A 71,309-nucleotide genomic window follows, 5' to 3' on the forward strand; every position below is an offset into this window, starting at 1 on the left:
GCCAGGAGCTCCAGGGCACTGGGGATGGGGTTTGGGATGGACAATGTGGGGATGGAGAGGGGTTTGGGGCGGAAATGAGGGGATGGAGAGGGGTTTGGGGTGGAAATGAGGGGATGGAGAGGGGTTTGGGATGGATAATGTGGGCATGGAGAGGGGTTTGGGGTGGATAATGTGGGGATGGAGAGGGGTTTGGGATGGATAATGTGGGGATGGAGAGGGGTTTGGGGTGGAAATGAGGGGATGGAGAGGGGTTTGGGGTGGATAATGTGGGGATGGAGAGGGGTTTGGGGTGGATAATGTGGGGATGGAGAGGGGTTTGGGATGGATAATGTGGGGATGGATAATGTGGGCATGGAGAGGGGTTTGGGATGGATAATGTGGGGAAGGAGAGGGGTTTGGGGATGGATAATGTGGGGATGGAGAGGGGTTTGGGATGGATAATGTGGGGATGGAGAGGGGTTTGGGGATGGATAATGTGGGGATGGAGAGGGGTTTGGGATGGATAATGTGGGGATGGAGAGGGGTTTGGGGTGGATGATGTGGGGATGGAGAGGGGTTTTGGCACTCTGGATGTGTTTTCGGATGGATAATGGGATGGATGGTGTTTTGGGCACTCAGGATGTGGCTTGGGGTGGATAATGTGGGGATGAAGAGGGGTTTGGGCACTCTGGATGTGTTTTGGGATGGATAGTTGGGCACTTTGGATGTGTTTTGAGGATAGATCATATGGGGATGGATAGTTGGGCACTCTGGATGTGTTTTGGGATGGATAGATGGTCACTCTGGATGTGTTTTGGGGTGGATAATGTGGGGTTGGATGGTGTTTTGGGCACTCTGGATGTGTTTTGGGGTGGATAATGTGGGTTTGGATGGTGTTTTGGGCACTCTGGATGTGTTTTGAGGATGGACAATGACCCCACCACAGCTACTTCATGCAGGTGATGGTGCCACGAGTGTTTTTTGGGGGTGAGGAATTCTCCCTGCTCCAGCCACTTTTGTCTGACACATCATTTATAAAAACCCCAAAAAGTTTACGTTTACTCTTGCCAATGTCCTCCACCTTCAAGAAGGATTCATCGGGAAGGGATGGTATTTCCATGGCAACAAGGGACTTTTTTCAGAGAACTGGTGAATTTCCAAGGCACAAAAGCTTGTTCAGAGCCCAGAAGTACCTGGATGGAAAACAAAACAGATGGTAAATCCTCTACAGTTTTTTTTTTCAGAATAATTTTTTTGCCAGTTATTCTCCACTTTCCCCCATGTCCTAAATGTTTGCTTGGCAATGATTTTCTGATCTGTGATGGATCCAAGGCACTGCCCAGTGGAATTGGAAACCAGCAGCACCAACAGCTGATCTGGGAGGGACAGGGACTCCAAACTGCTCAGAAAACATCTGGGATTTTATTTAGATTCCCGACCCTCGGAAACATTTCTTAATATTGTCATGCAGAGTGATGTGTGATAAAGCTTGGGGAATTGGGACATTGGGAATTCACCAAGCAAAAATTTTCTGTCTTGGAGAAGTGCTCCAAGCATGGACATGAAATGTTTATTCCTGAGATGCTGCATTTTTCCCAGAGAACAAGAACTGGTGTTTCAATATAAATGGGGATTCTTCATATTTATCAAGTATTAGTTATTTCCTTCTTTATCATAAATTACTGAGCAAACCTTTTTTGCCTCTATTTGAATAACTTTTCTCACAACCATGGGAATGATCAAATTTTGCAATGGTCCCAAAAAGAGGAGGGGCTCAGCTTAGGCCAAGCTGAGCTGTGGGAGTGGTTGGACAAAGGAATTACAGTCCAGCTGAGCCTGGCTTAAGGAAGTTCAGGAGGAAGAAGAGAAAAAAGTCTTAACTAATATATATTTTTCAATTTTACTACTTTCCATTATCTTTGGTTGGTTGTCAGTGTAAAAATGCAAAGCTTGACAAAGAAATTGCGAGGATGTCCATGGTTGTTTCTCATAATTTAATTAAAAACAAATAATTTGTTTTTAATTAAAGAAGAACCTCCAACTCCCGGACACCCAGGACTGCTGCCTCCATTTTTCTGTTACACCTTGGAAATGTAAATTTTGCCTTTACGTTAATTTCTGTTTCAGTTTTCTGGTCCTTAATCTGCTTTTCAATTTGTTTTAAAGCTGAACAATGATTTATTACATCCAGCAAGGATGCTGGGAGGGAATTGGAGGTAATTAAACTTTATTTTTAATGATGGAGTTTGCCAGTATCAAATTTTCATTTGTAACCAGCACATTTTCAGTTGTGAACCCCTTTTCTTAAGCATCTCCACTGTCATTTAGATGTCCATTATTTTATGCCATTTTATGTTTTCCATTTGCCAAAGGGATGCTAAGAGGAGACAGAAATTCCCCACACCCTTCCACACTACCATTATTGACAAAGTTACTTTAATGAAAAACAAATGTGATGTTTTTTGGTGTGAATACCGGGCTGGTTCTTAAATTAAGGGCTTGGATAAATGGCAGATCATTTGTAGGAGGAAAGGAAAGGAAAGGAAAGGAAAGGAAAGGAAAGGAAAGGAAAGGAAAGGAAAGGAAAGGAAAGGAAAGGAAAGGAAAGGAAAGGAAAGGAAAGGAAAGGAAAGGAAAGGAAAGGAAAGGAAAGGAAAGGAAAGGAAAGGAAAGGAAAGGAAAGGAAAGGAAAGGAAAGGAAAGGAAAGGAAAGGAAAGGAAAGGAAAAAGAAAATCCTGCTTTTACTGATTATATAACTGCTGTTTTAATTAGGGTCTTCAGAGATGAATTATGGAAAGCCTGGGGTAAGGAAAATCATTTAGAGAACTCTGTGGTAGTTGGGCTGTAATATCCATGATGTGTTTAGATTTCTCTTGTTCAAATAAATAACAAGTGTAGGTAAGGTCAGCTTAATTGATAAGAAAAATGGAATTGTTAATGTTCTGTGACATTAGCTATCACTGTGATATTTTCTAATGCCAAGGCCATTTAGCAACTGATGAAAACCCAAAGTTCACAGTAATGATTAGCATTAAATAAATTTCTCTTTCCTTTGAATATGTAGGCCCCATGGTTTTTTGGGAGTGCTGAAAAAGATCACTGGCTTTAAGAAATATAAAGCTTATAAGGTCTAATTTCTGAAATTAAAATCTCATTATTAATAGTTAACTACAGTTTTTATTCATTAAGTTGTAAAAAAGATGAGGAACTTAAATGTCAGAATAAGAATTCTGAGTCTGTAGCAGCTTGGTTTTGGCCATGCAATAATTGCCTGCTCCTCTCATTGCAGCTCTCAGGGAGATGCATTAGAAATCCATATTGATTAATTCATGCACGCTGTGACTTGGTATCTAATTCTTTCCTTTGTCAGCTTGCTGGAACTGGAAGAAAATATCTGATCTTATTCCTCTGCTGGAATGATTTTTACATGAATTTTTAACAGCAAGACCTTCCCTTGTATTTACTTGCAGGACCAATGTTTTAGTCTCTAACTCTGGCATGCCAGCAGAGATGATGAATTTCTATTGCTTCTTGGGACAAAGAAAGGACTCCACCGAAGCTCTTCTAAATGAGAAGCAATTCTTTCCCTTTTAATTTTTTGTTCTTAAATCCAGCAGATGCTTTGTATTTGTTTGGTTTTTTGTTGATGTTTTTGGAGTCACAAGGTGAATCCTTTCCTCCTTTATTTGCAGGATTGTCAGCAACTTCCTGGTGGATATTTCTGCCTGTGCCTGTAATGACCCAACAACCAGACAACAGCATTTGCACCACGAAGGCATTTTTGTGCAAACTTTGACCATGTGCTAATTTCTTCCCTAAATTCTGGTGGAGCCATGAGCAAGGGTGTAATTTGAACACTCCTTATGTTGTGAGACACAGAGTACATTTTTGTGGGATTTTACATGGAAAAAGGGCCCACCTGCGGGGTACCAGTGTTTACAATGATTCAATTCAATGATGGCATCCTGTCAGGAGTGTTCTGTGAAAGGCACAGCAGGAATTCCATCTGGGAAAGAGCTCTGGCATTGCCAACAGGATTCAGGCAGCACTGAGGTACCTTAAAGCCAAAATCACAATGTAAAATCAGAGAATCCCACCTCTGCTGGGAGGTCAAAAATGTTGGAGATCCCTTCCATTGAGATGATCCAAGGATAAAGTTTCCCCCTTTTTTGGACGGGTATGGAGCAGACTGTGTGAGATGTGGATATATTGACAGTTGTAGTTCTTAAAATTAAATCAAGAAAGGAATTCTTGCATGGAATGAAAGAATTTGCAGTCAGTGCTTCAGATGGGCTTCGTGAGATGTTCTCCTCTCCCTTCCACTGCCCTTAAATGGTTTATCTAGAGCTCCAGGTTCCACTCAAGGAGCTCTGTGCCTACATGCAATGAGCATTTCTGTGACTAAATTCATAGAGGAGTGTCACAGACATGTTTAATGAAAACTCTTTTATAAGATTTTTTCTCCTGAGAAGCTGAGAGGCCTCAGGAACAAAATGCAAACAATGGTTATCTGCTGCTGTGGAATGCAACAGGTGCATCTGGGATTGGGCTCATGTGGTTGTTTCTAATTAATGGCCAATCACAGTCAGCTGTCTGGACTGTCTCAGTCACAAGCCTTTGTTATCATTCTTTTTCTATTCTATCCTTAGCTAGCCTTCTGATGAAATCCTTTCTTCTATTCTTTTAGTATAGTTTTAATGTAATATATATAATAAAATTATAAATCAGCCTTCTGAAACATGGAGTCAGATCCTCATCTCTTCCCTCATCCTCAGATCCCTGTGAACACTGTCACAGAGAAGAAAAAGCTTTTCAAAGTTTACATCCTGCAAACTTGTACAGAACTGACAAAAGACATTTCTCCAGACATTTGGAATTCCGATGGCTTGCAGCAAGACATTCAAGAATTTCATGGAATCCCAGTGTGGTTTGAAAGGGACATTAAAAACCCTGCCATTCCACCCCTGCCATGGCAGGGACACCTCCCACTGTCCCAGGTGCTCCAACCCCAATATCCAGCCTGGCCTTGGGCACTGCCAGGGATCCAGGGGCAGCCACTGCTGCTCTGGGCATCACCACCCTCAAAGAGAGGAATTTTTCCCAGTATCCCCTCTCACCCTCCTCTCTTTATCACAGAACTTGCAGAGATGTTTTATAATGGCAAGTTTTGAACCAGGAATGAGGCGAGTCCTTTTTTTAACACCATTAAGATTTTGGAGGATGCACAAATCACTTTTGCTCCCCCCACTTTTCTGTCCCTCCTGCATCCCAATGCCCCCAGTAGGGTTTGCCTGCTGATCTCAGTTATTCAGCAAATCACAAATGACAGCAATGTGACCTCTAGGGGCTGATATCCCTGCCATCCCAGAAAAGCAGGATCTGAGATTCAGATTTTTTATGTTTCAATAAGCCACTGCAGTGGTTTAGCTACAAAATGGAATTTAGTACAAGCAGACCAAACCATCCATGTTTCATACACAGCCTACTAAAACTGCAAACTTTTGCAAGACAGAATTATTTTAATGACTATATTAAAAAGCTCTTCTCCAGGGAAGCATCTCTCTCTCTCCCACAGATGTGCTAAATAAGCAATATTTCCTCATATTTGTAAGCAATTCCAGTGAAAGTTCTTTAAAAGATGATCTGTTGGCATTCTGGTTGTAAAACTGAGCTGTGATCTGCATTCTTTTTTGTGTCTTCCCCTCTTTTATAGATGTGGAGTTGTTGAACTATTTCTACCAGGGCTATGGGAAATGATTTGGTATTGCTGCTCAAACTAATCATTATTCACATATAAACTGCCCATTTGCTGTTTCTCATATCCAATTTCTGAAGAAAATATTGATGATGACACCCAAAATAACTTGGCAAGGCTTTGAAGAAGCTCTGCAAATCTGTTACAGAGATGAATTGCAGAAGTGAGGTGCACTCACTAACTATGCCAAGTGAATGCCAATAGATAAAGTTCAGTTGAGGATTTCTCAGTTTGAATCTTTCTAGGCAGTTTGTGCATGTTATTGTAAGCAAATTCCTGATTCCTGGTTTTTCTCATTGTGGAATGGAAAGAAACTGAGGTGCTGGAGTTGTGAAAATGGAAGGAAAAGGTTGCTAAGCACTTCAAGCAACAGAATTCTCTGCTGACTTTAGGTAAAAGCTGCTCTAAACCAGCCAGGAGCTTCTTTGAGACCTGTATTAACAGCAAATAATGGAAAGACAGCAAAAGCCTTGCAGTGGCCATGAAAAGCAGCACTGAGGAATTTGGGATATCAGGAAAGAGCAGCAGGGCTGTGAGCCAGAGCAGCAGAAGGAAGGATGCAAGGTGAGCTCAGGCTCACATCTGTATAACCCTGGGCATTTCAAATGTGTCATCATGGATCAGGTGAGGAGAAGTAAAGCAAATTGAGCCCAGCCTTCCACAAAAATCCAGCTGCTCATTCCCTGCCCACCCAGGAAAAATCCTTCTGTTTGGGATCTGTGCTGCCATGGGGACTTCAGCCTGATGGGGACATCTCCTGATGGGCACACCTGGAAAAAGGCAGGGCTGGAAAAAGGCCCTGACCCTGCTGGAAAAGCCCTCTCAGCTCTGGAGATCCCTGCATTTATCTGGCTTCCTGCTTGTCTCGGGTGTAGCTGGGTGTGTGTTCAATTCCCATCTGTCAGAGCTGGGGCAGTTCTCTGCTGTTCTTTGGGCAGTTTTCTTTATCTCTCCCACAGCCAATCCTCCCTCCAGGAGATCACTTCTGTTAATGAGTCATTAATTATTAATTCTCTGCTGTTAAAAGGTCATTAATTATTAATTATCTTCTGTCCATGGCCAGAGAGTGTCCCTGCATGGCTGATCCAATCCCATCATCCCATGGGGAGATGCTCCGCCCAGGGGAGGAGCCAAGCATTCCTACCTGGGTACAATCTGAGCTTTGGGACAGCACAGCAGCCTTTGCCCTCTGCATTGCCAGAGGAGCAGCTTTGTGCTCCCTGCACTCCCAGAGGAGCAGCTTTGTGCTGCCCTGCACTCCCAGAGGAGCAGCTTTGTGCTCCCTGCACTCCCACAGGAGCAGCTTTGTGCTGCCCTGCACTCCCAGAGGAGCAGCTTTGTGCTGCCCTGCACTCCCAGAGGAGCAGCTTTGTGCTGCCCTGCACTCCCAGAGGAGCAGCTTTGTGCTGCCCTGCACTCCCAGAGGAGCAGCTTTGTGCTGCCCTGCATTGCCAGAGGAGCAGCTTTCTGCTGCCCTGCATGGCCAGAGGGAGCCCAGGCCCATCTGCAGCAGCCCTGGAGCTGCAGAGGAAAACTCCCCCCTTGTGCAGGATCCCTGCCGCAGCTGGCACTGCAGGAGGGCTGAGCCCCCATGGGATGGGGCTGGGACACCGCCCTGACTCTGGCAGTGTTGTGTTGTATTACTGCATTTTTATTTTTATATTTTCTTTTAATTTTTTCATTTTTTTTCCCTAATAAAGAACTGTTATTCCTACTCCCATTTCTTTGCCTGTGAGTCCCTTAATTTCAAAATTATAATAATACAGATGAAGGGGTTTACATTTTCCATTTCAAGAGAGGCTCCTGCCTTCCTTAGCACACACTTGGCTTTTCAAACCAGGACACTGCTCCTCACACCCATCCTCCACTGAAAACCTTCAGGAAAAGGCTTTTCATAGCCAGGCTCCCCCGAGGTTTGGGCATAAAACACCATTTCCCTCACGATGGGGAAGCTTTTGAGTCAAAGGGAAGGATGATGCTGGGCAGAGGTGGAAATTTCAGTGTGGAATGTCTGCAAGGCTGTGCTTGTAACCTGCCTCACCCTGTGATCAGCCAGGAGCTCCCCTGCTGCTTCACTTCAATACCTGTACACAAACAAGAGTTGTGTTCTCTCTTTCCTACAGTTTGGGGGAAAAAAAACCCAAAACCATTTCTATTTTTAAAACCTGAAAATGGCTCAATGCATTAACAGTCTTCTGTACGGAAAGCAAAGACTGTCTAAAATTCAGAAAAACAAGATTAGAAAAAAGTAAACAGTTGTGATGTCTTTGGCTATGAAATGGCAGCTAAATAGTTAAATTTTTATAATTTATTAAGCCATTTTACCACATCTATAACTTAATTTGCCTTGTACAGACACAGCAAAAGATTCTGTTTTCTGTCTCCTGGTATTTTCTTTTATTTTAAGGGCTTTGCCATTCAAGCTGCTTTAATCTTTGTAGATAAATCTTCAGCTTTTGAAATTTTTCTTTTCTCTCTAAAGACTTCAGCTGTCTTAAGTCTTTACATTTCATCGTGTTTAAATATTTTAGACAATTTGAAGCTCTATTTATAAATGGATATCATTAAGATTAGGCTCTAATAAGTGCTAATCTTTCCCTCCAACCAGGGAGATAAAACCTGTCTTAAACCTGAATGGCTTAAAACGAGTTCATTTCTTTTACCCTCATAAAGTGAGCAAATAAAACACTTCCCAGCAGCTGCATTCACTGGAAATAATCCTCCCATTTATTACAGCAAAGTGCTTTTCCTTGGAGGTATCAGCCTGCTTTGCCTTCAGATGTGCAGGCTGCAGGTCACAGAGCCTGAAACATGGTCAGGAAACCTGAAAATCTCCTGGCCTCACAGCAAACCCCCAACTTGGCTCCAATTTGGGATGCTTTGGGTTGAGTTTTGGGTCAAGCAGGGCCTATAAAGGCACTGAGTGTTTTTAGTTCAAGGCACAAATTAATGGCCTGGTCTGCACTGCACACCTGGAGGCGAACACTCCTCTTTTCATCAGGGAAATTCTGATGCTTGGAGGTGTTGGGTTCATTCCTGCCTGCGCTTGGCTGAGCCCAAGGTTTGAGATCAAACCAGGAGCTCTGGCTGAGCAAGGAAATCTTTATTTTTATGAAGAATGCTAAAAAATGACTGAACATGGCAATTTAATGTGTTGTTCTGTGTTGTTCTGGGAAGTGTGATGGAAAATTTTGGCAGTAAATCAAACCCTGCTTGGGTTTTGCTCCCCAGTGGACTTAATTAGCCCTCTCCTATCAACCAAAAGGGATGGAGCTATCCAGGATTTCCCTAAATTTCAATTGTTTCAATACTCCAGACCATCTTAAATGGGATCTGATGTGACTAAAGGTACAAGATCTTCATCTGATTGGTAGCTGTCATTCCAAACATGCCTCTGCAGCCAAAAACAGGGGAGGAAGAGGGAAAACAAGGTTCTTGCTGTATGGCCAAAATGCAGAATATAATTCACAATAATAAGTAACACAATCTTCTCCTGAGGACTAAAACTACCCTGCTTTTATTGCAAATGTATTTATTGAAAGCCATCAGGTAAGTAAAATGATGTTGCTTCTATTTCTTGCCTGAGTTCCAGAGCAAATTGAAAGTTCATTTCCTGCAGATCCTGGTTTACAAGGTTCTAAAACTGGCTTTTGGTAAATGGTCATGAAAGTGGGATTTGAGCTGCATGAAGGTTTGTGGAAAGTGATCAAAGGCAGCTTGGAAAAAATTAAATTCTATTTCTTGATCATTCTTCATTTCCAGTATTGATGTAACTCATAGCCCTGCAAGCTCAGAAATTTTGAGCTGGAACCTCACCCAAAGCCTGAAACAAATGTGAGGGATTGCAAATCCAAGTGGGAATGTGGGTTGGTGCAAGCCCTCAAAGCCACTCTTGGTCAGCCCATCTGTGATCTCTGTGCTCAGGAGTTCTTTCTAACAATGGCTGTAAATACAGAGCTTCAAAACCAGTTAAAAATCTTGGCTGTAAATACAGAGCTTCAAAACCAGTTAAAAATATTTTAATATGGATGAAAAGCTCCACAAAGTTAATAAATCTGGTTCATTTTTGTCAGCAGCAATATGAGAACAAAGGAAGAGAATGGCAACAGAAGGTTTATAACTTATAGTACAACTCCACCAGATGGATCTGAGTTGAATTTCAGTTTTTATTTTCTTTATAAACTTTATGTTTACTTTCAATAAACTGACTGTGGGAGAAATCAGGCAAGCACTGACTTCTTTGTGTGATCTGCATTTGTGAAAGCTGATTGCAAAAATAGGGAATTATGTTTATGAGAATCAGATCTTGGTAAATGAAACAAAAAATACAACTGAGCATTGGAGGAGACACATAAAATGGCTGGAAGTTAAATAATCTAATTACAAATAAGATTATGTAGAGGACGCCAGCATCAAATCCTGCATTACTTCATCTCCCATGCATATAAATCTAAGGGGACAAACCTCAACAAAACAGGCTCTTGATGCTCTTCCAGCTGAGGTCCTCGATCCAGAGCTCACAAAGCTCCCAAAACTTAAATGAATCATTCAATTTTTGGATGCTGAGCGCCAATTTTTCTGCAGGAAATTACCTTACATCAAAAACTGCATTTTTTCCTAGAGGAAACTTCACAATTAAAAGCAGTCTTGAGTATTGTAAGATAATTTATGTAGAATAGTGTATTGCTTCTACTTTCTTTTAAAAGAACAGATAAGTATCCCATGTACAATGGGATGCCTTTCAGGAAGGCATTATTATAAAATATTAAAAACTGTATTCATCTGGCTACGAAGAACATGATTTTCCTGCAGGGAAGAACATGTTATAATGCAACAAAAGAACACTCCAGGCAAGGTCCAGAATACAGAATATTTTCAGGTTGATTACACATTATGCAAACTACTTGAGTTCCTTCTCAAGATCAAAAAATCCATAAATCCATATGTGTTTCCACAGGCTCTCCACTCAAATTGCCTGTCAGAGTAAAAAAAATCTTGAAAACTGTGCTGTAACCAGGATGATGAAGGAAAATTACTGCCAGACAGATTATATAGCAAAGAAAAACGGGGTAAGTTATAGCGTGCCTCCTAGCCTGAATACATATGGGACAAATGCAAATTTGCCAAATGAAATACAGCTTAGAGTGCATAAATTTCAAACAGATAATACTTTGTCCTTATTAAATCCTGGCTTGGATCATGGAGTGCTTTTTTTTCCTTAAACTCCAGCTTTTCTGTGGAGGCTGTTTATCCCCTGAAGGAGCATCAATTATAAATAATGGTCAAGCCACCAAAACTGGAAGGACAAGACTCGAAGCAAATAAACTGCAGCAATATAACCGATAAAAACTCGAATATTGCCGTGCACTCCAGGTATCCCTTGAGGGGGAGGCATGGGAATTATCATTTATTGGCAGAGACATCAATAAATACCTGGGCTGGATGTGATGCATGGATCTACTACTGCACAAATCTACAGGGTGGGCATAAATAGGGCTTTTGTAAAAAATTAAACATGCCAAGGATGTTTAGCTCTGTGGGTCCTGAGCACTAACTAAAGGCTAGTGTGGATAATGGGATAACTTGTTAAAAAAGCCATTTGGAGCTCAGCGAGGTTGATTTAGGTTTTACCTATTTAAAGCACGGCACTAAATGAGCAGGAAGAGCAGATTGCTTCCTCCAGAGTGGTGAATAAATAAAAGGTTAAAGCAAAACCATAGAAAAGTCTGCATTCAAAGACAAACGGGGATGTTTTGAGAAACTCGGGAATAAAGGCTGGTATGAGACGGGAGCGGGCTCATTAAAAAGAGGGAGAGGGACTTTTAGAAGGGCCTGGAATGAGCGAACAAGGGATAATGGTTTTAAGTTGAGGGAAGGCAGGTTTAGATGACAGGACAAGGGGGTGATAGTTTTAAACTGAGGGAAGGCAGGTTGAGATTACGAAGGGAACTGCTGTTCCCTGTGAGGGCGGCCAGACCCTGACACTGCGCGCCCACAGCGCATGTGGCCGCCCCGTCCCTGGAAGCGTCCAAGGCTGGGCGGGGCTGCCAGCAACAAGTGGAAAGTGTCCCCGCCAGAGCAGCAGTGGCACTGGATGATCTTTAATGTTCCTTCTAACCCAATTTATTCCGCGGTTCTGTGATAAATGAAACTCTGCCCTCAGCCGAGCTCCGCGACCCCCACACGGAATCGTCTCTCCCCTTGTCCTCCCCACACGACAGCTCTCAATGGACTCTCCCGCGCTGCCATGGCAACGGCGCCACGCTCAGGGACCGAGGGGCGGCGGGGCCAGGACGGGAACAGCGACAGGGGACAGCGACAGGGGACAGCGACAGGGGACAGCGACAGGGGACAGCGACAGGGGACAGCGACGGACCCTGCCGGAGGAGCCTTCAGCTCCCTCCCAGCTCTGGCCGGGGTGAGCCCTCAGCTGCCCCCCCAGCCCCCGCCGGGGTGAGCCCTGCGGGTTCCCCTCAGGAGCCGAGGCTCCTTGCGCGCAGCCCATGCCGGAGGTGGGGTGAGAGTACCCGGGCCGGTGTGAGTTGTGTAAATGCCCCCAAAGTGTGCCCTGAGAGTGCCCGGGCCGGTGTGAGTTGTGTAAATGCCCCCAAAGTGTGCCCTGAGAGTGCCCGGGCCGGTGTGAGTTGTGTAAATGCCCCCAAAGTGTGCCCTGGGCACACACCCGCGCAGTTGGCGCTGTTCTCTTCATTGCCCCTCTCACGCCTTGCTGGTTTTAGGTTGCTCTTTACTCTTCCCTGCCCCGCCGAGTTTTCATCAGCCTTGAAAAGACACCGGTAATGAAAGAAAAAAAAACAAAAAACCAAAAAAAAAAACCCAACAACAACAAAAAAAAACCCGTAACAACCCCACACTTTCCTACGCAAACTTTTACACTTTTATTTTCTGTCTGCCCTTGTGCTCTGTTCTGTTTCCCCAGAGCAACCGTCGGGACCGAGTACAACCCATCTCACACCGAGCCTTGAGAGGAGCTTTAAAGGCAAGTTCTGACTCTGCTGCCATCATCCACCTGTTGTTTATCGCCTCACCTGTTGTTTATCACCTTATCTGTTGTTTAGCACCTTATCTGTTATTTATCACCCCATCTGTTATTTATTACCCCACCTGCTCATTTCCCCTACTCTGCTCGAGGCAGAACTGCTGCAGCTCACAGAGCAGGGTGACCGTATTTCCATTGTGTGGGTAAGAAGGTTTTTGTCTTAAGAAACATGCTTTATAATGTGGAGTGGTTTTTTTTGTTTGTTTGTTTGCTTGTTAATTTTTTGGTTTTGTTGTTTTTCTGCTTTTTTAGTTTTTTTTTAATTTATTTTTTTAGTAGACTGTGTGGAAAGGCACTCTTTTGCTTGTGGCCTTTGTGTTTGAAGTTATTTACAATGCAGCTGAAATTACAGTTCTCAATTAAACAGTAGTAGTGGTTAACTGTGTTTTTTTCCCTTAACTGCTGTATTTTTTCCCCTTAACTAAAAACCAAGCTGTTTTAAACCACCACAGCAGTGAAGATTTGCAAGCCATAGAAAGAGATGTTGAGTTTGCAGAGTTATCAAGATAATGCATCTTCCCAAATTGTGGTGAATTTGCAAAACATGGTAAAAGGACTTGGGGAAAGTGGCATTTAGTGAGTTTCATGTTGTTTTCCTGATCTGACTTTTGTTCTGATCTAACACTCTACAACAACTGAATGTTGTAGAGTGTTACACCTAGAAACGGATAATGGGTTTAAAAATAGAAAGTGGAGTTTGAAATGGCTGGTGTCACAGATATTGGGGCATGAAGAACATGAATTTATTCTGAAGGCTGGAATCATTTCAGCATATCTGAATTAAAGTTTATGTGTAATTTTTTTCTTTCTTATACTTTTAACGTCATTCTTTTTCCTCTTTCTTTAAAGTAGTTATCATAATGTTAGATGTTTGGAAGGACCAGAAGTCTCAGTCATTTTAATTAACAGCAAATGGGTGAGGAGTGATGATAGACAAACTCTTTATTGCACTTGCAATAATAATTCAAAGGAAATAGTTTAGTTTGAAGTATTGGTAAGTGGATGGAACTTAGTGTAGCATGAAATCCACATTCATGGTGTTGATAATGGGATGTGAGCTATTGCACAGACAGTAGCATCCCTCTGGATTTGATGGGTTTGTTGATGTGAGCAAGCTGTTGGAATTTGCCCTGGTTAAACTCCTGTAGTGTGACATAAACTACACCCATCTTCAGCTGTCTGTAAGTCATAAACCTTTAAATTGATTAGGAAGAGACTTGAGCTAAGCTGGGGTACAGACTATGTGGAATTTGGGCTTATTTAGCTGTGTAGTCTTTAAAGTTGACTCAAACTTTGTTTAGCCCACACAGCAGGTTTTGGTTTGTTACTTTTAACTGTACATCCATTGTCAGCACAGAGGAACCTGCTGGAATGATGAAATTTGAGCACCAGTGTGGCAGGGGAGCAGGCAGAAAGGATGTGGCTAATTAGTGCTTGATTTATTTATGTTGATGAGGTGCTTTAGTGTTTGCCTCACTGGCAAATTGTGTTGCCTGGTAGAGAGAAGAGGGATTCATTAAAGAAAAGCCAGACAGAAAGAGGGAACTCCTCTGAGTATTTAAATTCCAAGTGTGTTTCTGAGGGGTTTGGGATTGCCTTTGCTGCACTTCCCTGGCAGCCCTGAGGGCCCAGCTCAGGGGTATTTCAGGGTGTGCATTTCCCCATGGGGTTTGTGTGAATTTGACTCTTCCAATGTCAGTGTTTAACAGTTGTTTTTATGCCTTATCTGTTCAATAATTCCTGTATGTTCTCAGAAAACTTCAGGAGGTTGAGCACTGTCTATCCCCTGTTACCTACAATTTGATGGTGTTTTTTGTCTACCCAGTGTTCCTATAACTTTGTAGGGCTTTTTATCTCTCATATTCTCACCCAGCATCTCTGATATTTATCTCTGATATTACACCATTTTTAAGTTATCCCTTTAAATATTTGCTTTCAGTGGAATATGTGAAAGTTAACTTGTATAAATGGTATTTTTTATTAACTACTTTCCCTCCTTGAGCTTGCTCAGCTGACCCTGTGTCATTTCCCTCTGTTTTTACTATTAAATAGCCTTTGGGCCCCTCAAATCCAGTGTGTGACCTCCTCCTGTCCAGCTGTGCTGGTCGTGCCAGCTCAAATTTGCCAAGAGAAAAACTTTCTTCTATTCAAAATTATTAAAATCTTTTATCTTGGGAAGTGATAAAGAAACAACTGGTTTGAAATGATGTTAGAATTGAGTGCTTGAGTTTTCTCACACAACAAGAAATATGTTTTGTGCACAAATCTGATGCTTTGTCAGCACTCAAATGCAGCATTTTGGGTTCTGTGTTTTAACTTCAACCAGGTGTTTTAAGTTCCATGTGCCATTGAGGTGTTTGGCCCCATGGGTGGAGATTTTTGAGTACATTTTATCTGTACTAATGCTGAATTTCAGGTTTACCTGTGAACAGGCAGTTTTCCACTTGGGATATTTCTAATCCTTCTCATTTCCTAGGTCCTGCTCTCCCCAGGAAGGTGAGACCCACGAGCTGCAGAAGGGTTTCCAAGCACCCTGGCAGCTGTAAGTCTCTGCACTGTCAGCTTTTGTTTCTTTTTCCATTATCCCATTCTTTTTCCCTTATTTCCAGAAGCAGCAGGAAATGCCCAGTTTTGCACTGAGCTGCATTTACCCCACAAACATTCCATCCCAGCAAACTCTTCAATTTAAACCCCTTGCTGTATGAATTTGCTTTTTTGAAGAGTATTTTATTTTACAACCTGGATTAAAAAAAAAAAAAGTATTCAAAATACCACTGAAGTCTTGAGAGGAGGAATTAACTCTGCTCTGTGAGTTATTGTGTTCCTCTGTATCAATTTGTCTGTGACAGAAGGAATTTATCTTCCCAAATCAGATGAGATGGTTTCACTTCATAGCCATTGGTACAATTTTCTTCTCCTTGGTGCTTTCTATAGGTTTGGTTCAAGAAAGTTGTGTTTTAGTTAATATTAATCTGCTTGCACATGAACTTTAGGGAATTGTCCAAATGAAACAGCCAAGGAAATCTTTTCCCTGGTATCATAAATGTAATAAAAAAAGGGTTTTTTTTTCCCCAGTTAAATTTAATTTTCAGTTGCTCTAGGATTTTATTGGCACTTCATATAAACAAGTTTTGTGCTCCATTTCCCTCTATATATGAGTGTTTTTGGATGTGTAATGAGTTTTTTACTGTTTTAATTTCAATCAAATTCCCATTTCAACAGGTTCCTATCTCTAAATCACTGAAATTCTCTTTTTTTAGGAGAAGTTATACTGGGCATCATGAATGTCAATGATTTTGTAATTCTCCCAGGCTCAAAAGCTGGAACCTCAGTGAGATTAAAAACAAAGTAAGTGCCTTCAATCTGATTGAGATTGAGATGTGTTTTTGTAGTTTTTAATAAGTTTTAATGCAACATTAAATAGGAGAGTGGAAGAACAAGAAGAATCATGTGTTTCTTTTCTAGCATTTTCTCTATGCTTTTATCCACAAGCCTTTCTTTTCTCAGGCTTTAATCTACTTCCTGATTAAATTACAGGTTTTATAACCAACCCTGTGTATCCACAGATAATACAAGCACACTGAAGAAATCAGTGGATTGCTTATTTAAATATAATTATACTCCAAACCTTTCTGAGTACAGGCACAGTTGTATCAGTTTTTTGTTGGAATTTGCACTTGACCTGTCCTAAATTTTCCTGTTTTCAGTCCTGCTGGGAGATAAAGGAGGGACATGGTTTTAATGACAAATTTTCCAGCTTCTGTTTTTCTGCTTCAAGGTTCTTCAGGTACCTGACTTGCAGGTGACTTCTAATGAATATTTCACTATTTCCTCCAGAACTGTCAAGGAATTGCAGTTGGAGAAAGCTCAGTTAGAAACAGAAAACAAAGAGATGGAGAGAAGATTATTGCAGCTGCAGTTAAACATGAGCAGAGAAAAAGAAGAGAGGAGGTAGGTTCAGTTTCTCTTTGGAAAAAAAGAATCCAGTGAGATGTTCCCTTCACACCTCCAACTGCCTATGTGGGATCTCTTGTAAAGTTTGGAATTTACAATTAGATTGGAGAGAGGAGACTGGGAAGAAATATTCAATGTTAAACTTGCTTCCTTATGATGTTGTTAATTTGAAAGTCCCATATGATATTTGATCTGTTTTCCTCAGTTATTCCCTCTTCTCCCTTTTTTCCCCTGTCTGACTGGATTTGTCCCCTTAGTTTTCAAGCAGGAGACAGAGTAGTTTCTCCTTGTTTATTTCTGATGTTTTTGCAGAGGATGCTGTTGATATTTTTGATCCCCTTTTACATTTGTGAGGCCTCTCCTGCACGATGGCAAGCAGGGCTTGGAACCAGGCACAGTGTAATGAGGCAAATGCTGGGGTGAGCTTTAAATCTGAGTCACCCTGAGTGTTGGCAAGTTCCTGCAACACCTGCTTGCCTTTCCTTGAGTTTCTGCCTGCTGGGAATGCAAATGCCTTGGGTTGGGATGCCCTGGTGCTGCTGAGCTGCTGGCATTGCCCTGAGCTGCTGGGGCAGTGTTTTCCAGGGCATGTGTGGCACTTTTGTCTCCATGGTATTTTGTTGTTTTGTTCTCAAGGCCCTGTACCTGCAGCCCCTGATAGGGTTGCAGTGCTGAGCTCTGAGGACAGGAGGATTTGGCATTTGCAGCCCTGCAATCATGGAGTGGTTTGGGCTGGAAAGGATCTGAGAGTTCCTGCATTGTTAGCAGTGCTGGATCAAGTCCTGCAGTAAACTGGGACAATGAAAGCTCACACAAAATGTACTTTTGTTGTTATTCTTCTGAAACCAACCTTTGAGAATTGATAAGATTTTTTTTTACATATAAAAACTTGGACAAACCTAATAGTTTAAAAATAAGTACTTTCTCACACATTTATTGTATTTACTGCTTTTAAAGCAGGTTTCAATGTAAGGGAGTATTTGTGCTTTGGGAACTTGATTGTCCTGTAGAGAAGAATTTTATTTTTGTGATTTTTTGTTCATATTTAACAAGCTAAAGGAAAATTTTATGCTTCTCTTGCTTGCAGAAGGCTGAATTTTGAAGTTTTTCTTGCCTTGGTTTGTAGGAAATTAGGTGCTTATCATTGGAAATCTGGGCAGGCAGGACCAAGGACCCCCCAAACCCGAGCTGTGGCACAAAATAATGAGAACAGGAAGAAGGTAGGAAACCATATTTGCAGGTAAAGCTATCTAAAGTAAAACAAGATTTAGAAGTGGATTTATGCTGCAGAACAGGAAAATTTCAAATACTGTAAAACTGAAAGGTTGAGCCCTATCTGAGTAAAATTCCTGACTGCTTATTTTTCCATGCCAAGCTTCTGATTCCCTTTGAGCTGGAGGAACATCAAGTTTTGTTGGGTGATCAGTTGCAATAAACAGCAAATTATCCCTGCTCCTACAGATTAATTCCTGTAAGAGTGGCACTGGTGGTGCTGGAACTCATCAGGAGCCTGGCTTTGGCTGGCTGGTGCCCAGGATGGATCTGAAACCCTGAAAGGCTTTGGGTGAAACTTTGAGTGCAAATTCTCTGCCTTCCCAGATAAAATACACCACAGTTAAAGTCTTTAACTCACTTATATTGATTCTTGTTCTATCACAACCTTGCTCAGACCTAAAAGAGGGGATGTAGAACTTTTCTGGTTAATCTTTGAAAAATCTGTTTTCTCTTCAGTAAGTACAAATGGGATACTTATCTTATTTTGGAAAAATCTGTGGCAATTTTTTTTTAAACTGGCAGAAAATGAGAACTCAATGAAATTGCCTCCTTGACTGCAGTTGCCTCCTTGTCTGTGAGAGGAGAGGATCAGAATGAGAAGGTTTTCTTTACACACCTCTTTCCCTTCTCTGAGACAAGGAACTCAGAGCTGTTGCTGCTTCAAAGACTTGAGGTTTCAGCTGGGGTGGCTGAGGAGATGAATGGGCAGAATTGTAAAAAATGCAAAATTAAAAATAAGGGGTGAGTGAGGGGCAGTGAGCTGCAGGGTGAACTCAGTTTGCAGGGAAAGACTGAGGGGAAAAAATGCTGAAAATCATTAATTACTGGGATGTTAGATCATGGAAGGGCCACATGGATGATGTTCATCTCTGGGGAGGGAAACTGGTCCTGGGCTTCATGGCTGTCATGAGCAATAATGGAGTTTTTTCTGTAAGTACATGCCCTATTTCCCTAAAATTTTCATTCTGTAGAACTTACTGTTTATTCATTAGCATTAGAACCTTTTACAGATATATGGAAATATTCTTTCCTCTAGGTTTCTCCACAAAGAGTGAAGTTACAAGTACTCAAACAGACTGAAGGTAAAGACATCTTTCTTAACCAAATAAAACTTAAACTTCTGATAGATTATTGCTTTGTGGAGATTGCTGCAATTAAACACTGAAGAAATCAGAGAGTGGAACACTGGATTAGTTGAGATTTTTGTTGTTTGTTTTGTTTCAGAGCCAGTGAAAAAACCAGTCAAGCCTAAAAAAGGAAATCCTGTAGCTCATGAAAAGTTGGGAGTGAAGGGGGTGGGCTACAGACCACCTGAAATTAAGGGTGGGCTGCTGGTAAGTAAATGGTTAAAAATAATTCTCAAGCAACACAATTTAATGTGTGTAGAATTTTTTTGTGTCACTATGTAGACACACGTTTTTCTTTCTCTCTCTGATAATTACTTAGTGCCTGTAAAGAGAAATTTTACAGACTGATCTCCCTGAATGGAAGGAAACAGATTAAATGGTTCTGTTGTCAGAACTGTGAACACTTTTTAAACTGGTAACTGTTAAAGAATTTATTTAAACTCTGGTTTTATTATTTGCTCAGCATGTGGCCATGGCTGAAGGAGGCTGATCTCATCCTTAACTAAAGAACACTTTGATTAAAGAAAGATGTGTGGTTGCAGGCAAAGGGGCCAAAATTAAGTGGTCCATGAATCTTTTGTAATTTTAAATCCTTGCATAAAGCACGTGTTCAATTCTGATTTTCAAGCTGGCACCTTTTTGGCTGTGTTAGAGTGGAAATTTCTATTATCAAGTATGAGGTGATTTCTGTTTAATAAGGGTATTTTTACCTTAGGGAAATACTTAGGTATTTTTACCTAAGTAGGAAATAGGAAACAAATAATAAATAGGAAACCCAGCCTCCAAAGTGTGGTGTAGCCTCATACATCTCGATTTTAAAGTAGTTCATGTGGATTTCCACTTTTGAATAAGAAAATAACATTTTTATTCTAAAAAAGAATAATTTCTTTTAGAGTGTGGAGGGGACATCTCTCTGTAATACACGATATGATATTTTTTCCCATTTTTATTAAACCAGCTGGAGCTGCTAACCCTCAAAAGTAACTGATACATTGTGCGTGTCTTTGTAACGCTTTTCCTTTGGGGAAAAAATACACGCCGATTTGGAAATTAAGAGAACGTGCCAACAAAACCGCGGGGATTTTGCTTCCGTGCTACTAATTTCATTCGGCAAAGAGCTCCGCACACTCCCAGCATTGCAGACCGTGCGTGTTTTGCTTTTTCCCGGCGGTTTTTGGGGAGCGATCCCGGCCCCGGAGCGGCTGCAGTGCCGGCGATGGCCGCCCGAGGGCGCTGCGCCCCCGCGGGAGCTGCGGCGGCCGCGGATCCCCGGGGCGCTTCTCCCGCATCCCTGGCGGCTTCTCCCGAATCCCGGGGCCATTTCCCCAATTCCGGGAGATCCCCGCGCTGGCGGGCATCCAGCCGGAGCAAGGATGGGGCTGGGAATCTGTGCTGCTGGGGGAAATTGAACCGCGAGTCGCTGGAGCTGTTCCCTGCTGATCCCCTGTTCGCACAGTGCTCACCCCGCACTGCAATAAGAGGATGAGGGAATGCCCTGGACGTGCAGGCAATTTTAACAGCCGACTTTTCTTGCTTTTGCAAGTCACAAGTGGCATTGGATGTGCAGCCACTCCCTGGATCGGTTAAAGCATAGGGCAGGTGGAAAGAAGGGGTTAGGAAAACATCCTGAGTGTGTAGGGACTGCTGATATTTTGTGATGGTGTTTGCAGGGGTCTTGGGATGAGGGAAGAGATGAGAACATTGACTCCATGTTTCAGAAGGCCTAATTTATTATTTTATTCTATATATTATATTAAAACTATACTAAAAAAAATAGAAGAAAGGATTCAATCAGAAGGCTAGCTAAGAATAGAAAAAGAATGATAACATCATGTGAGACAGCTGGGCTGTGATTGGCCATTAATTAGATACAACCACATGAGACCAATCACAGATGCACCTGTTGCATTCCACAGCAGCAGATAACCATTGTTTACATTTTGTTCCTGGGGCCTCTCAGCTTCTCAGGAGAAAAAATCCTAGCAAAGGGATTTTTCAGAAAATATCATGGCTACAATGTTTGACTCTCATCCGTCTGCCCGTACCTTTGCTGCTTTGTTGTGGTAAGAGCAGGTCACTCACTTGGAGAATATGTAGACAAAGGATTTTTTCCCGTAGGTACATAAATTATTTCGTGGTTTTGCTTGATAATCATCCAAGAGTTGGTAATGAAAAACTTGCACAGTAATTTTCTTTGTTCTCATAAAGGTTGAAAAACCACTGGATTGAAAGTCCCAGTGCAGGAGTGTTTTTCTTCTTTTGTAGCTGTTTTCAATCAATCTCATCAATTACAGTTTGGACTTCCCTGGGCTGCTGTATTAGTGGCTATCCCAGTTAGCCCCTTAAATGACCATTTTCCTCTTGCTGACCTCTCCAGATGTGCCCCTGTCCACTGGGAAGCTTCAATAAGCAGCTCTTCATTAGTAAAGCACATAGCTCATAAATTCCTTTAAATGAGACATGCTGCATTAAATGCCTCACTTAATCCCCTTGTACATGTGGTGTCCATGGCTTTATATCCAAACCATGGGATGTGGGTGTCCATGGCCACTGCTCTGATACCAGAAACCTTTAAAAGCAGGGGTTTTGTGTGTCTGGTAATAAAAAGTTTGTCTTTCTTATTTAGCTCTTGATAGATCTTTGCAGTTAATTGTGAGCAAGATGACATAAAATGGGAGTGATCTTGATTACCAGGTAGCTCAGCTGAGCCAAGGAAAGTGAGTGCTGCAGTTCCACAGCTGACACTCAAAATGCTGCTGCTCAGAAATGCTTTATCAGTAACGTTGTGGCACTGATTTAGGAACCAGCCCCAGCATCGAGCAGTGCAAGCCCTGGGAAGCAGCACAGAGGATTGCTGCTGAGTGGTGCCTTTGATGAGAAGGCATCTGCAGAGTCTTTCCAGGAAGCTTTGCTTGAGTGGAGGAAGGGTGAAAGTGATCCTGGAGGAGGTCTGTGTGCCACTGAGATTCCACCAGGTATGGTTTGTTCTGATTGATGACATTTTAAATACTATGGGAGCCATTTGGGGGAGTTAGATTAATGAAGGCAGATGTTATCAAGTTAAGAAAACCCATTTTATTCTTTCTCAGTGTACCTTTATTAACAACAATCATCTCTGAAGGGTTTTTAAATGATATTCAGAATGTTTAGCTCAGTTTTTGTAATGCCAGGATGTCCAGCCCATGTCCCTGAACCCTCCCAAGGCTTTGTGTCTCACGTGTCACTTCAGCATGAGCTGCAGTGCTCAAACATAAAACCAGCTTTAAACTGAGGCAAGGAATGTGCAGGGCTCAGGGTTTTGTGTGTTCTATCCAAGTACATTTTCTGCTTGCCTTCCACAGGCTCTTAATATTTCTTTGTCCCAATGAAAAGCTGCAATCAGCTGAAGTATGCATGGAAAAATATGGAAAATTCCTCTGGTCTGATTGGATTTGTGCAAATCCAATCTGTGTCTTGTTCCTCTAGTCCATGGATGGTGGTTTTTCTCTCTGGCTTTTTGTACAAAATAATATTAAACTGATTTTTTTTCCGTTTTTTCTTCTTTTCTGTGGGATTTTGATCTGTGGAGTCACAGATTTTCATCCCCCCACTCCTTCTATGGCTCCAGTGTGTAATCTGTAATAAATGAGTTTTTAGGGCTGCCCCACTACTGCCTGTGTTCTGTAAATATAATATTGCTGGCCATTTAAATTTTGGAGTTATGCAAAGACTGAACTAAGCACAGACTCAATGTGATGTTCATTCAAAAATAAGGTAGGTAAAAAACATGTTTAAGCATATTTATAAGCCTAAACTGCTGTATTTTTTTTCAAATAACTCTGACAGAACCTGTGGGGAGTTGTGAGGTGCAGACCAATGTTAGTGCTCTGAAGGAACCCATCCATGTGGAATTCCAGAAGGATGGCCTGAGCTACATGGAGAAACTCCTGCTGAAGAAATACAGAAGGTGTTGTTGCATTTGCTGCTCCTAATGAGAGAATTCAGAAATACTGAATAACAAAAACCCAGATGAAACTTTTAAAATATTAGATATATTATCAAGAGTCAAGGGAAGTGTATACAGGGAGATTTATTTTAATAAAATAATGATTATAACCAGACTTGATCACTTGATAGTTCAGAATTCCTGCAGAGGGAGTATTTAGAGGATTTCTCTTTGCTATCTGTTTATTGTAGATTTTGAAGACTGGTAAGGATATTTGGCTACTTGATTTTGGGGCATTTACCACAGGAGTTTTATAGAGAAAAGGAATTTTCAGGATTCTTTTGTGGACATTACAGAGCTGTTTTGAGTTCTTGAGAAGCAAAGTCACCTCAATGAAGTTAGGAGGAGTTAGTTAATGCTGCTGCAGTAAATTGGCTCATAGGGTTTTTTCCTTTTTTTGGTGATATATTTTTAAAAGTATGACTTTTTTAAGATTGATTTTTTTTTTCCCATTTCAGAACTCCAGTTGATCAATTTTTTGCAAGTTGCATGAAAGATTCAAGGCCTGTGCAAGCCCAGAGTGTTCAACAGGATGGGGCTGAAGGAGGAGGACAAGGAGATGATGATGATGATGATGGCATTGAGGAGTTAACAGGTGTAACAGATTTCTTTACTCAATCTAAAATACCTTTTTCTTCAGATTTTTTTCTGTGAATGCTGAACATTCCTACACTTAACCAGTTTGCTAAAAGCAGCAATAATAAAAAGAGATATTTGTGGTTTTTCATAATTAATAAAAATGTTTCAGTTTTGAGCAGGAAAAACTGAAATGCATGGAATTATTTATATTTCACAGATGAAGAGGTGAAGAAATACTGGGCATCTGTTTATAGAGCCGAAGAATCCAACACTGTTCCTGAAAGTGCAGAGTCCTCTGTGAAAATTGAGTTCCTTGATGATGTGAGTACTGATAAAGGACTTGATGAGTCTCAACAATGAACTGATTTGTTCAAGTTTTGATCTGTTAAGTGTTTTAAGTAGCAACAGTTAAATAGTTTCCAACAATGAAGAATGCTGGATCATTGTTTGTTTTCCATACTAATGTGGAAAACTGAAAGTTCCAAAAGTTGTTCTATTCAGGGACTTGCACTGTATGGGATTTATACACAAATAAAGTCTGACAGCTTTTCAGCACTCTTAAATTTTTTTACTTCTTTTTAAAACTTTAATTTTATTTTATTTTTTATTTTTGTTCTTTATTCAGTCTCAGAGTGAGGACTTGGAAGAATCTTCAGACTCTTCAGTAGAGGAAACTGGAGATGAGGGGGTGAATAAGCAAGGAAAAACTGACCCACTGGAGGGTAGAAGGTATCAGGAATGCAGAGATTGTGGGAGAGGAAAGGAAATAATCCCAAATTTGTGGTAGTTCCTAAGAAATGGGGGCTTTTCTTTGCAGGCAGTTAGATTTGAGTTATTGTGTATACAGTGTTTCAAAGCCATTAAGGAATATTAATTGCCTGTAACTGGAGAGGCATCACTTGGAAATCCTAACCCATAGGGGTGAGATGCATTTCTTTCCACTTGCCTGTCCTGAATTTTAGTGAAATTCTCTTTTCTGAGCCTTACCTCAGCAGGAGCAGGAACTCACATACAGATTTTACCATGGATCAGTGCTCTACACATTGAAGATACTCTTACTTAACTAACCTTGTAATTCCAGACAAAAACAATAACTGCTACATGTGCAATTCTTCTATCTCCCAACACTTATTGAATTAACTGTGACCTAGTTTGCTTTTTGTGTCCTTCTCATTTTTCCCCTCCTCTATCAAAGCTCAGCATTTGCAGACTAGAAGACAGAACCAACCCCTTAAAGAAAAAATGGGTAAAATGGGAAAGTCTTAAAGTCTTCTTTCCATTTAACTTCCTCAGCTGAAACTTAATAATTTTTACTTTTTCGTCTCAACAGAGATCCTGTTTGTCCTAAAGAAATTTCTCAAGGTAAATGTGAGAAGTTGTTAAGTTCTTTGTTGAAAATACATAAATATGTTCAGTTTATCATTCTCATATAGGTTGGGGTAGTGAACTTTGGTGGGCTGAAAAATAGTTAAAGGTCATTAATTAAGTCCCATTCTCTGGGCTATCACAATTTGCTTTGATTGCAGTTTGATGGACTGTGATAAACATATATAACAAAGAAAACCAACTTACAGACTCATTCACAGCCTGACAAGATGGATTTCAAACCTTATAATGCTTTTAAGGAAATTGTATTAAATTTCCACGATTGCCTTTCTTTAGCTTTAGTGGAGATTTTGTATTTTTTTAAATTCATGAAGAAAAGATAGTTGACTTGCAGGTTATAATTAATATTCATTACAAGCATTGCTCTATTCATGATTTTGTTGTACTCCTATAGAAAAACTGAATGTCTGCAGTGATGTTGAAATAAATGCAGTGCAGGAGGAGAGCATTGAACCAAAGGCTGGGAGAGGATCCCTGAGCTCCTGTGAACCTCCTGAGGAGAGCTCTGACCCCACTGAAGGAGGGAGCAAGGATCTCACTGGGGCTGGACTGAGGAGCAGCAGAGATGTGGAGACAGAGCTGCAGCAGGGCAGGACAGAGCCACAAGGACTGGGCAGGGTCTGCAGCACTCAGAGCTTGGTCCTGCCTGGGACTGCAAAATCCTCAGCAGTGAGTGATGGTGTCTTTAATTGCTGAATAGATTAGGGATGTTGCTTTATCCCCTTTAGATTTAGGGGATTGTCACTGTCTGCTCTATTTGATATGAAAGGCTCCACTTTGTGGTGCCAGTTCTCTGTTAATGTTCCAAAACTTGTCTCAGACATTAAAAGAAAGGTGTTGTAGGAACAGCTCTTCCCATATTTGTATTAGCAGTCCTTCACCTCTTGTCTGAATGACCAAAAATGATAAGACACCTGCCCTGTCTTATCTAGCAAATTATTCAGATCCTCATTTGCTGAAAATAAAATTATAAGCAATAAAATGATAGAAAAGTTTGGGACATTGATTTGGAGTTATTGGTAAACAGTGATCACCTTCCTTTATGTACCCAAAAGTGAACACAAAGAAAATCTGCTTTTCAGGCTCAAAATCAACTTTCTCATCCCTAGTGAAAGAATATACTCAAGCTCTCACAACATGGGAAGTTTTTAGGATTTTAAAGCACACCTTGAGCAAAAGCATCATCCTCATGAATATCTATTACAGCTGGCTGTCCAGATAACTGTACTCTAAGAAATGAGCACTTTATTAATCTAAACTTGCAGGGGCAATTTATAAAGTTTGCTGTTTCCTGTTTGTAATCTCTCTTTTTTTTATCCAAGTTACAGGATGTAGCCAAAAGACAGAAATGTGGTTCTACATCATATCAGGGACTTGAAGGTTTCTTTGTTGTAGGTGCAAACCCTAAACAAGAAAAGCTGGAGGCACCTTCTTCCCTGTCTGCTGCCTCCAGCCCTAGGGACAGGACAATCTCTTTTCCAGGTACTTTTGTGCGAATAAATCCTTAGAAATATACTTATTTATCATGTTTTTTCAGTTCCCTTCCATCCAGCTTGCTTTAGGAGTCACTTCAGGGTGACAGTCATGCCACACAAGTGGTGCTGGGCAAGGGTAAAATAAATTCCCTACTTTGAGGCAATCTAGTGCCATAAATTTAACCTTTATAATTATGAATAAACTGTATATGATTATATATATTATAATATGTATTATGTATAATCTATACACATATATAATATAATATGTATAGATTATATAATATATATACCAATATAAAGAAATGTAATTATTTATATTGGTATATCTCCTGATAATAGAGTTCCATGAGGTTCCTATTGCTTTTCATGGTGTGTGTGAAACAACAAGTGAACATCATTAATCTGATTTAAAATATCACTTGAAATCAGGCTTTTAGTCTGTTACATATCTATAAAAAAAATTGTTGTGTGGCTTCTTTAATTCACACACTAAATGCAGCAAAAATAGAAAGAGTAAATGATATTAACACAAAACCTGCAAATAATTTCCTCTAATAATGCTGGATTTCAGGAGAGGAGCAGTGGGTTTCTGAGAGGAGCCTGAGTGAACATGCTGATGACTCTGTAGTTCAAGGTGTCTTGGAAAGTCAGCTGAGCAGAGCTGCAAATGCTTTCCAGGCCCAAAATCAACTCTCTCATCTGATGGCAGCGTGGATGCCATGGTCAGGTAGGGACAGCCACAGCTCTGAGCTCCTCATTAGGGTAATTTTAATTGTGGAAAACTAAAATTTTCCACAAAATTTTAATTCTTCACAATTAGAATTGGAAAGTTAAAATTTGAGTTGGTCTATTTCTATATCTTCATTTGTGAATTTGTATTTTAGTGGGTTTTTTTAAATAGGCTTTGGAGTTAATTACCTTTTTTCAGCTCTCACCAAGAATTCTTTTTATTTAGCTTAGTTTCTGCTTCTGCTGCTGCCCTTTTACTCCACTCTTATCTTGAATATTTAGAGAATAAACCCTCCAGAAGAAGTTTCTGTATTTGTGTGTGTTGGTAGTCCCTGGTACAATTTGGGAGTGATCTAATAAAGGATTTCTTCTGCTACAGAAGCAAGTCTGATTATATGAACTCTAAGAAACAGGGACACAAGCAATAACTGCATCTGCACTTTTGTGTTACCTTTCTCAATTTCAGCTGTCTCCATCCCAGGAAATGTAGCTCTGCATTATTTCTCACATCATGAGCTACCAGGTTGACATTTTAATTTAAATAATGCTGTGTGCAGAAATCGAAGCTGTCAATTTTGAATCCCAGGAAAATATTGGAAAGGGTCTATATTTTATTCATGTTGGTTTAAATTAAAAAAAAAAAGAACCAAACTTCAGAGCTTTCTGCAGTAGTTCAGTGTCTCCCCTCACACAAAATTTGTGGCGTTGTGCAGAATACTTAAATCATGTTTTTCTTTCTGAAAGATACTTCTGAAGTAGGAGGTGGTGAATTTATAGGTGTTAATAAAAAAGTTACAAATATATTGGAAAGTACAATCTTAATTTGCGGTGATACTTTTCATTAGCTAGAGTTGGTTTGAGACTTTCAATGGCAAGTTTTTGCCAATATTTTGAATTTTTTTTCAAGCTGATAGTGGAAATACTGCATCTTTTTGTTCATATTTGCTCCTAAGACATTTCAGGCCATGAAAATAATTCCAGCTTAGCTTGTGAGGATGGAACCTCCTCCAGCAGAGCCATGGAGATCTCTGAAAATGCAGATTTCCAGAACACCTTGGAGCTGGAAGACCATGACACATTTGATCTTTTTGGGTAAGTTCAACTTGCTGGCTGTGTTTTTATGACATTTTAGATTATTCAAGATGCCAACCATGTCAGAACTGAAATCAAAACAGCCCCAACTCTCTTGTAGTTAGCAGGTAATGAAAATTAAAGTCAGCATGACCTGTGTGGTGTCTTGGTGTGCCAAGCCCCTTCTCAGGCAGCTCAGAGTCAGACCTGAGGAATCTGTTTTGTTGTTTGGACTCCAAATGATAAATTTGGGCATTGTGGGTTTTTCAGTGCATTAACACTGAGGTTTATTTACTAGAGGTGAATCTCTTAAAATCATCTCAATTTTTGGGTTAGGAGTCACCATGTATTTGTTATTTTGTCTTGGACACTGAGGAGATGACTGGAAAAAAGGGAGTTCCCAAAGTTCTGTGTCTCACTGGCTTTTTACTGGGATCTCCTACTCCTATCCAGTCAGAGCAGCACTGAAGGGAACTCCATGCTGTGTGGTCAGAGCTGATTCAGAGATTTGGGACAAAAACTGAGGGAAAAGCTGAATTGGAGTAGCTTGTACTGCCAAACATCTCCAGTAAAAGCTTTTTTATGTGCCTTTTAGTTCAGCGCATGTGAACATGTGTCAGCAGGGCTTAAAGCAGAGAATTTGGGGAATTGGAGGCACTGGAAATCACTGGGGTGTGTTTCTTTTAAGGGACTGGGAGGAAAGCCAAATGGATGCTGAGGAAGCAATTCTGGAGGACAAGCAGCAGGTTCTGGCATTGCAGTGAGCATGGAAAAGTCAGCTCTGAATCCACCTTTGGATGGTTCAGAACCAAGAAGATCAAGAGGTGTTTTAAGTTCTGCTCAAGACATCGTTTACTAAGGAATATTCTGTGAAGTTGTCATTAAAACTGCTTAAAAATATGTTGATTTGTCTTTTTAAAAGTTCCTACTATGAAGAAATAACAGAATAAAAGAACTTCTATTGTGCTGCTATGTTTAGGATTGTTTTATTTATTGTTTTTAATTCAATTTAAGTTTTCTCATCTGCAGGTGGAATTTTGTGTCTCCAAATGTGATTTTATGTGGCCAGGCTGGAAGGTGGCACACCAGGGGTATTAATGGGATAAATTGGGGTTTCTGTGTGATCTGGTTTGTGGTGAGAAGCACAGGAGAGGGGTCTATCTGACCCTTTGTCACATGTTTCAGAAGGGACTTGCACCTTGCAGAATAGAATTCAACAGCTTTCCACTGCACATTTAACTTCTCCTGCCACACTCCTTTCTTCCTAACAGCAGCAGGGAGCCCAGAGCAGCAGCAAACCTCTGCTCAGAATCAATTGGGAGTGAATTCCCTTTCTTTCCCTGCTCCAAAATTCCAGTTCAGAGGGATCTGAGTCCAGGCAAATCCAGCTGTGCTGTAACTTACTGCCTTACAGGCCTTTGATAATTAAAAGAACAAAGAGGAAATGCAGCTAAACTCATCCTGGGTGGTTTGAATTTTAACAAACAGCCCCAAGTGTCCTTTTGAACTTGCTGTATTTGTGTTGTATAAAAAGCTTTTTTCTTCCTCCTTCCCAGAAAGTGTAAGGTTTAATGCAATGAATATAATTTCTGTAAAAGGTCATTTGGCCAACGTGGTGCTTTGATGTAAAGAGGGTTTGGGCTCTCTTGTTGAGGAGATGCTTAATTGTACCCAGTAATTGAGTGGCTTTGAAATTACCTAAATGGTATCTTTTGCTAACATCTGTAGGATTCTCAGACACAGCAGCTTGCTTAGCTTGAAAAAGTTCTCTTTCCCTTCATGTGCCTGACTCTCCTCCTTTTGTTTCCTTCTCTGTGGTTTTTAGGGAAAATTTCCCCCTTCTCCCCTGGTTTTGATAATAAAGGTGTATCAAAAGCAGTGACAAAGATTTGTCTTTTTGTGTTGGGAAATTTTGAAAGTGTGATTAATTAAAAGCTTTTGTCTGATAATTCTTAAATGTTTATGGGTGAACTGCCTGGCAGGGCTCTAAATTCATGGAAATTGTTATCCTCAAACTTTGCTTTAGGAAGAGAAGCTTTAAATTCTGCTTTCCTGTGTTCAGAGGTGGCAGGTGCCCTTCACTAATGGATCAGTGGAAGCATTCCAGTCTCTGATTTGGTTTCCTGCAGTTAAACCCACTCTGCTTTGGATTCTCCCCACGCCCCAGGGCTCTGCTGTGTTATCTGCCCCCCTCAGCAGCTCTGCACTAATATCACACAACACTGTAATCTTTGCAACAATTCCTTTTACAGGAAAAAGCACTCCAGCCACCCTAATTCATACAAACTAGAGGCATCAGGCTGAACAGACCATTGATTTGATTTCCTGCCTCATTTCTTGTCTTTAAGGTGAGGGCATATTTTCCACCTCAGTTTTCTTTATAGAGTTTACCATATATTGATGTTTTATTACAGCAGTTCTTTGTCAGAAATTGGGAGAATAAAATCACAAAGCAGGAGTTCTGCTTTGGAGATGGAGGCCAGTGCTTTTCTCTCATCAATGTAACCTTTCTTTTTCAGTTACTCTTCCAGATATTCCTATTACACTCATTCCACTGGCACAGACAGCCTGACTGCTTCCATGCTGTTCCCAACCTTTTTTAACAGGAAAACTGATGAAGCAGCTGCTGCTGCAGTGTGTGCCTCCAGCCCTCAGCAGGCAGGGTAATCCTTTAAATTTCAGCTTGTTGGAGATAACCAGAAAGTCACTGAGTGCTTTCAGCATCTGATTTTCAAAGTTTTTCCTTCCCAATGCTTTTGCTTAAAAGAGGAAAAAAAAAAAAAAAAGCTGCTGATAACACGTGCAACAAAATTTGGGCTGACAATAAGCTCCCTTCGATGTATTAGTGATCTCTGTTTAGGCAGTGGTGATTTTAATATATTTCAGTTTTGTTTTCCTGATTTAAAACATTTGAAGCTGGTTTTTGTTGTTTTTTCCCCCCCTCTGTTTAAGTTATAGTAGGGGAACTGATATCCTAAACAGATTACAAAAAGAGAATCTGAATTGCTGCAGTTCTGTGATACATTTTTTGCTAAGAGAATAAATTTAGTGTTGGAAAGTTGAAAGCTGTTTATTATTATTATTATGAATGTGGTTTAATGTAATTATCTGCATGATCTTTAAAGGTCCCTTTCAACCTAAGCCATTCTGTGATTCCTTGATATCAATACATTCCTTGTTATCAATGCAATCTAGAAATGATAATGTTATTTATTTTTTTTAGGTTTTATTTTTATTTCTACCTGTGCCTGTTGTAGAGATGCATGATCCATACCCAAGTGTCGAGGGATTTGCACAGAAAAATCATCTTTCCAGTCCTTATAGAGAAAGAGAAAAGGAGGGGGAAAATGAAAGACCAGTTTATTTTTTGGAGCTTCAGAGGTGAGTTTGTCTTCTTGTGTACATTGACTTTTGGTGACATGATTGTATAAAACAGAAATCCTGGGAAATGACTTGGCCATCAGTTTGGTTTTGAGAGAGGACATCACATTCATTACAGAGATGGGCAAAGACTGGACAGTGAAAATTGAGATTTTTCTGTTGATTCTTCTTTTTCACCAGCAAGGGATGAATTCCACTGAAAACCCTGTGAAGGTCTCTGCTCCCTGCTCCAGAGCAGAGCTCTGTTTTACCCTTTGGTATTACCCTTTAATAGACTTTAAGATGCTGTCATTTGCTTCATCTCGTTTATAAAAATTAACAGTTGTTCTTTCCTCCATCATAATATAGCTTACATGCATCTCATTTAATTATCAGGAACACATAAACCCAATTAGTTTTAATTTATCCAGACCATTTGCATCAGAGACAAATACATCTGTCTTTTTCATTTCAAAAATGAATCCTGCAAATTGCAAGCCATCAACACAAGGGCATTTCTAAATTATTTTGGTCAAGAGAACTGTTCCGTGACTTTCTAGTTAATTAGGATTAATTAGGTTGTTTAATATGCTTATGCTTTTGGTGAGGGATGGAAACATAATAGTCTATTTTATGTTAATAATACAGATCAGTTAACAAGCCCAAGGAATGGAAGCCTCCAAAACCAAAACTGATTTTCCATATATGGAGGGATGTAAAAACCCTTAAAGAAAAACTCTGATTTATTTCAGCAAAACTGAGGGATTTCACATGCTGATTTCCAAAGGAACTACAACAGAGGGGTTAAGGAACAAATATTCAGCAGAATGAGCTGTGAAACCTTGCTAGGTATGGATTAGATTCTGTTTTACTTTAACTAAAAATCTGGAAATAAACCCCAAACCTAACAAAAACTACTCAGCAAATCCGTCAGGATTTGGCCCAGTGTGTGTCTCTCATATTTCTCTGAACATAATGCAACAAAAATTACTCAATGTTTGTGTTGAAAAATTCCAACATAATTGTTAGTTGGTTATTATTTGGGGCAGCATTTCTTCTGGTACTTTCACTTTTTTTCTGATATTTACTTGGCAAGATGAAATAGTATAAAACTCTGTCAATTTTATTTTGTTTTTCTTTTTTTGCTGTGGTTCCTCCCTGTGTTAAATTTACTGCAGATGTGCTGATTTTTTGGTTAAAGGAACTCTTCATTGGGAGAGTCCTTCCATAATTTCCTGCTGTAGCCACTGTTTCTGTGCCTTAAAATAATGGCAGTGGATGCAGAACTCTGAATAAATATCTTCATAAAGATATTTATTATGAAATATCTTCATAAAGATGGAGAGGTGATCAATATGAGTTGGGAATTATGCTTGGATCTACCAAAATCCTGTTTATAACCTGAAAATGCTGTAAATTGAGCAATGGAAAGTTATCAAAATACAGTGCCCATGGTGTGGTGCCCACAAACCATTTCTACCAATGCTGCTTCTGCACCAGAGCCCTGACAATTATTTTATGTTTTTTATTGTAAGTTTGAATCATTTATACAGGGAAACCTGAAGAGAAGTTAATTGAATGTGGCTCAGTTTGAAAAATGTGAACATTTTTTCTCAAAGTGCTCTGAAACAGCCTGGAAAAATCATGCTCTGTTGCATTATTTCTGTCTGGCTGCTGGAGCTTGCCAAATACAAATATACTTTCTCCTCTACTATATTTAATTTTCCTACTTATATTACATTAGAGTTACTATTAAATTATCAAATAGATACATCATATGTTGCTTGAAACACAGCTGCTGTTATTTGCATTTAGCTGTAAGTGCTGTAAAACCACTTTTTATGGTCACAGTAAGAACACCAGCTACAAACTGAACAAAGAGGGTTTTAAAAAAAAAACACAGACAAAACCCAGCAACTTTTTGAGGCAGAGATCTGGCCTAATTCCAATTAGGAATCACATTCCTAATCACATCATCTGGCTCAATTCCAATTATTAGGCTTGCACAGGTTGTTTCTCTCTTGGCCAACCTGTTAATGAAGGTTAAAATTTCATTTTGCTACATTTTTTTGTAGTAGTTGAGCTGAACCAGTCTTCAGAAATGTTTGGCCTCACAGTCAAGTGAGAAAGGAGTAAGAGAACAGAGTTATGATAATTTCTAGATCAGAAAGAGCTGCAGGTATGGATACAACCTTTCATTTCCTACATATACCTCCCCATTTTTTCCTTCCTGTTTTATTTGTTTGGTTGGGTTTTTGGGGGGAGGTTCTTTTGGTTTTTTGGTTGGGTTTTGTTGTTGATTTTGGGTTTTTTTGTATTTTAAGGTGACTTTTAGGACATGTATCCATTTAAAGAATGAGTTGCTTTTATTATGTACTTTTGGAGAGAGATCAAAATGGGAGCTGAAATCAGGGTTCTGATTTCTTTTTCCTGCTTTTTACTACTTGGTAAAAAGCAAAAGAAGCCTCCCCTTCAGCAGAGATCATGCAAATGGCTAAAATGGGGATGATGAAATCTTCGAGCACGCAGGGACAGCCTCAATCAGCTCTTGATAAAGCCCGTGGGAGGCTTGCCAGTGAAAAAGCACATCCTGTTCTCAGTGACATTCAGCTGAGATGACTTTGGGATCCATTTTAGACCATGTCCTTTCTAAGGCAGAGCCTTTGCTCATCCCTGTCCTGGATCCAGTGCTCAGCCCCTGGGACAGCCAGGATTTGGGGAGGGGGGCTTGGAGTGCCAGGAGCTGCTCTCCTGTGTGTGGTTTGTTAAGGGAAGAGCTCCTGGAAATAATTTCCAACATCTTTCAGCTGCTATAAACTTCCTCAGGTGTAGGACACAGGGTTCAGGCTAATAAACTGCCTGGGAAAGAGAGAGCTGAGGAAATAATCTTCAAACAAATGTTCTGGTACAGGGAACAGACTCTGAGCCCAGGGTGAGCTGCTGGCTGGCTTGACTTCTGCTTTAAAACCTTTTTAAATTACCTAAATTTTACAACCCCCTGTCCATCTTTTCTTGTTTAAAGTTATGGTATAACTACTAAAATAAGTGCAAAATTTCATTGCTAGGAAGCATTGTCACTGTCAGGCCGAGAGTTCTCACATTTTGCTCTCTAAATTCCCTGTGCTTATTTGCAGTGCTTGCAGGACTAATGTGGGTGGAAATAAAATCTTCAGCTTGGTTGTAGGTAGACAAATATCTCCCATGCAGGAAGATGTAGTGTTTAATAAGAGATTGGTTGGAAATGAATATTTCCTCTTGTGATGTAGGCAAAAGTGGGAAAACTCAAGCTGTATGTAAAAGTGGTTTTCATGTGGCCCTTTCCAAACGACTTGCTTTGAATTTTCATGGAATCGTGGAGTGGTTTTGGTTGGAAGGGACCTTAGAAACCTTCTCCTTCCACCCCTGCCGTGGCAGGGACACCTTGCACTGTCCCAGCCTGGCCTTGGGCACTGCCAGGGATGAGAACTCCACAACACCTCTGGATTTGTGCATTGTGTGGGGCTCAGGTGGAAATAAGAAAAATAAAAAAACACTCCACATTTTCAATTTTGATGGAGCACAGCATCAAACTTTAATTTCCCTGTCAGTATTAAGCAAGCTGATGAGATTTTTCAGTTCTCAAGCTGGAAAGCTTCATAGCCAACATGGAAGATATCCTAAATAAAAAAAAAACATCTAAAGTCATTGCTAAATCAAACAGATTAGAGTTTGCTCTGTTTGTGGGAAATGCAGAGCCAATAATCTGCTTTCTGTGGAATATTTTTGCTTGTTTTCATTGTGAACAGAGGTATTTAAGCAATTTCAGCTGTTTTCTGCTGTCTGATTAAGAACTGCTTAGAGCAGGGAATGGGCTGAAGGTTTAAGGACTGGCTCAACTATGACACCATTGCTCAGGCCAAAGTTAAGACAGAGTAACTGACAATAATGATAAATATATTTCAGACTTCTCAATATTATTGTTGCTGAGCCAGCTTGAATTTTACAAAGAATTTCTTAGGCCTGGTTGGCAAGAATGAGTTTTCATGGAAAATCTTTGAAATTAGATCATAACTTGGATTTAAAGGCTGCTGGAAATCATCCTGATGTTTTAGAAACTGTGTGAAAGAGAAGATTTAATGTTCTGAGGAGTTTCAAATGTTGTTCACTTCATCAAAAACCAATACAGGAATGTGATGGTTACCCTTTATTTTTTTCTGAATTGCACTGGGGACATGAAGTATCTTTTTATAATTTACCAGACATTTATAATGTACAGCACTTCAAAAGACAGTGTTTTATAGTTATCTGCAATTCCCTCCTGCAGTACAAATTAAAACTTGCTGAACTTTCTTGGAAAAGCATTGCCACATAACATTTCTTATGCCTCATGATGTCTGTTTGGAAAGTCAAAATAGCTTCCTAGAGAATATTTTTCATGTTAATCTTTCTACCTGAATTTATTTGGCAGTGTAATTCTGTGAAAGTTGATGACTTTGCTTATATAACTTATGTGTACAATGCTTTGAATATCCCAATCATCTCCAAGTAAAACCGTTTTCCCTCCTCTTCCCTCAAGCATTTTCTACTGAACCTGGAAAAATGGGGATGTTTGACTCCCCCATTAACATCCCTGGTGTTTACATCCTTCCTACAACACAAAGCGAGCACTGGGAGGCAGCACCAGGAGCAGGCTTATGGCACAGCATGTGGGGAATGCTTAGAAAATCACACCAGACAGACAATTTACAGCAGTGGGGGTTATTTTTCACTGCAGGACTTTGATCTGGCTGCAGGGTGTTTATCAGGACTGCTTTGCATGGCATCTACATTTAATAAGGCAGCAGAAGAATGATGAGGCTGCTTTCCTGACAATTTTCTAAACAAAATAGAATGTTTGCTGCTCAACAAAAGCGTTTTTTTTTTTCCATTTAGTCAAATATCAGAACAAGAAATAGCTGCAGAGTTTTATTAGTTGCAGATTACTTGCCCAGACAGCTGTGCTCTCAGCATGTCATCAAAAAAAAAACCTGCTCTCAGAAGCCAAAGCAGCCTCAGAAAGCTGATCAATTTAAACACAGAGCAAAAGTTGTGGCTCACCCCGAGGTATTAAGGGTGTTAAATGCTCTGCCAAGGCACAGGGCCATCACTGTCACAGCCCTGCAGAGACTCCTGCTCCTGTTGGGATGCTGCTCCTGCAGGCTGGGAGGGCAGAAAGCAGCTGAGGGCAGTGGTGTTTGCTAACAGCTCACAGGAAGGTGTTTATAACAGCTCAGGGAAGGAAGATGGCCGGGACCAGGTGTCCTTTCCAGGTAACATCTATTGGGAAGAGGGGAAAGGGCTCCACTGGAAAAGCTCTGAATCCCTGGTGGCATCTCCTTTGCGCTCTTCCTCCAGAACAGGCAGCAGGGCCAGCCTGGGCTGTGGAAAATCTCCTTGCCGTGGCCAGGAGGAGCTTCAGGTCCCTTCCAGCCCAAACCATTCTGGGATTCTGTGCATTATGGTCTTGGAAAGGCTAAAAGGGCTCAGAAAGTTCATTAACAGCTCAGGGAAGGAAGATGGCCAGGTGTCCTTTCCAGGTAACATCTATTGGGAAGAGGGGAAAGAGCTCCACTGGAAAAGCTCTGAATCCCTGGTGGCATCTCCCTTGCACTCTTCCTCCAGAACAGGCAGCAGGGCCAGCCTGGAGCAGCCTGGGCTGTGGGAAATCTCCTGGCCATGGCTGAGCTTCAGGTCCCTTCCAGCCCAAACCATTCTGGATTCTGTGGATTATGGTCTTGGAAAGCCTCAAAGGGCTCACAAGGTTTGTTTTTCCTCTCTTGGGAGCCTCAGTTCTATTCCCAGCATTGTTGTCCGTGCTGTTGTTGTGTGACTCTGTCCTCAAAGGGCCTTCAGTTCAAACACCTCTGAAAAATCTCTGATTTCCTAAATTGCCTCTGCGTGAATGGAAATAACCAAAGAAGGGAACTAAGCTTTGTGAGGCTTGGCATGAGCTTCAGGTGAGAATGTTCTCTCTGTCAATTTGGAGTGGTTTTCAAAAGCACAGTGAGATTTCAGTGTTGGACAGGAGGATTTGAGTCAAAATGAGACACTAAATATGGGTATAGGCACGAACTTAAATTACATGTAACAAAGAAACATTCTCAGATATTTTTTTTCTGACAGAAATAGCATACAGGAGCTGGATGCCTGCTCCTGGCAGCATTTATTTTCTTAGGGTGAGGCTAAATTGGACATGAGTGAGTCCTCCTCTGACAGATTTTGTTTCCAAGTGTCCTGCAGCACTGCAGCTCAGGATCAGAGCATGGACTGGTGGTTGTGCCCATTTCACTTCTGCCAGTGACTCTTCCCAGGGCTTTAACAAGTGCTGGAGGGAAAACATGCTGAAAATTCTAATTATCCTGCTTAGTGCTATTGCTATTTCTTCTTAATTTGAAAAAAAAAAAGAGTTTAATGTCTCCTTTTGGTGGCATCCACTCAATATCTGACTCTTCATTTTGATTCAAATTCCACTGTCTTATAATTTACAACTCAACTAAACGTTTCTTTTCATGAGTGACACCCAAGGCTTTGTGCCTGCAGGTATCACTGCATGAAGTGGGATATTTAAAGCAACAATCTGTTTGCTTCCAAGGGAAGAACAATGCTCTGAGTGTGAATGATGTGTCAAAACGTCAACCAAATTGCCACCTGAATGTGGCAGCTGCTCCATTCTGAGGTTCACATTAAATGAAGATAACTGAGCAGTGTTGTAGGTGGCTTTGTTTGTTTTGTTTAGTAAAGGTGTTGGTTTGATTGGAAATGCTTTTTCAGGAATCCTGTTTGACAGCAAAGAGCCAAATGGTTTTACCTGGATTTTTGAATAAACTCCTGCTGCCAAACTCTTCTCTGCAAAGTATTGTTGTGGGTGTTGGACACCACTGAGACCTGGCCCAGATTCCTCCCACACTCTCCTGAGCTCTCTTTGTGTTCTCCAACCAGCCTGGCTCCCTCTCCTTCCAGCAGTGCTGACCGAGGTGCAGTGTACTGCAAGATAAAGCCAATCAGCATTTGCAATTCCTTCTGCTTTTGCTGTATCCTCTGCTACAGGAGGCATTTTGTCCTTGCTCCTCAAACCTTGCTGCTTGTGCAGGCTGCCCTGGGGCAGAGGCTGGGCAGAGTCCCAGAATAAAGCAGGGATTTATCCAAAGGATCTCCTCCATGGATCCACCTTGGGCAGCACCAGAGCCCAGCCAGGGCTGCACCCAAGATGAACCAAAATGGCCCCAAAATGCACGAGCGCTGCCGGGCTCTGTCCCTGGGATCAGCTCTGCTCCATTTGCACCTTGCAGTTCATTGTCCCATCCCAGCTTTAGCCCAGGCAGTCCCACCCTGCTTGTTTTTCTCTCTCCAGCCCACGGGGTTTGTGCTCCTGGGCTGAGATTTGGGTCATTTGTCCTTGGTGCCCAGCTGGAGCAGGAATTGTTTTGTCTCCCTGCTCTGTGCACACAGCTCACCATCCCCTAAAAAGGAGCTCAGACCCACACACTAAAGCAGCACAGAATGTGAAATGCAGAAAAGCTCAAACCTGAGGCATCACCTTCACCTGTTCTTTTCCCTCCTCTTGCAGCTGGTAATGTACACATGGAAGAAGAGAAGAAAATCCCGATCACACTGCAGAGATGGACTTTACAGGTGAGATTTCTGGATTTTGCACTTTTTACAGGAATTTCTGGCCTCCAGGACTGAGGTATCCAGGCCTTTCCCCAGGCAGCCCTTGCTGCAGCCAGGGGAAGGCTCTGCTGATGTTTTCTGCATTCCCTGCTGCTCAGCAGTGCCCTGAGCTCTGTCCCTCAGCAGGGCCTGGCTCCACTCTGGTTTTTGCCCCTCTCTGGCTGGCAGCCCTCAGCAAGGAGACTGCTCCCTTCCAAATTCTTGGGATACAGCTCAAGAACCCCAAATAATCAATTTCTTTTGTGTGTGTGTGCCAGCCAGGAGCTAAAAGCTCCTGCAGGATGCACCAAACGCTATTCTGCGCAATTCCAACTTCAGGTGTGCCCATTTCCATCCAATGAGGGGTTTATTTATTAGAAATGCAGCCTCCAGTAGACAAAACCCTAATAAATTGAGCTCCAGGATATTTTTTATGAGATGAGGGGAGCTGGGAAAGGAAAAACAGAGAGAAAACCAGAGTAGGTTTAATTGTACTGATAAAGAGAATGTGTGTGACTGTGAAACTTGAGGGACTGTTGTGTGTTTTTTATAGGAGAAATGGATTTAAAATGGAAAGATTACCTATTGTAAGAGCAGGGACGTATTTATAGATGCTGAACTCTGTGTTCATGTGTTTTCAGCTGGGGTGTGTATAAAAGTAAATTGCTTAATAAATGCAAATGATTTGTGGCACAATTTTGGGCTATAGAGCAGCTTTAGTATCATGACTTTGGTCGGATTCCCTTCTGTTGCTTCACATAACCCAGCCAGAATGATGGCAAAACCCCACAAAAGCAGGCATCGCATCTGTAGTTGAGTTTTCCTAGGTAAATGATGCTGCAAAACGTTTTTTTTTTTTTTTTCCGTAGGGCTTGTTGGACTGGGTTGACCTTTGTAGCAGCTTTATTCTCTCCAGCGCCCTCGAGTTTGGAGACAAATCAATAAATTGAGCAGGAGCAGCGCGCAGAGACCAGATGGTCCTCACCCAGTGCTTGCAGGGGAATGGAAATGTGGAGCCATGAAATCACCAGGCTGCACCAACACTCAGATCTGCCTGGGTGCAGGAGGAGCAGCAGGGAGGAGTTCCCAGCCCAGCCTTTGTGCCAGTGTGCAGCTGAACCCAAACCTGACTCAGGACAGCGTAAAATAAATTCAGGTGCTCAGAGGGATGGACAAACAGGTGTTGGGGAGTTCTCTCTGGCTTTTATAATGACAAACAATACCTGGAAGATTTTAGGAGGAGTTAACAAGTGTGAGGATGACATAATTTACCTATTACATAAGAGTTTTTTCAAAAAAAGCCTCTTAAAAATATATTAAAAAGCTTTTTAGGAAATTGAACAAGAGTTTGGATTAAAAATCAGGTTTTTTAGGCATTGACAACTTACTAAAAATGTGAATGCCCAAAAATCTCTATTTTTAATCCAAACTCTTGCTCAATTCTCCATTAAAAGGAAGTGAAACTGAAGGACAGGATTTCATGTGGAGGCAATTCCAAGGGTGGCCTGGAAAAGGAAGTAAATAGGTGACAATTTGCTGCTGATGCAAAATGACTCAGAATATTCTAATTAAAACTGGCTGTGGGAGCTTGCAGAAATTTTTGTGCGACTGTGGAAACAGAATATTGATAAATGAGTGACAGTGGGTGGGAAGGAACCTTAGTCAAAGTCATGGCTGAGTTGGAGAATTCCAATTCTCTCTTCTTTGGGAAGGAAGTTCTCCAGGAATGGCCTTATTTTGCAGGAAGCACATGATTTTTAAATTTTAAATTTGTTTTAGTTGTTTTTTTGTTTTGTGTTGTTGGGGTTTTTGTGGGTTTTTTTTGTTTGTTTGTTTGGGGGTTTTTTGTTGTTTTTCTTTTTTGTGGTGTTTTGTTTTTGTTTAATTTCTTTTTGCCATTTTTACAGTGTTTTGGAGGTGCTTCCATAACCTTGTTGCCCTAAGAGTAAAGCTGGAAACTTCATCCCACTTCCAGATTAACCTTGATTTTAATTTGACTGTCGGAAATGTTTATTTCTAACCAGCACTTTTAGCTTATAAAGATCTTCTCTCTCCACCAGTGCTTTTCTTTCAAGTCACTGTATCTAATGAGAGGCAGCAATTAAAGCCTCACATTAAAACTTTGCTAAACTGATCAAAGATAGTGTCTGGCAGGAGATTCCCCTTGGTCCTCAGGATAGGATGTGACTAATTCACCTTTTTATGGCTCCAGCTGTGTTTGCTGTAAAAGCTGTGCTAACTCCATTGTTTAGGAATGTAATTAAATTTAGGAGAGGTTTAATGCAGCCAGTCCATGTGATGAAGCAAATGACTTCTGAGATTCCTTGAAGACTGACTGTATAATGCTCATAAAACTCCCCCTTTGTTTCAGAACTTCTATGACTTCACAAAAAAAGTGAAATCTGGCACTTGGCAGAGGCAGAAGGAAACATCTGGATGCTTTTGATCAAAGATGTTTAAGGAAAATGAGCCTGCAGAGCATCAAGAATGGCACAGTTTGAGAAAGAAAGGAAGAATGAAACTCTCCTCAGCAGAAGTTGGTAAATTTGGGGGGAAATTTGCTGTGTAGTTTCTTATTCCTCCAATAAAGCTTAATGCTTACACAGAACATTCAAATAAGTTGTTTTAAATACTGGGGTTTTAAGACTGAAGCTGAAATATATCTAAAATTAAGAAAATTAGCTGCAGGATGGTCTTCTGCAACATGTGGCAGAACTGTGTTAGTAAATGGAAGCTAAATGGTTTTCTTACTATCCAGAGTTCAGCTTTCTGCAAGAGTAAATAATTTCTTTGAGCAGTGGTTGAGTAACTGGAAACACTCAGTGTCTGAGCTAAAAGAGTGATTTATCTTCCATTGCTTGCTGAGTGCTGCATTATGTTACAAATCTAAAGCTATTCAATAAATTACAAAGAATTTGTGTATTTTTTTTTTTCCAGGGATGTGATTTCTGCAGTTTCCTGAGCACACAGAAGAGTGGAGAGGACCTTCTTTGCCCATTTGCTAGAGAACAGTTGATATTACATTTGACAATCCTGTAATCCAATTTATATCCAGCTTGCTGCTGGCCACCTGTGAGCAATTTTATTCTGTGGCTTTTTGTTTTAATCTTGAGAGCACTCATTTGTCTGTGCAAGATGATTCCCTTGGACTGCCTCAGGATCTTGGGCCCACCACAACAGCTGGGTGCTTAATTCAGACCCTTGGAGTTACTGAATCCTGATTTTTTTGTGGGATTTTCAGTCTGTGGGATGAATCCTCACTCAGAAAATTGCTTTTCATGCTGTGCTGTTTGCTGCCGTTGTCCTGTGAAGGTGAAGTTGTGTCCCAGTGCATGCAAAATGAAAAGTAAAGGAACCTGACTGGCTGACTGCTCCTTTAGACAGTGAAATGAAACAGTCCTTAGCTGCTGGTAGTGGTAGCAGCAGTGTTTTCTTGATTTAATAATCCAGACAAAATGATTTTGCTGTTTAAATTCCATTTTAGGGGGTTTGGGAGGGGATGTTGTCTCCTGTAACATGGTCCCGCTCCTCTGATCTCCAGCTCAGGTATTTACATTTTCCCCTTTGTTCAGTGCAGTGCCAAGGCCAGGGATGCTGGTGGGGCTCTGCTCTGGATATTCTGCATCAGATCCCAACATTTCAGCTGCTTCTGGAGGGCTGAGGTGTTTGTAGGGGCAGGGATGGAGGGAGGTGCTGAGGTACCACAGCAGGCTCCACTGAATATCAGCTTTATCAGTTCCTCTCAGCTCCTCTGATTTACCTGGTGCTCTGCTGGCCAAAAATATTCCTTATCTGGATGCACATTTTTGGCTTTTTTTTTCATGGATTTTTTTTCAAAACCTCTGTCAGGGTTCTGTTCTGTGAGGTGTGGGTGACATTTGCCTTCTGAAAGCTGAGATTTGTGCCCACCATGTAACACTGAATTCTCTGTGTCTGACCTGACCATGTGCACAAATTCTCCGTTCTCTGTGGCTGTGCATCTGTGTATAACAGAAATAGGGGGGATTTCAGAGTAAGGCTTGTGTAAGTGTTTATATTCAGATTTAATAGCTGGGGTGTAGTGAGGTGTCTGAGCCAATTGATGAAATTAAACTTTAAAGGTTCTATTTGAGCAGAAAAATAAATTCTGCTCTCATACCCCAGGCACTATTGAAGGGCTGATGTTGTGTTTATGTCCAGGTATTACCTTAGGCAGAGGTGAAAAGCTGTGTTTGGATTTTCCTGGAATGAGATCATGTTTAGGAGTGCTTAATTAATGACAGAAGGGGAATTTGCATGTGCACTTCTTTAGATCAGTGATGCACATTTTCATGGTGTGTTTTGAGTGTTGAGATGGAAGTTGAGACTCTGTTTTGTGAAAAGAAAATGAAATAAAAGGCAGGAACGTGACCTGAATTAAATAAGTCTATTCTTATCTTGAATGATAAAAAGAACAGGGACTGGATGAAATTCTGCTCTGACACAAAAATTCCCTACAGACAGTGAAACCTGAAAGCTTTGTTCCTGAAGAAATCATGGAAAATGTCCTGAGTTGGAAGGGACTCACAGGGTCATTGAGTGAAGCTCCTGAACCTGCCAAGGATAACCCCAAAAATCCTGAGAATCCAGAGAATCCTGAGCCTGAGAGCATTGACCAAATGCTTCTTGAGCCTAAATCCAGCCCTTGCCAGCCTCCACAGTCCAAAGCCTCAAAGAGCAAAAGGAAACAAATCAAAGTGCAAATCTCATTTTACAGCAAAGACAGAGGCCTGAGCGAGTTCTGTAAGTTCTGATTTCCTGGGTGTCACCTGCAAAACTGCCCTAAAATGACCCAAATATGATCAATTTAAGATGTGCTCCAAAAGTCAGATATCTAGGAAAAAATTTTCCACTTTTTATTTCCCCACTGCTGCAGGGTGCTGCCTGAGAATAATGCCCAACTGTGGTGGTGCTCACAGGGGTCTGAGGATGAGGGAAGAGATGAGGATCTGACTCCATGTTTCAGAAGGCTTGATTTGTTATTCTATGATCTATATTACATTAAAACTATACTAAAAGAATAGAAGAAAAGATTTCATCAGAAGGCTGGCTAAGAATGGAAAAAGAAAGAATGAATAACAAAGGTTTGTGGCTCAGAGTCTGACCCAGCTGACTGTGCTTGGCCATTAATCAGAAACAACCACATGAGCCAATCCCAGATGCACCTGTTGCATCCCACAGCAGCAGATAACCATTGTTTACATTTTGTTCCTGAGGCTTTTCAGCTTCTCAGGAGGAAAAATCCTAAGGAAAGGATTTTTCATAAAAGATGTCTGTAACACCCAACCTCTCTCCTGCCTGCAGAGAAGGATGAGGAGAGGACAACACCTGCACCTGGCTCTTCAGCAGCATGAGGCACCTGGGCACAGGTAAAAAATTGGACAAATAATGGAAACTGAAGCAGGAACACACCAGTGATGGGGGGGCCTCGAGGCAGCCCTGCCACCTGATGGAAAACCAGCCACAGCTCTTCAGCTGCTGGAGCAAATGGAAAATCCACTCTGAGACATCACTGGAGGATGTGGGATGGACAGCTCAGGCCAGCAGTGCTCACATTTCTGGCCACATCCACCCCCCTGCTTTTATAGGAACACCACTTGGACACTTGGCTGCAGCACCAGCAGAGAGAGCTCTCACAAGGAGAGAAGTGTGGATTTGGATTCCCCAGCAGCACAAGTTTTGCCTGCCTTGATAGTTTTTTAATGTGTTTTATTTTTGCTTTCCGTGTCTGATGGAATTGTTGAAATGAGTGATGTCGTGCAGCAAACTTTGGGATGCCTAGGGCAGCACTCAGGCACACTGAGTGGAAATATTAAAAACCTGTCAGATGGGAAAGGGCTCCTTCCTTTCTCAACTGCCAATGTTTTATACACTGCCAGGAACACCTCTGCTGCTCCTGTGCTACCTCAGCTGCTACTGATGAAATTTGGTTTTCACTCACCCAGCTCCAGTCGTTGCTTAAGGGCCTGAAGGAGATGATTACTTAAGTCAGGGAGCAATTTAAGGGAGGTGGAATGTGAGCAGCTTTCTAAGGAAGAGGTAATGGAGTTGGGTTTAACTCTTGCTGTGACAGCAAAAAAATTTTGCCTTTCCTTCAGAGGATGTGTCTGTCCAAAGTAGCTGTGCATTTTCCTGATTTATTGCAGCTCCTCCAGCTCAGTTTGTGCAGGGAGTGAGGTGAGAAGGAGCCCTTATCTCTTCCAGGAGTGGCCACAACATTTCTGCTTCATTATCTCTTTTCATTTCTCCTTTGATTGAGAAAGAACCATCTGTGACTTTGAATAAACATTTAAGTGCAGGGAGTAACAAACCAGTGTTGTATGGCTGGTAACTTTTTGTGGTGAGTATTTCTGTTTATTTAGGGGCTCAGAGGGAGCTCTACAGAGGCTTTTTGCTGCAGTCTGGGATGGTGGCTGGTGTCAAGCCCTGCTTAGAGTCCTTATGGTCTGCTCAGAGTGGCTGATCTCTGCAAATAAATGTCATCTGTACAGTTTAGCAAACAAATATGTCAGGGGCAGGCACAGCTTGAGGTCATATTGAAAGAATTTTATCCTAAAGCAATAGGTTACATGGGTAGGATTAAATAAAGGCAATTCCAAGAGCTGTTTTTGTCATATTTAGATCCAAGTCCAGGTTTTAGGTATTTGCTCCTAAGTTTGGATGTTGAACATGGGGGAGAAGAAACCTTACAGAGCCTTTTCCCTGTGGTTGTGGAGCTGTTAATGACTGAAAACAAAGTATAAATTGCAATATTGATTGTAATTTCATGTTGAGAAATGTAATCAAGGCTTTTTTTTAAAATATTTTCTGGCCCTTAATCCATTCCTTTAAAGGAAGGGGCTCCTTCATTGAAGCCTTTAATATCATTAAGTCTTCCTCAACTCCAATACCTCAAAGTGTTAGAGAACAGGAAGAAGAGGAGATTGTTCTGCCATTGTTTGGTTGAAGAGGAAAATGGAAATTGTGTGTCAGGCTTTGAGGATTCAGGGATATAATATTGACTGAATGAGACTTCTGCAAATGCCTTCTGATGTTGAAGGTGTTGTCAAACATAAAAGCTGTGCCAGGACTTCCCAGGGGATTTAATTTTGAGGAAAGCAGGTCTAGAAAAAAGGAATATTTCTTCCTTCTGCGAAAGCAGAAGCAAAGTGTATTTTCAAGAGTGCATTTTCAAGAGAAAACAAGTTGCACAACATCAGTGCAACAATGCACAATCAACAGGAGATTCTGGAGATGCTCCTTTTTGTAAATTCAGCAGCACCGCAGGGGAAAAGTGCTGAGCCTTTGAAAACTAAAAATCCCTGCCTCTGAAGGCATGTTAGCAGCATGGGTTCAGCAATTTTAATAACCAGCTTTGCTTGGAAACTTGCTGTTGGTGTGGTTTGCTGACATGACTGCCATGAAAAGGTTTGTAAATTGGGTCCTGGAAGACTGGCAGATGGAATTGCAGAGCCTTCGTGCTGGATTCTAAGCAATTCTTACTGCATCCACACACAGGTGTGCTTCTGCAGCCCTTTAAAATTACCTCTAATCCAATTCCTGCCCATGGCCCCCATTTGAAATGTTTTTGGGTTTTTTTTCTGTAGGTGTCACTATAGCATAGCAGATAGAAACCACTTTCCTTAATGAAAATGTAGAATCCCCACAGATCTGAAGGAAGCTGTAATCTGGTTTTCTGTGCCATGGTTGTCATATCAACAATGAGGTTTCTCAGCAACTAACAGAATATTTTATAGATTTATTTACTTATCCTTTTTAATAATGAACTTGATACAAGAGAATTTTTTCCCCTTTATAATTATGTAGCAATTGAGAAAGTCTTCCCAAATAATTTACATTTTGTTGTCATGTTAATACCAACAGTTAAAATGAATCTTGTTAATAAAAGGAAAGCTGATAGGATTTATGAATGCACCAGAATGTAGCCATATTATGTTGCAAAACTTTTTGTATTTCTACTTAACTGATTGCTGAAAGAACAATTTGTGTGTATGGATTTGATGGTGTTGCTGTTTAGGATGTAAACTTGGCTTGGTGTGTGTTGTTCTCTCTGCTTGTATAATTTCTGAAAATATTGAACAGAGCTTGCTTTTAAAATTAGGGGTGAAGGAAATGAAACTTGCTTTTTATGGCCAGTATTAATCACAGAATTCTAGAATGGTTTGGGATGGGAGAGACCTTAAAGCTCATCCCATTCCACTTTCACAATTCCACTATCCCAGGCTGCTCCAAGCCCTGGATTCCTACACACTCCATCCTAAGCAGAAATTCCCACCTCCAAAGGAACAAATTTCTGCTGTGTGGTGGTTAAGGCACAGCTTTAGTCCTTGCTTTCAAAGAGAATTGGGAATTTTGCCCCAAATTTTGCCCCAATATTGCCCCATAATGTCCTTATGGCACATTAATTTGGCATGGTTTGCCTTCCTCCTCTTCTCCTGCTCTGCAGGATGCTGAGGGGAATGATGTGGTCTGGAATCCTCTGCAGGGAGATTTTGCCCTGTTTTCCCTTCTCTGGAGAGTTGTTTTAATTGTTGAGCCATTATCTGATACTCTGGCAATCATTTAAAGCCAATCCATTTGCGCTTGTCTGGTGTCTGTGCTTGGAACATTTGGGGTCTCCAGAGTGTGAGGAGCCCCTCTGGGATTTATTCATCTGCTCCTCAGGCTTGGATCCTTCAGATGCAACTTTAAAATCCTCCAGGCAAAAGGGAAGACTTGGTGAATTTCTCACCTAGGCAACGAGTGAGAATGTGGGTGGGTTTTTTTGGATGGTGATTTTGATTTAAGCTCTAAAAATCTGTGCAAAGCCTTTGGGAGCTGGGCTTGGCGTGCATTGCTAATGGATGAAATTGCTGGAGATGCTGAGGGATCACACTTCCTCGGGGGCTTAAATAAGAGCTGGAAGCCCAGCTCTGCCCTTTGGCCTCTCAGGGAGTAGGTGTGTTACAGACACATTTCTTGCACTCAAACTGTCTTGGATTTCCACTCTGTTCAAATTACTGTGTAATTTATACCACACCTCCTAATAAACTCTCCCTCTGCTTCCTCGGAGAATACAGCACTTGAAGTTAATTAAATAGAGGAGCTCTGTGAAGCTCAGAGAAACTGGAACAGCTCTGATTGTCTGACTGTAGGAGGTCATCTCAAAGAGGTGTTTGGGCACTTATTAGCAAACTGGGAAATTACATGTGAAGAAGCAAGAATTGTAGATGCTGTGCAAAATCTAAGGAAAGATCTTCGTCCAGTTCTTTAAAAAGGTGTTCAGGGAACAGAGAGGAAAAGAAAAACCCAACTGGTGAGCAATCAAAAGAAACTTAATCTGCTTCAGAGAAATAGATTTGCTCTCTGTTTGGGCATAGAAGTGGAGCTTTTATTTGCATATGAAAGATTTCTTAACTCACTGGCATAGAGGCTGCTGGTTTGTATTGGTTGGAAATGCAGGATTTTCAGAAGAAGATGTGACAGTCACTCAGGGGTCCTTCTCCCAGCCTTTTTGTCCTGTGGTGACCTAAAGCCAGGCTAGTAATACTGGGATAAATCTGAACTTTTTATTTTATGGGGGCTCACTTGTGGTGACTTGTTTCAGATACAGGTGGCTGTGGTAACCCAACAATAAATGAAACTGCTTCTCATAGGACATTGGTTCCTGTTTGCCAGAATTATGTTCTGGTGGGGGTTTTGCTCATCTTTTTTAATTCTTTGTGTAAGTTTTATCTCTCCATTGCCCTGATGTCTAATATATAATGAGTGAGCTCTTGGGAGCTGCTTGTTTCCTTTTCATGCCCCATCCTTCAGCCTCAGGGACCATCATAATAAATTGATTTACAAGATTTGGCACTTTTATTGATTTTCTCTTTTCCTCGCTTCAAGAACCTGTCCAAGATTTTTTCCCCCTTTTTTCTGACCTTTTTGGCATTTGTGGCTCTCAGTTCCTATGTGGCTCAGTAGTGACATTCCAAGACCCTTCTCAGTGTGCAGCCTCCACTCTGCTGGGGTTGCTTCTCATAGCAGATGAGTCCTGGAATATAAATGAGCACAAATCCCCATGAAAAAAAAGGGACACAATAATCTTCATAGTGGGAGAGAAGATATTGTAGTCTAAGTACTAATTATTAGCTTTAGGCGCCTTCTGATAATTTCAAGGAGCCAAGATAAGTTTGTGATTCAGCTCATCATCTCCTGGGAGTGGTGAGATCACTTTCCTGTAAGGTATAATCAGTACAGTGTGTATTTGATAGGTGTGTTTTTAAGGACTGATAAGTGCCATTAAAATTTACCAAAACTGTTCAGCTGCTGCTTCTGTGTTAAATCTTCCCTGCCTGTGATTTGCTCTCTCATAACTGGTTTATGAAGGAAACATTTTTGAGTCTGTTCCACTCAGCCACGAGCAATGGAGTCGTTCATTGTTGGTTAAAATGTTTCATATCTGTTCCAATAAGGCTCCAATTCAGTGCTGGGATAAATCCATTTATCATGGGTGGGAGAATGGAGCCTGCTGTTTCCCTGGGATGGAATTACCAGGCCATTATTTCTCCTGCTTCAGGATACAATCAGACCATTAGATAGATTCAGAGATTTTTCTTCCTATCCTGGCCAGATCCTTTATGGTTTTTGAAAATATTAGATGTTTTACTTGAAAGAGTGCTGGAGCCAAGGTAAAGCTATTGGGCATTTCTTGAACCTTCATCAGTCTTAGATTCCTCCCTCTTCAGTCTTTTTACCCTATCCTCCCACCAAAGGGAAAAAAAAGAAATTAAAAAGGATGAAATTGAATCCAGTGCATTGGAATTGCAGGGGGTATTCTATACCTCACTTGGTTTATTGTGCTTTTATAGTCAAAAAGTCAAATGTGGTTATTTTGAATTAAGGATTTTGTTGCAGAGGGTATAGAATAGTGATATAATACAGTAAGGAGAAAAGAAACTAAAAAATATGAGAAGAAAGAAATGAATAATTTATAAGAAATCTCTTTCTTTAACTCATTAAAATGGCCTGACAGTCATGGAAACTTAAGGTTTTTCTTGTTCAAAAAGAAAGAATGCTTGCAGATGAACTTCTAAAAAACTAATCAAAGGAAACTTTTCTCCCTCGTTAAGTTTTTGAAAGAGAAAATCGTTAGTCAAATAGTTTAGATGGAAATTTTTACTACAATGAAATTTAAATTTCCATGAACAGGTGACCAAGAAGAACTAAAACCTGTTAAAAAGTGACTTCACTCCTCGAGTTTCCAATGACAAGTGAGTGATCTCAAAGTCATGATAGATTTCTTTTTTTTTTTTCTGCTTCAAACAGATTTGAAGAGTCAGGGAAGAAATGTGGTTTTCTGTGTGGGGCTGATTTTTGGGGCTCTTTCTGTAGGTGGTGCAAAGACCTAAGAAGGAGAATTGGGGGCTGAAAAGTGGCATTAATATTTAGCAAAATCCTTCATCTGCTTCTTCTGTGTTAAAGCTTCACATTTGTGTTTGTGTTGTTCTCTGTAGCAGTTTCTTTCAAGGCCAGGAGATTTATAGCAGTGGTTGCTTTTTCTTAATAATTTTCAGATCTTCATCATGACTATAAAAACTTGAAACAAAACTTTTAACCACTCTTTTGTTCCTTCAGATTCTGGAAAACAGCAGTGGTGATTATTTTGGCAGGGAAACCTTCCAAGGGATGGGAGGTGTGAGAGAACAGTGTGGGATTTCCCTTCTCACACTTCTGAGTCACCTCCCTGAGATTACCACACCCACTTCAGGCCAGAGTGAAAGTGATCACATTAATATTTAAGGAAAAGTGGGAATGCAGAGTTCTGGCTGTGGTTTTGTCCTGAGTTGAGCTGTCCCAACTGTTTCAATTGGGCTGAAATCTCATTATTGACCCTCCTTTCCCCAAAAGAACTGCTCAGTCTGTGATCAGAAGATGCTGAGCATCACACCCCATCTAGTGCCAGCTGGGGGAACTCCTGGAGAGCCTGTGGCCAAGGTCCTGGACAGAGCATCAGGAATTCCTGGGCAAGAAAAGAGCCAGAGTGGTGCTGAACAGTAATAACTGCATCATCTGTCTCCTCTCTGAGGCTCTGCAAGCAAAGCAATGTGTTCTAAAAAGGACCAATCCTGAAGACCTTGGAGGAGCGCAGCTAAAAACAGAGTTTGATTTTTCCATCTCACAGCTTTCTGATGGGTGAGATTTTTTTCAACTTTTTTTAGTTCTCCAATATTCCATAAATGCATTTTTGGGGGTATGACCCATTGATTTTAACTTCCCCTTAGCTCATTTTTTTTCTACTTGCAATATAAAGCACTGATGGAACAGGTTCATGAGGGCTGGCATCCTGCAGTTATGCCAAACTATTTCTCCTTTTTCTGACTCTTATTTCTAATTTTAAAAACAGTGTGAGTATATTTCCCTGCTCCTGTTGCCGTCCAAATAAATTCAGGGGAAACAAACCAAAGAGACTTCCTGTTTTGAAAAGAAATCTTCCTGTTTGAAAAGAAATCTTGTTTGATCCATCTTTACTATCACAGCTTGGGCTTGCGTTCAGCTTCCAGCCATCACTTGAACTGGATTATTGTGTAACTGCTGTTCCTGGCTTTGCTCTACCCTTAGAAGGTTGTTTTTATCCAATCCTTTTCATCTGACGCTGTTCAAAAATGCCCTGAGGAGCAATTCTTGTTGTTGAGATGGGTACTCTGAGGGTGCTGTGTGTGTGCCTGGGTGTTGGACATGGAACAATGGGATCCTGTTCTGCAGGAGGTGTCACTGACCTGCTGAGCTCAGAAACCTGGGCTGTGTTTGCCAGGCTGTCTGTCAGAGCCCCAGCAGCTCCAAAAACTGAGATTTAGGTTTAATTTGTGCATTTACAGCAAACCCAGTGCATCTCCAAAGCGCTGGATTTACTGCACGACCCAGAGCAGCTGTGCTCCCTTCTGCATCTCTTTGTGCCCAGGAAATCTCAGGCTGGAAATCAAAGAGCCAGGCTGGGAGCTGAGGCTGCTTCATTTGCACAACACCCCTTAAAAGCATTAAATGGTTTCTAAGTGATTGCCTGGACTAAATATACTCCTTTGACAGATTTTTCCAGCTTTGTGCCTTTGTTTGTCAGGAAAGCACAAATGCCTGGAGAGCTCATCCCTTAACCCTGCACATCATTTGTTCCACTGCTTTGGAGGAAGATCTGTGTGAGGAAGGGATGGTGGATCAAGGAGGGGAAAGGGTTTTGTCTTGTGGGGTTTGAACCAGGACAGTCCTGACAATTAAAAAGATAATTTGTACTCTTGATTTAGATTATGGGGAAATCCTGTTCCACACCTGAAACTCTTCTTTGCCCACCAATTTTAATCCTGTTCGTTTCTAGGGTGAAGGAATAAGCAGTAACACTTGCTGGATAAAACCACAACAGAAAATTTAATTATTACAATGCATGATACATTCCCAAAGCCCCAAATTCCAGCCCTGGCCTGGAATTCAGCTTTGTGGGAGATGGGGAGATTGAAGCTCTTGACCAAGAACTGGGCTCTGGTATGGGAATAAATCACATTGATTCTGTTTCCTTCATGGTGGAAAAAGGCCATTCTTTATTCACATAATACACATAATTTTATACAGTTATAATAATATAATAATAACAGTTTATAATATTATACAGTTAAAACAATATTAAATTATATATTATATAATATATAACAAGTATATTTATATAACATATCAATATATCAATATCAATATATCAATATATTCATTATATAATATATAATAAATTTATCATGTAATATATAATAAGTATAATATAAAGATATAATAATATATGATATCTAATATATAAAAACTATATAAAATACTAAGTTTACTTATTATATAATATATAATAAATGAGAATATATAATAAATGTATTATGTAATATCTAATAAATTATTTATTATATAATATCTAATATATAAATATATTATATATAATGCAATATTGTATAATTGAACCTAAACCCAACTGCACAGCTATTCCAAATAAGCTAAAACCTAGGAAACAACAAAAAGCCCCTGTTGCTGGTGTTCATCTTTTTCCCATTGAAAGTCATTGGGTAATGCCTGACATCCTAAATAACAGCTGAGATTTTTTTTTTTTTTTTAACAGAGAGTTCCTATATTTCTAAACTGGCCATGCGCCATAATATTTTGTAGCTGCATGAGGAGCTTATTTCCAAAATATGTGGTTGTAAAATATTTTTAAGGCTTTCTCCAAACTTCTTTTGATAAACAGAAGGCCAATCAATGTGTGATTTTTTTTTTATATGCACTTACATGCCTCTGAATAGAAATTTTAAGTCTCATCTGTTGCTCTTTAAAACATTTCCTAGATCTTTTATATAAAGAGTAGTCAGATTTTCTTTTAGTTGTTTTTCTAAGCCTCTTCTATTTTTTATTCCTAGCAAAAGAAATCTCTACCTTTGTTACTGAGTCTGGCAGCTCACAAGAATGCACAGTTCAAATGAAATTCAGAGTTTTTCCTCCAGAACTTTACTGGATTCAGCAGGGCTCTGGGACGCTGCATAATTTTTCTAGAACAAAATGCAAAGAGGAGTCATAGCTGGGAAAACTGACAGCGCTGGTGTTTTATAAAGGCAATGCTTGTAGTGCTCATTTCTCTGCTGGAGGGCACTGAAGAAATCCTGGGTTGTGAAAGGGGAAGAAGTGGAAGTTTTGGAGGTTTTTGTGTTCCAGTGACAGAAGTGAAACCACCTGTTCAGGAAAGGGAAGAAGCCACTTTGAGAGGGGCTGGTTGTGCTGTTTCACAGCTGGTGATTTTCAGTGTCTCATCCTGTTCCAGTCTCTGACCATACTTTGGCCCCAAAGTGACACCACTTGAAATTTTCTCATTATTTCATTGCCAGCTCTGGGACAAAACTTGTAATTTCCAGCTGTACGTGGTTTTCCTTCCTCTCATGCTGTAGCAATCCAAGAGAGAGGTCGGTCTCCCTGCAACTGGGACCTGCCTCAGCTCCTGCAATTCCTGAGGATATTCTGATAAAATACATCACCCTGCTGACAGCTGTGTGTGAACACACCTTGGCAGATGCTGGAGTTTTGTGGAGGGCTCAGAGCTAGACATCCCTCACCTCCCAATGGTTACCAACTGAATACCATTTCTACAAACTGTGCCTGGTTTTCCCACTTTATCTTCTGCTCAGATAATTTATTCACATTTCTGGTGTCAATAATGCTGTATTGACAATAATGTTGTGTGCACGTAAAATAATCAAACATCTCAAACCAGACCTTGTCAGGAGAACATCAATTTATTGCTTTTGCCAAATGATGCTTAAAGCTCTGCCTAAACTGAGGCACAGAGCTGGTGGGATTTTTGCTGCTTTTTCTCCCCTCCCCTTGGACAAAAAGGAAAGACACAACTTTTATGCACAGCCTGTCCCTGTATCTGTGTCTGCCTTTTTCTTGGCTACAGCTCAAGCCCTTGAACTTGTGACATTCTTTCACCTCCCTGGATCTGTTTCAAGATTAAACTGTGGGGTGTGTCAGCTCTTCAACAGGAATAGGCCCCAAGTTTTCTCCCAGAACCTGTTAGGAAGATGATTTACCTTCTGTCCTAATTGTTTTCCTGCTCAAATAGTTTGTGGTCTAAAAAAGAGCAAAGCTACCAAATATAGCTGAAGAGTCAAAACAAATAATCTCAGATTGAACTTTATTGGCCTCAACGATTAGCAAATACAAATGATGGTGTAAATGTGGAGCTGTGCCCAGTTTGCAAACACAAAGCTTCTGTCCAGGGCTCTGTTGTCTGGCAGCATTTTCTGGGTGAAGTTCTGAGATCTTGGAGTGGGACAGGAGGTCTGGAGTTAATTCCACTTCTGTTCTCTGCCTGGGGACTCTGTGGGTGCCTGTGCTCTTCCCATCCCCTCCCAGTGATGCTGCCCAGGGATTTCCTTCCCCAGGAGGAGATTGGATTCCTGTAAGGGCTGGGAAAGTTCCCCAGACAGTTCAACCCTGAGCTCCTGCCTTCATTAATGAGTATCTTCATTAACATGACTGCCTAATTAGCCACAGACAGAGGTCTCCTACTTTAATCCAGCTACACAGGGCTCCTTGGAAGGCTCCTGCAGGAGTTCTGCCTTGCCAGACAGCCCTGCATAGGAGCAGCCCTTTCTATGACACAACAAGATGGGAGTGTGGTGAAAATGTTTTTTTTCCACAGTAATCTGCCATAACTACATTTCCAGGTTGTTGCAGGTTTTGCAGACCAGACCTTCCCAGGTGAGCCAGTGGTTTGAAAGCAGGCACCTGAGCACTTTGGAGATCCATTTCTCACCTTTTCTTTTTAAAGGGAAGGGGCTTTCATTTTCTCAAATTTTCTTTATTTTCTTTTAAAGGGCAAGGGTTTTTAATTTCTGACTTTTTTTTTTAAGTGGTTCTTTGTGCTTTGCTCTGAGGGTGCCAGTGCTGTTTGGGTGAGTTCAGTGGGCAAAACTCTCTCCTTGTGCTCAGTGTTTCTTGCTCTTGTCCCTTCAACTTCTTCCAGGGACTTCTCCAAGAGAGTCAGAGTTTGATTTCTGCCTGAACTGGGACAGATTTTATGTGGGAACTCAGTGCTGGAGTGTTTGGCTTCTGAGCCTGCTGAGGGATCCCCATGCAGGTGCTAATGGGGAATGGCAAAAGAACCTGTTGGGATTTCTTGCTTTGCCAACCATCCTCCCTTTGCAGAACAGGCTTTCCTGGATATTTTGTGGTCTGAACTATGAAATGTTGGAAATCATGTTGGAATACAGGTGGTGTGGATTTCAGCCTGCCCTGCAATGCTAGGAGTCAGCAGTGATTTTTTTTTTGCCAAGTTGGAACTCGAGAATCAGGAAAAAAGCCCTGATAAAGCATGAACAGAATTGTCTGTGGTAACACCTGGGCTGGGAGTGCTGAGGAATTTGGGTTAATAAGCTCTGCCTGCTGGGCTACCCAGTTTTAGTGCAAATGGTTGTCTGTGCAGCGAATCCACTGCTGAGTTCTGTGCTCCCTTCCTCAGGCCCCAAAAGAGGTTAAGAAGCCCCAGGACCATTCTGCTGAGTGTCTTGGGCCAGATTCATGGATGTGGCCTGGCTATTTTGTGCTGCCCTGCTGATGCAAAGCAGCCATAAACCTGGATTAGTGCAGTGCAGCAGTGGGAGGCTCCAGCACAGAGACAGGATGGCTGCAGCTTGCTCTGATATTTGTTCTCTCAAACTCTGCACACATTAATTGTTCAACTTAATAAAATTGTAATTTAATGCAGTTTGGCTCTTCTGGGAGTCATGAATGTAATAAAATGCTGATTTTTTAATTTTTTTTTTAAAGAGGCCTGGACCTAGGGGTAAGTCTTCATCTGTTTTAATTAGTTATTTCTCATAGCCTTAAGGGGCCTGCCCTTAGCAGGGCAGGATGAAAATGTCATTCCCTGTATCTGCAATTTTGCCCAGATTTGAGAGAACAAGAACAAGAATGAGCACTTGCTGCATGTCTGTGGAAGGAAGAAGGAAGAGTAAGGTTATTTGCATTTTTTGTTTGATTTGTTTTCAAAAAGTTGTATTAATTTTGAGTCAAACAGTGTTAAATCTCAGAGTTTGGGGTCAGCCCTGATCAGCACCTTGGGCTGAGCCCTCGGGGCAGTGGGAGTGAGGATGGGGCTGTCACAAAACCCACCATGAAACAGTGAGCAGCTGACATTAAACAGATTGTAAAATGGAAAGCTTTATTTCCAAACTCTTAAAGTTATATATGAGCCCATTCCAAGGAGAGAATGGAGCATGCACTGCAGTGGGAAGATAAGGCTGGGCTTCCTGCTCCCCACTGCAACACCATGTTTTATACCATCATTTCCTCCTTATTATATTTTATTTGCACTCTATTTCAGCACAACGAACTAAATCTTGGGGGACATAAAAGTTCTGGAAGTGCCTAATAACCAACTTCTTCCCTTTGAAATGCCACAAAAGTTAAGTAAACAGAGCCAAAGTAGATAATATTTTGTTTTCTTTGTAAGTGTAACTACCAGTCCCTCTTTACAGTTGTGCACTTTGCTTTTGTCCAAAGAACAGACAAGGAACAGAGGACAGAATTTAGTAACTTTAACACAGAGTAAACTCATGACCTCAGTGACTTTTTCTTGTATTCTTTAATTGCTTTTTAGTACAGAATTGATGGTATTGCAGATTAAACTCCTAAAGCAATAGAATCAAGTTCTCAGTGATGAATTTTCCAACTTCCCCCATCACACTGGATTAAATATAAGCGATCTCATGTTGGTGCCCTTCCCCTTTTTTATGTAGCTTTGGAGAAACACTTTGAATTTACATAATTTAAAGGCAATCCACATAGAAAATAAAATTAATTACTTTGTTCCTTATGCTGATTTTATTCTCCTGGACTACTCCCAGGCCAGATTCAATGCTGAGCCCTCCAGAGCTGAGCTTTGGGAAGCTGAGCTGAACAATCCAGCAATGTCTGTAGCTCTTTACAGTCATTCTTGTTCTCTTCATATTCAAAGCATCACTCAGGGCTTGTTTATATGCATTACTGTACCTCTTTAAATGAAGGTGTAATTTAAATCAGTTTCATTAAGCTGGTCCAATCGGCTGCTCAGCCACTCTTATTGCAACATAAACTAACTTTATTTCATGTTATTGTAAATCAGCCAGGAACATTGTCAGCTTAAAATGTAATAATCCATTAAATTAGGCTAAAATTGAAACATCCTCACAGGAGTTTGGGCTGGCATGTACCCACTTAAATTAGCTGGAGCAAGTTTATGTGTACACAGAGAATTAGAAATGGAATCCAGCACCTCCTGTGGTAAATTCCATCACCTTGGGGCCAGTCAGTGTCTGAGAAATTGGGATGCAGAGTTGTCTGAGCAGTGCCAGTGGTCAGGGCATGTCTGGGGACCAAATCTGCCCCCTGAATTTATTCCTTTAAATCCTCAGAGGTTCCATTGCTTTGGGTGCTGTCACCAGCCCAGAGATGCTCTGGAAGTTTCCAGCTCCCCACTTGCCAGAAGTTTCCTCTGCATTTTCCCTCTGACTCTTAGATGTGGATGCAGAAAGAGCCTCATGCCAGGAGTGGTGGTTTTGCAGGAGGAACGAGCTGTGGTTTATTAATCACACAGAATTCACAGAATAAAAAGGTTGGAAGAGACCTTCAAGATCATCGAGTCCAGCCCAGCCCCAACAGCTCAACCCTGGCCCCCAGTGCCACATCCAGGCTTTGTTAAACACACCCAGGGATGGGGACTCCACCACCTCCCTGGGCAGCCATTCCAATATTTTATCACTTTTTCAGTGAAAAACTTTCTCCTAACCTCCAACCTCTATTTCCCTTGGTGCAGCTTGAGGCCGTGTCCTCTGGTTCTGGCAGTTGTTGCCTGCTTTGCCCCAGGATATTTAGGAGGGAAATATTCAGGTACAAAGTGGTAAAAATCACCTTTTCTCTACCTGGGAAGTTCACAGCTCCAGCTGTGCTTTGGCACAGCTCTCATCAGCAGAGAAATACTCCAATGTTTCTCTTCCCTACCACTGATTTCTTCTTCTGAGTAGCCACTTTAACAGAACTGTGTGTTCAGCAACATCTACTGATTTAGCCACTAAACTTTCCTTTTGTTACTTGAAATGAATGTATGAAAGGTGCATTTTGGGGGCTGTAGTTTTCCTCCACCTAATTTAGGTCCAAGTTTAACTTTTTCTCCTCGGCTGCAGGAGTAGGGGCAGAGGAAGGGGTGGAGAAGAACCCTGGTGATACCAAAGCTGAAATCATCACTGAAAGCGTCCCTGGGCTCTCCAGAGCAGTGTCATTGTCAGGCTCACAGCAGCTAAAAATCTCCAAACCTCAGCCTCACCACAGGGGCAGCTGCTTGGTGTCACATTGATACCAAACAAGCAGGAACTAAAGCAAATTCTCCATGTTTTGTTTGTTGTGGATTGGCTTTTTTAAATTTTGGATTTCTCATGGTTCCATGTCAGCAGCAGTGAGAACATGCAGACAGCTTTTTCCTGTATTTTTATTTTCTGTGTGCTGTGAAAAAGCACAAGAGGCGTTTAGGCTTCAGTCACTCCCACTGCTTGTGTGCTGGGTGTGATTTGCATCAGAATAGGTATTTTTCCTTTTTATCTGTAAATTCATTTACATAATATTCATCAGTATGCAAGTTGTGCTGGTGAAAGGATTGCTGGCATGTGGAGAGATACCTCAGGTTTTCAGCTTATTGTTCAGGCAACAAGTATATGAAGGTGCAGGTTGCTAATTATAGTGTACACCTTGTCAGTTCCACAGGCTTTATCCTATAGAAAAAGGGCTTTATTAAATTTCTGCGGTATTATTTTGTCACCAGCAACCCTGAAGTATTAGGCTATGAGACTTTTTTTAAGTATAAAAAAAAAGCCAGCATCAATTTCAAGATGAAATTGAATCCAGGCTCTTGACAGGCAAATCTGTGAATTTTGGGAATACCTGACTGCAAGCCCCAAGTACATTTTGCCAGCCTAGAAAATGGGACATTTAAAACAAAAAAAGTTAAAATGTTTGCTGTATTGTTCATGGGAGGTTCTAGAAAGGGAATCCTTTCTTCCATCAGTTTCTGAATTCAGGTGGGGTTTGTACCAGGTGAGTTAGAGGAACAGTCTGAGGATCCCTTACCTTGGGTTTAATAGTGCTAAATCAGGAGGTACAAAGAAAGTCAAGTTGCTTTTGTGCTCAAGAAGCCTGAAGAAAAATGATGTTTTAAGGGGTAACAGAACTTTTGTCAACTTTGAATATTTCGTAGCTGGAAAACCAAATAGTTTTAATTTTTTTTTTTTTTTTAAGAAATGGCAGTTTGCTGCTGGGTTGGTTGCCTTTTGTCTCATTGATGACTTCTGCTTTGAATTTTAGGATGAATGAACTCTCGAATGTTTACAGCTCCTCAAGGAGAATATACATTGGTGTTATGTGTTATGCATCTTCAGAGACCTTTGCTATTTCAGGAGTCTTTCTTTACTGTCAGTCACGTGTAGCTTTTGAACTTTTTATTTTTTGGTGATATTTTCAATATACTTTAAGCTGCTGTAAAGAAAAGAGATCTTTGTGCTGTCCCTTGTAGCCACTGGTTCTTCAGTGACCCCAAATCTCAGTAGGATCAGGAAAAATCTTGCTTCCAACCCAAAATATTTGTCTGGTGCCAGAACCATCCCGTGGTACCTGCAGCTCTATTGTGTAGTCAGGAATTTCTGGTGTTGTGGGATGGAGGGGTTAAACTCAGATGAGCTAAAATGTGCCATGGAGCACAGATTGTCTATGGGAGCATTCCAGGTTCAGCCTCACTTCTGAGTCGCCAGGGGAGCCACAGCCTCCAGCTCTGTGGCTTCCTCACCACGTGAGCTCCTGCACTCCGAGGCTGGAATCTGCTTTTGGCTTTTTACAGCACTCTGTAGAAACATGAAATAAAGAGAACAAAGTGTTCTGGATAATCTGGATACTCAACAGGAAGGGGGAAAAAATCTCCAGTGAGCCAACAGTAAAGAAAACCGCCCCCTCTTTTTTTGTCTTTTGGAACAAGAACCACAATCCTGGTTGCTCTTTTCTGTGGCATTCATGGGATGGCAGCAGGTGAAGAGGAGCAATCACTGCACAGGGCTTATTATTAAAAATTAATAAGTAAATTCTTATTGGTTTAAATTGTGAGTTGGCCTTTCCTCTCTCAGAAACAAAAATGCACTTACAAAAGTACAAAGTGCATCAATTAAGGTCTCAAATAATAAGGTTGTATTCCATGATCTCAGAGATCTTTTCCAACCTTATTCAGAGAATCGCAGACAGGTTTTAAGTCATAATTAACGACAACATTCATAACTGAGGTAGTTGTTTGCTTTGCAGAGTTGAACAGAATTATTCAGACTTTTCTTGTCTTCTGTGTAGATTTTTTTTATCAGATATGCATTTTAAGGCTTCTGTTTGTCAAATTTTGTCTTTGTTACTATTCTGGCCAAGCTGTTTATTTTTGCCAAGTAGCTGATACCTGGTTGATTTATTAGATATGTTGCCAGCTCAACTCCTTATTCTGTTAACTACTCATGTCTTGAATTTATTTGACAGTGCTGATGAAAGTGGGAAAATTGATGTAATTCTGCTCAAGCCAATTCCTACAGAGAGAGCTGAATTGTGGCTTGGAGGAGAGCTCCTTTCCCCTTCATATGAAAATGTCATCCTTTGGTACAGCTGAGCTTTAAGAACTCGGAGATCTCAGAGCAAAACAAGCGGATGTGGCACTTGAGGGTGTGGTTTAATGAGGAACATGACTGATGGTTGGACTGGATGAGCTTAAAGGTCTTTCCCAGCCTTAATAACTCCATGATAGTGTGATTCAGTGCTGGGCTGTGTGTGTCCATATCTATTTGTGTTAATAATAATAATTTTTTTGGGCAGGTATTGAGGAAAAGAAGGGCTGGGAGTTCTTTGATCAAAGAGAAGACTCCACTCTAGAAGGATTTATGAGCCAAGATCCTTGTGCTGAAATGAAAACTCTCCAGCAGTTGCCTGGGCTCTTAGAGCATGTCCTTAAACCTCTCCTTCTGCAGAGCAGCAGCTGAATGTGCCCTCTAAAATGTTAATTTTCCTTAATAATTCCATGATTATGTGATTCAGTTCTGGGCTGTGTGTGTCCATATCTATTTGTGTTAATAATAATAATAATAATAATAATAATAATAATAATAATAATAATAATAATAATAATAATTTTTGGGGCAGGTATTGAGGAAAAGAAGGGCTGGGCGTTCTTTGATCGAAGAGAAGACTGCACTCTAGAAGGATTTATGTGCCAAGATCCGCGTGCTGAAATGAAAACTCTCCAGCCTGGGCTCTTAGAGCACATCCTTAAACCTCTCCTTGTGGAGAAACAGCAGCTGAACATGCCTTGGAAAATGTTAATTGGGCTCTGCCCCTCCGTGGTTTGAATCAGGGAGATGCTGATGCCTCATCCCAAGGGAATTCCCATTACTGGGCTCCCCAGTTCAGTCAGGACCAGAGGCACCTCTTTTACTGGGAGATGTGGCTGATCAATGGAGCAGGCAGCTCAATCAGCAGCTGGTGAGGCTCAGTCCCCAGGGAGTGTGGAGAAGCTGCTCCTGCTCTGTGTATGCAGTGTGAGTGTGGAATTACAGAAATGTTTATTGAGCCAGCAAAGGCTGGACTTGGGAATGGAATGGCTTCTGTCTTAAATGGGATCTCATAACACCAGGATCAATAAAACCCTTATGCCAAGTGAATCCTAAAGGTGATTGTGTATCTCTGAGCTGTTTGCTGCCTGCTTTATGTTCTCAGCTTGGTGCAGATACAAAAAACCCCCACTAAAACCTCTAATTTAAGTAAATTTCTTTTCATCTTGGCTTGATAAATGAAGCTCTTTTGAAGGTATCATGTACTTGAATACATTTAAAGGGTGACAAGGTCTTATCTATTTTGGAAGAGTGCGAGGTTGGAAATGATAAGATTTGATTTAATTTATATTTAATTTGCAATGCATATTCGTTTTGTATATATAGTTCAAATTACATGCTCATGTAGTATACATCCTTAATTTGTCCTGCATATTTATTTTGTAAATGGTATTAACTTTGGGTTTAATTTTTTCAAGAAGCAAGGCAGCTAAATATCACATTTTTTTGTCTTTATACCTGTGTTAGCAGGTGGGAGGCCGAGCTCTCTGGGCAGTTTGAAGATGTGGCTCCTCTCGGTACTTCACGTTCTGTGAAACCACTTGGTGAGTTCTTCCTTCTTTCACTTCTAGTTCCATGATCTTTTAAACTCTCTGGCCTCGATGCAGAACTTTTTGGCATGTGTGTGAGACATCCAGGAGGAATTTTAATAGGAATAATTTTTTATCAATTCAATATGAGTCATAAATAATTGTTCAGTAGCAGAGTGTTCGTTGCACTCTCCAAAGCTTCCTTCTTCCTCCATGACATTTTATGGAATGCTGACTGATCAGAAGGATTTTGAAATGACTGAAGCTTTCCTCCACCATTCGTGAACATCTATGCATTATTAATCTGTGCTACAAAACTGGTGAAGTACTCAGTTTATTTTCACAGCCGTGGAATACAAATAATTTTCACTCGTGAATGGGATTTCCTCTCACTCTACAGGGTGTTTTTTACACTGCAAAAGTTCTTCTAGACTTCTTGTACGTTTATAATTGTGTTGTAAAAAAGCAGAATCAATCATCTGGAAAGACTGATGTCAAAAGAAACTAAATAATAGCCTCAGTTCTTCATATTTTGTCTTGTTTCTGTACAAGAGCTGAAAACTCAAACTTGTAAATATGCATCTAAAGATGCCCAGTGCTAATTTTATTGTGTGTAGGATGGACTGAGAAAATCAACAAGGATTTGGGCTTTACAGTCTCTTTCTCATTAATACATTTTGGCTTCTGGAATAATGTACTGGGAGGATGGATCAAAATAAGTGTTGCAATGCATTTCCATAGACAGGAAAACACTGTCAGGAAAATTGCTTTATGTATATATTTATACACACTTAAAAAATACATATGCATGAAAATAGCAAAATGTGTCTCCTAGGCTGAATCAGTGCCTTAAGTAAGGACTGTTCAGGTGTTTTGACAAGGGGAGTGTGGGTCTGTGCACATTTACATTACTTCTGAAAAGCTTTAAAATGCTTCATCTTCCATCTCGTTCTCACCTCAATTCCCAGTGAGCCTTTCCCATCCCAGTTCTGAGGTTCTAATCCCAGGGTGTTGGTGTGGGAAGAGACCTTAAAGCTCATCCATGGCAGGGACACCTTTCACTGTCCCAGGTGATCCTTGGACACTTGCAGGGATGGGGAGCCTGGACAGCTCTCTGGAGCTGCTCAAAACCAGGCTGGATGGTCCTGTAGCTCAATCTTCTGGGCTTGCCTCCTTTTCACTCATTTCCTGAGCAGTTCTGAGTCCTATCCAACCCTTGAAGATCAGATTATATTACTGAGAATTTCCTCTGCTTCTGTTGTTTTGCATCCTCAAAGAGGGCTCTGCCCCACTCTGCTCCTCAGCTTTCCCCACTTTTCTTTCCTTTCTCTGCTCTCTCCTTCCTCTTCTCCATTTTATCCTCCTGCCTTTGAGCTGAGCAGCAAATATCCTCATGATATTTACAGGAGGGGTAGTATTTGGAGAGCTCTTTGTTTGGTATTTCCATTGGAAATACCACAAGCAGTCATGTTTCCATGATATTTCCATTGACATTAACTTCAGGACGACTTCCTTTAATCAGGTTTAGTGGGGAGGAAGCTTCATATTCCTTGTCAGCTTTGTGTGTTTGCTTTGTCCCTTTTAAAATCATGTGGCAAATGAACCAGGAGGAAAAGATCACAATCAGTTGGCTTGTCTTTATTCAGAGTGAAAACTAAAACAAATGTAGCTTCAGCAGCAGCTCGTGTACAGGGAGAACATATTGAGGTGATTTAAATATTTATAGATGTAAAAATCTTCAGCTGCTGAAAGACTGCATGAAAGAGGAGACATCTCCTAATGCTTGAAAACTAACAAATAATGTGACATGAGGTTTTAATTGTTGTCCAGGCATAAAATGCCTTATTTTAAGGCCTGACTTGCTATTTACTCAATCAACGTAATCAATATTTATAGGCTAAAAATTCAACTTAATTTGTGGTCTTCTGCATAAAAATTCTATCAACAACAAACCAAACCACCTGGAATGTTGAATTTATTGAGAAAAAGTGGGCTTGTACTAGGACAAAACGTTAGTTTTAATCCTGAAGAAGAAGTAAATAGATTATATTGGACAAGAATTGAGAGTAATTAACTTCTGCATTTCCACTGTGCAGCTGCAGTGCATGGTGCCTGGAAGAATGGTTTCTGTGGAATTAGGCAGGAGACCTGGATTCTGTTCCTGGCATTTTCACAAATTTACTGAATTTCTCCAAGTCAGTCATTTAATCTCTGTAGTGAAGTAAAATAACTCCTCTACTTCATGGGAATATGAAATGAATATTAAATTAATGACTGGGGGAGCCAGGAGCAATGTTGGCTGTGCACATGTTTAGCTAAATCAATGCTTTAGGATGCACATTTGCATAAAACCATACTGGAAAATTAGTCAGAGCTAGCCAGGCAGTCTGGGTTTGGCCTGGGTAATGTTTTACCTTAATTTACACCTGACAGAAATTATAGGGCCAAATGGATTGGAAGGTGGCTGAAATATTGCCCAGTTTAAAAGGAAATTGCATCTTATTGTAGCAGGTGCTTGGTAAAATACCAGTGAATCAAAATATTGAACCATTTGAAGTTCCTCAGTTTCTTCCCAGGGACTTTGACAGGATTTGGGATTGTTTGGGAACACTGGTGTCCTGTGATGACTGGAATCCATCTGACAACAGAACCCTATTTTTACCCACAGTTTCCTGAAAGGTGAACTCAACATGACACAGAAACACAGAGTAGAAGGAAAGATTAAAATATCTTGCAGTATTGAAACTGCAACGTGATTTCCAGAACAGGAGTTCCAATTTTATTTATGCTTTTAGAGGAGCTTTGGAATTTTCCTTTGATTTTATCCCGTAATTTTGAATTTTCCTGAAAAGCTCAGAAGTCCAAGAGTTCCTGTGAAAATCCAGCCAGTGCAAGGAACCTTTGAAGGAGGAGGGTAGGTTTAATGGGATATTGGGAAGGAATTGTCCCCTGTGAGGGCTGGAATTCCCAGAGAAGCTGTGGCTGCCCCTGGATCCCTGGAAGTGCCCAAGGCCAGGCTGGATGAGGCTTGGAGCGCCTGGGACAGTGGAAGGTGGGATGGGATGAGATGGGATGGGATGGGATTTAATGTCCCTTCCAACCCAAACCATCCTGGGTTTCTCCAAGGAGCAGGAGCACTGTTTTTCCAGAGGATAGATAGGAAAATGCCATTAGATAGGGAGAAGATAAGGATCTTGAAGCCTGGAAAAGCTTTGGCTAAAGATTCTTCTCGGATGCTCCAGTCTCTTCAGCAAACTTGCTCTGCATCTTTTAATGCAGAACATGGTGCCTTTGCATTAACATGCGGCAGTGTTCTTGTATGCCTTTTAATCAATTTTTTAATTAGAAGATAATTATGTTCTATACCTTTAATCTGACAGATCTGACTGAAATTGTCGAGCAGTTCCAGAAATTCCTGAGGAGCCTGCATGCAACCCACAGACCTGGAGAAAAGTCAGTTATACTTTTAACTCAGATTATTTTGTGTTTTATTTTTCTACTTTTAACTCAGATTATTTTGTGTTTTATTTTTCTACTTTTAACTCAGATTATTTTATGTTTAATTTTCTTCTCGTTAATTCAGCCACCCCTAATGAGGAAATGAACCCCAATATTTGGAATTCGTGTGACTCACCTGCTTCTCTGCTGGCTTTCCTGCTTGTATTTTTGATGTTGCCATTGCCCAGCACATTGAATGGGGAGAAACTAAAAATTCCTTGGATCAATGTTCAGGTGATGGACCCTGAGCTCTGTGCTGTGATTCAGAGTCAGAACCAGCCTGGGGAAGTCAGAGGTGGCAGGGATGGTGTTTATTCCTCAGAAACACAAATGTCAGCAGCAGGAGGGTTATTTTAAACACTCCACCTCTCCTGACAAAGTTGTGACAGCCTGGTGAGACCTGTGAAGTCACAGGACAGCTTAATTGGAGATGAAGATTTGTGTCTGAGGGGGGGAGCAGCAGTGACAGATCCAGCTGGAACCAGAGCTGGATCAGCTGGGTGAGAGCCTTTGACAAGACCCTCTCAATTTACTCCTCCTTCTCCTCCTTCTGCGCCCTCAGGGAGCTCAGCTGGTGCCGGTGCCTCCCCAGCACCTCTGCACACCCCAAGGTTCAATCAGTGACCTCTCCAGCCTGATCTCTGCTGGAAACACAGAATCCTTCCCCTGGGATGGCCTCCAGCGAAGCTGAAGAGATCAAGGTCATCTAAAGAGCTTATGCTCTCTCTTCCCCTCACTCTGGAAGGTACTTTGTAAACCACTATCATAAATTTTAAACTTCTGACTGGAAGGATGCCCAGCCAAATCTTTGAGTGATCAGATTAGTTTACATAAGACTTTTTTTCCCCCCTCACTTAAAAGAAAGTGCTGGGAGCTATCATTGAGGCATTTGCTTAATCAAAAGTGTTTCAAATGAAACAATTTTGTTGTCAGAAAATGAAGAAATGACAAAAAAAAAAAAAAAAAAAAAAAAAAAAGAGAAAAAGCATGTAAGATGTAATTTAAGGAGGGGAAGAAAAAATAATAATCTAGCAGTGCACTGTAACAGGATTTCCTTATCAACCCCTTCCCAGATGCAGTCACTGTCATTTAGGCCATGCCAGTGACTGGTCTCATGCCAAGCTAATACAAGTTGGTTCCACTTGTCACCCTTTCAATTTCCCAGCTGGACTCCTTTTTAAAGGGCATATTAGCATTATCAAAGTAATCGTTAAGATGTGTCTTGGTTTTCTTTTAAATCTGTTCTTTTTTGTTTGTTTGTTTTTGTTTATAAATCATATTAGTGGAAAAAATAATCAAGTGCTGGGAAGAAAAAAAGAAATGTTATTATCTTTGCATGGCATCAGATGTTATGCTCTCAAATTAAATGTATTTTCTTCTCTTTTGAGAAGAATGTGAGGTATCTTTTCTGACACAGAAATCACTTACACAGGGTGCTGAAGAATCCCTTTTGCAGTGCTGAATTCAAGTAATGTCTATCCCTGGTTATTAAATCAATTATCTGAGAAAAATACCAATGCCCATAACTTTTAGAAGAGCCTAATTTTTGTATTCAAAATTGGAAATATTCCAAAATTCAATATCCAAAGCAACAGAAGATCTTACTTGCTTTTCCATTTATGTTATACATTCTTAAAGTAATTTTTTAGGGGTTTTTTTGTCAAACCTTTTTAAAATTGCAGTGTTAGAGAGGCCTTGTTGGTGATGTTCTGTTCGTATATTGTATTTGCTCTTCTTTCTTTAGTGCTTACTGAGATAATTAATGAAAATCTCTTGGTTACCCAGAGACATCCTGGAGACAGGAAGTGGCCTTTGGGAAGGAAGGATGAGCATGGTGCCTCAGGTTTGAACTTTTGTATTTTTTAGATTTCTGATTCTGTGCTGCTTTAGTGTGTGGGTCTGAGCTTCACATGAGGGCATGGTGAGCTGTGTGCACAGAGCAGGGAGACAAAACAATTCCTGCTCCAGCTGGGCACCAAGGACAAATGACCCAAATCTCAGCCCAGGAGCACAAACCCCGTGGGCTGGAGAGAGAAAAACAAGCAGGGTGGGACTGCCTGGGCTGAAGCTGGAATGGGACAATGAACTGCAAGGTGCAAATGGAGCAGAGCTGATCCCAGGGACAGACCCCGGCAGCGCTCGTGCATTTTGGGGCCATTTTGGTTCATCTTGGGTGCAGCCCTGGCTGGGCTCTGGTGCTGCCCAAGGTGGATCCATGGAGGAGATCCTTTGGGTAAATGTCTGCTTTATTCTGGGACTCTGCCCAGCCTCTGCTCCAGGGCAGCCTGCACAAGGCATCAAGCAGAGGTGGCTCCACTGAGGAACCATTTTCAATATTGAATATTGACAATTACTATTCCCAGAGCAGTTCAGTGTCAGGATGCTCTGGGAGCTCAGCTGGAAAGGAAAGTTGTCCTCCTGGATGAGATGAATGAGGCTGCTGAGGAAGAGGGAAAACTGGATTTAATATCTAGAATTATTTGGGTCTCTTTATTTTAGCATGTTCTGTATTGGAAACGATGTAACAAATACATTTCTTAAATCTTTCTTCTTTTGTCATTTCCCTTTTGTTTTCCTCTTTTTTTCCCTTTGTATCCAAATGACCTGTTTCCATCCTTAATGAGATAACCTCTTTTGTTAATGATTTCAGAGCTGAGTGGGCTCCTGCTGATTGTGCAGCTACAGAAATATTTCCACCTGAGAAGGAGTTGGAAAGGGAAGAGGTTGCTGAGCCATTTACCTGCTGTTGAATTTCCAGACACAAACTCAGCTTCTCCCTTCTTTCCTTCAGCCACTCCCTTCTCCCCCTTCTCTGGGCATCAATCTTTCTGAAGGAAAAACTTCCCTTGGCAAGAAAATAATCCATTGCTTGCTTTATTTTAACCTTTCCTGTCACTTCCCAGATCATTTAATGGTGGGAAATTTTATTTCATCTGTCCATCCATGTATAAAATTATCTCACTAAAGGCTGCTATTTTTCTCTTCTCTGTTTTTCCATTAAGTACCTTGAAGTCAGGAAAATTTTGCCAGTAAAACACCAGGACTAATGAATACTGCTGATATTTATTCTTACTTTCACTTGAGTAAATCTAAAGGAATTCCTAGAGAATTGATGGGAAATTTGCTGCTTATCTCCTCAGTATTTTATTTGTATTTGAGTAAAAACATTCAACTTAATTCCTATCACTTTAACAACATTTTTAAAATATATTCAAGTTTTCCTGTCCAAAAAAGTATGAGAAATGTGAAGTAAAGGTGCCACAAGTCAACTAAAGATTAACATAATTGTAGAGAGGTTTTATAAAAAAATAACACAGATTTTCAGTATTAGATTTACAGGCGCAAATTCTGTTTCCATCCAAGATGATGCCTAAGCTTAATTAATTTTAATTTATGGGATGGCACTGCTTCAGTGGGCATATTTTTGCTCTTAATGCCCAGCTGGATGGTTTTGCATTATCACACAACTTTTTCACCCGATGCTGGAACAAATAAGTATCAAAGCACAAGTCAGATTAATCTTGTGTTTTTAGAGCAACTGCCTTAATCTGCCTCAGAGAGAAAAATCAGTGTACTTGTTATCATATTTGAGCAATCCATTATGAGATGTGCCTGGAGTTTCCACAGACTCCATTTCACATTGCCTTGATTGCATTTGAATACCGCTTGTTCTCCTGAGAGCCTGCCTGGATTAGTTTTATGATAATTCTCAACTCTTCTACCTGCAAGAGGTGAAATTTGGCATTGCTGGGGAGGTGGATCCATCCAGTGTTTGCCATTAGAGAGCTCCTGTTTGTTAATTTGCACACAAAATTTGCTGGGGCCCAGCTCAGCCCTGCAGTGCATGGGCAGGAATTCCAGGGAATGTCTTGCCAGAGTGATGCCTTAGGATTTGAGCTTTTATATTTTCCATATATTTTTAATACTGCAGTTCTATAGTGTGTAACTCTGAGCTCCACACCCAGTGCCAGCTGCTGCTGTCCCATTTGGGGCAGACACAACAATTCCTCTCCAGGCCTGGCAATCAAGGACACCTCACTGCCTCAGGGCCCAGAGATGGAAACAAAAGTGAGCTGGGGCAGCAAACTGGGGCTCAATGCCTTCATTACCTGGAGCTGGAATTGGAGGATGAACCCCCAAAGTGCAAATGGCCCAAAGTTATAAAAGTGTGAAACCCGTGAGCCGTGGGGCAGTTTGGGTGTAGGTCCTGGGGGACTTGGTCTGCCCTGGGTGAACCTGAAGGGCTTCAATCAACAGAACTGCTTTTTATTACTTTAATTATTCTTATTCTTAATTAATTTTGTCTTTTATTCTTAATTAATTTTGTGTTTAGGTAGTCCCAACCAGGCCTGAAGAGGAGCCACCACTGGGGCAACAGGATGGAATTGGGCGGCAGCTCTCCTGTCCCCCATCCGTGTCCCACAAGATCCCTCTGGGCTTCTCCTGTGGCTTCAGAAGGATTTAGGATGGGACGACAGGAGAGTGAAGTGAGAGATGTCACAGGCTGGAGCAGGGACAGTGAAGGGGTGGCAGAGGAACAATTTCTGGGCTGGTTTGGGGATATCAGGCACAGATTGAGCACTGGCTCCATGGAGGTGCCTCCTTGGGCAGCCTGGGGCAGGGATTCTGTGCTGGGGCCAGAGAGAAAGGGCTGGATCTCCCTCAGC

General features: G+C 41.0%; 1 protein-coding gene and 1 long non-coding RNA gene across 4 annotated transcripts; both read left to right on the plus strand.

Annotated features, from left to right (window-relative positions):
• The first annotated feature begins 15,251 nt into the window (after nt 1–15,251).
• ZBBX (zinc finger B-box domain containing) lies at nt 15,252–31,028 on the plus strand. Of its 3 annotated transcripts, none has more exons than XM_063167371.1 (17): nt 15,252–15,334; nt 16,053–16,140; nt 16,630–16,743; nt 17,873–17,966; nt 19,058–19,103; nt 19,246–19,355; nt 21,949–22,123; nt 22,974–23,094; nt 23,592–23,728; nt 23,930–24,033; nt 24,338–24,441; nt 25,043–25,074; nt 25,493–25,767; nt 26,421–26,580; nt 27,148–27,303; nt 28,259–28,397; nt 29,065–31,028. In XM_063167371.1, the coding sequence occupies exons 2-17, from the start codon at nt 16,073–16,075 to the stop codon at nt 29,138–29,140; spliced, it is 1,911 nt and encodes a 636-aa protein (XP_063023441.1). In that variant the 5' UTR covers nt 15,252–15,334; nt 16,053–16,072; the 3' UTR covers nt 29,141–31,028. The 3 variants fall into 3 exon arrangements, with proteins under 3 accessions (XP_063023441.1, XP_063023442.1, XP_063023443.1); XM_063167372.1 differs by having other exon boundaries at nt 26,427–26,580; XM_063167373.1 differs by lacking the exon at nt 27,148–27,303.
• An 8,291-nt stretch (nt 31,029–39,319) lies between these two features.
• Nucleotides 39,320–43,041, plus strand: LOC134423473 (uncharacterized). The gene is made up of 4 exons (XR_010029136.1): nt 39,320–39,386; nt 40,274–40,560; nt 41,776–41,944; nt 42,342–43,041. It is a non-coding gene; the product is annotated as an uncharacterized LOC134423473 (long non-coding RNA).
• The last annotated feature ends 28,268 nt before the right edge of the window (nt 43,042–71,309 follow it).

The sequence above is a fragment of the Melospiza melodia genome, chromosome 12 (assembly GCF_035770615.1).
Source record: "Melospiza melodia melodia isolate bMelMel2 chromosome 12, bMelMel2.pri, whole genome shotgun sequence".
Lineage (NCBI taxonomy): Eukaryota > Metazoa > Chordata > Aves > Passeriformes > Passerellidae > Melospiza > Melospiza melodia.

Bases quoted from the DNA above. Each gene is read 5' to 3' on its own strand.
- ZBBX (XM_063167371.1), top strand. From the start codon at position 16,073: ATGAATGTCAATGATTTTGTAATTCTCCCAGGCTCAAAAGCTGGAACC. The intron at 19,104-19,245 runs GTAAAGACATCT...GTTTTGTTTCAG, and splicing joins AGTACTCAAACAGACTGAAG to AGCCAGTGAAAAAACCAGTC. The intron at 23,095-23,591 runs GTGTTGTTGCAT...TTCCCATTTCAG, and splicing joins CTGCTGAAGAAATACAGAAG to AACTCCAGTTGATCAATTTT.